Source organism: Rhagoletis pomonella, unplaced genomic scaffold (genome assembly GCF_013731165.1).
Source record: "Rhagoletis pomonella isolate Grant_MI unplaced genomic scaffold, Rhpom_1.0 Rhpom_scaffold_00006, whole genome shotgun sequence".
Classification (NCBI taxonomy): Eukaryota; Metazoa; Arthropoda; class Insecta; order Diptera; family Tephritidae; genus Rhagoletis; species Rhagoletis pomonella.
The window spans coordinates 67,814,382-67,886,470 of record NW_023458560.1 but is presented as its reverse complement, the minus strand read 5'-3'; the positions used below and the strand labels follow the sequence as shown (position 1 = coordinate 67,886,470).

The following is a 72,089-nucleotide window of genomic DNA, read 5'->3' as shown; positions in this document are numbered from 1 at the left end:
TACGAAGCTGCAGATATGCCGCAACATAACACTCCGGACTAAAGCGGGATGTATTCTGATGCTGAACGAATACAATACTTGTCACCGACGTGAGTAGCTGCCCAAATAGGCGCCCTTTACATAGAACCAAAATTTCTTCTTAGTCACTTTGGCAGACATTTCTATGAACGCAAGGATGAAATTCACGACTAAAAAAAAAAATCATTGGACCCTATTATGTATTGATCTACAGGCCGTAGATGCCGTCATTGCAGTTCAACCACCACCCTTTTCAGAGGAAGAGCTCCAACTGCCTTGAAAGTCTGGTTTTGTTGTGACAAAACTTCTACTTATCCTGACTCCATCCTGAGGTATACAAAGAATGTCGCGCATGTAAAAGTTCCACGCACAACAAACCGACCTCTTCGAATGCCTATCGCTCAGCTGAGCTTGACTACTTGAAAAACTAACTATTTATTCTAGGCAGGTGCGATTAGCTGATAGACCACCAACCAAACAACAACCATAACAAGTATTGGGACACATACCCTCTTCAATGAGCTTAATTGAATTACAACAATAACCAAAAACTAATTAACAAAAAAAAAAAACCAAATCGATGCACTTGCCGATATAGCACCAATACTAAACATATTTGGTTACAGCTATAATTACCGTGAATAGAAAATAATTGCAATATATTAGTTACATATTTTATTTGCTATATTTACCAATAAATTTAGTTGTTTTTGTTTTTTTTTTTGGGTTTTGCGCTTGGCATAATTCGACTATTTGCGCGCAGTGCACGAACTGTGAAAAGGCGCAACTTAATTAACTCATTACAATTCGGGCTAATTGACGTTGATTTGTTGTGAAGTGCAACATTTACGAGGACACAAATTTGCAGACAAACACCCACATACATAGATGAAAATAATTGCCTGCATAAATCCATAATACTTATACGTACGTATATATACAGAGATCTCTATCAGTGCAGCTATTAAATGCAACATTTTCGAAATAATTTAATTTGCAATTAAGGTTATTGAATTTTAAACAATATGCCTAATTGTTTAGTTTTGTTATTCACACAGGCGCAGCATACAAATGTGAACAGACATACATACATATGTACATTAGACTGCATCACCAAAAAAATTGCGGTTTTTCCGCCGGTATTACAAAATTTATTATATTTTAAGACGTCTACCAAAATATTTCCGAAAAATATTAAGATTTACATGGGCTGGACCGATTTCAAAAAATACCTCCGAAAATGCAGTTTGTTATGAATAAAAATAGTCTCTTAAAGGATTTTGTGAACGAAATTTTCTCAGATGACAAATCAGTTTAAGCTTAAAAAATCTGCATAAAAATAATAAAATTTTTTTTTTCAACGGAATATTAATCAAAGGTTGGCTTTAGAAAAACTTGAATAACTGTGCCAAAGTTAGCCGATCTAGATTTATGAAGTATCAGCGGAAAACATGTAACCTTTTTTCAAATATTTATCAACACATTTTAAATCAACTTTGAATGACGCTCGTTTATCATACCTTACTCTTTCATAACTTCCACGAGTGAGCTGAGAAAATACCTTTTCATTGATGCCTCATAAGTCTAAATCGTTAAAGTTTTGGCTGAGTTATTTAATTTTTCTTATACCAATATTTGAAAAAAAAATAAAAAAAAAGCATCGAAAGTCTCCTTTGAAACTTTTTTTAAATTCATATTTTTATGCAATCTATTAAACCTAAAATAGTTCTGTTATCTGAGGTGATTTTTTTTCAAAAAATTGTTTGAAAAAAAAATAATTTTTGGATGTATTTTTAAATTGATTCAGCTCACCTAAATCATAAAATTTTTCCTAAATATTTTGATGCATGTCTTAGAATATAATAGATTTTATAATTCCAAGTACCTATTGTTTCTTTTGTATGGGGAGTGATGCAGTCTAATGTATACATATATGTAAATATATTTGTATGTATATTAGGGCGGGCCATTTTTTTTTACTATCGGCATATTGCATAAGAGGATTCTACGTGTATTTTTAAGCAAATTGGACGAAGAAACTATGGGCGTAAAATCAATTTGGAGTTTGCCAAGTTGCGAAAATAGGTTTCAAATGTTGCGCCCTCTGGTCAGGTTTTAAGAAAGATAAGTGCAGAAATGCATTCTTACTACCAAGAAACTCCTTATGGAATGTTTTCGTATACAATTTAAGCACTTCTTTATCACACTACAGCAAAATGCTAAGAAACCAGTTTTCACAATTTTGCAAGTTCCTAATTGATTTTAGACCAATAGTTTCTTCGGACAATTTGCTTGGAAATATGCGTAGAATCTCCTATGCTATACGCGCATAGTAAAAAAAAAATGACCCGCCCTAATTACATGTAGAATCCTTGTCTGTATACGCGCATGGTCGAAAAAATCTCCCATACAAATTGACCCGCCCTAATGTATATACGTAAATATATTTGTATGTACATACATATAAATAAATCTGTCCCCATATAAATATGTACTTCGTTTAGTTAAAACATTCGCAAACAGGCAAAGAGAGCCAATACCAAGCGGAGAACCACACTACATAATTCAAACTAGACCAGAATTAGGCGCAATGAAACTAGTCGAAACGGGAAGATGCTATATATTAAAGTAAAAGCTGTAAGAAAAAGTTCAGCAAACTAGTCGAGAACTAGCCGCATTGGGACTAATTGAAATGGCGCTAATCTGAGCTCTATTCCCGGTATTTGCCTATTTTTGCATAGCAATTTTAGTACTTTTTTGACCTACTGACTTTTTTTGAGCTTAACTATTTCGAAAACGAACATCCTGGATCTGCTTGTCAGACCATGAAGGATCTCAAGCTTACGTTGTCATGATCTATATAATTTTTTTTTTAAGGTTGGTTGGCAACCATTTAAGCGTGGCGCTCAGATTTCAACATTTGAAAATCCTTATCCTCAGGTGGTTTTGCTGTAGAGCTTTATTTTCAATTTATTCTGGAAAACTACTGCCCTGTGAATATGAACCCTGAGCCAGATGACGACACGCCTGACATATTTATATGATGTAGATATAGGTGTGGATTTTTTCACCTTATTCACCGAAGCTTAAAAATAATATTAATGTGAAGATTAAGATTACGATTAAAATTAAGAAAAGTATTAATAGTAAGATTTAGATTAAAAATAAGACTAAGGTTAAAAATAAGATTAAGATTAGGTTTGAGGTTAAGATAGGGATTAAAGGTAAGATTAAGATTAAGAATGGGATTAGGATTAAAATAATTGTTTATTATTATGCAGCGAGTTATATGGATAATAGGAAGAAATTTCATTTCAGTCGCGCGTGGGTTCTACAAACAACTTTTTTTATAGGACGTAGAAAATATGTCAACAAGTTACATTAGGGGTATTCGTATAACGTAATAAACTGCCGATAAACGTGATTAAATTCTAAGTACCATACAAATTTATAATTTTATTACGTTTATCGGCAGTTAGTGATGTTGTGAATACCCCTAGTATTTCATTAAAACTACAACTACATCAAATTTCAGTAAATTTGGAAACCTAAGGTTTCCAGGCGGGTACGAAGTATTTTACAACGCTTTTTTCCTCACATGTCACTACTCGTATGGGCAAATCACAAATATTTTTGCTTCTATTCCTACATATTAAAGCATAAACTAAGTATGTAGGTACTTATGTATTGTCTTTAGATATGCAGCCATTAGAATATTTGTATTCTTCATATTAAGTATTTATTTAGTACATACGTACATACATTCGACATCCACGTACACATTCCTCTCCCACAACTCACTTAACAATTTAAATTTCTACCTTTTTTAACAGTGTTGCATGCTACATATGTATGTATCTACATATCTACATATGTGCATATGTAAGAGCGAGTAATTATGTAGGTATTTTGTATAATTACAAACCCATTTTTGTTGTTATCTTGTCAGTGTTTAGTAATTACATGTGTACATTACAAATGCGTGTACAATTTAATCCCACGCACATAAACATGAAAATACTCACACACACACACACACACTATAGCTAATGGTAATGTGCCACCGTGTACTGGAATCCTATGGGACGCGACAATACGCTTATCTGTGTGTTAGAACCAGCAAATAAAAAGTTGTAGCAATAAAAGGATTTAAATTAACAACATTTGTTTAGCATTCAGCTTAGATGCTTTTACAAATTTGCATGCTTATATTGTATTTACGAGTGTATGTACATACGAATTTGTGGGCTCAAATGAATTAGTTATTGAAGTTGTTTATTTAATTTCACGCTTTCGGTAAGCTTTAACTTTATCTTAGTCTGTTTCAATTTACAATTACATAATGTTATTAAATAGTTGTAATTCTATGAAAAATTAAATATGTACATTTTTGTCTCCAACTAGTTTCAATATAAATTTATTAAAATTAATACATGCTTGTATTTAGATAAAAGAACTCGTAACCCTTTCTTACATACTGTTATCCATTGCTTTTATTTTTAACTAAGTCAAATTTGTTTCTTCTCTTTCTTGTCGGGCACTAATATAGCCGGTAAATTACCCTGCATCCTTTGGAGGCCAAAGCCAAATGTCAGTTGACGGTCGAGTTGCTAGAACCGGTTCATCAATTACTTTCCTCAGCGCCGAAGTTCAAAGGGCCATGGCAAGGCATATAGGGCGAAAAGTAGTAGACTATCTCAGGAAAATCTTCAATCAGTCATCTTTTTTTGGCTTTCGGGACTAGTTCAGTACTTTTCTGGATACAGTTCGAGACCATTTGTGGACTAGTTCGTGATCTTTTCGGGATTACTTCTGGATCATTTTCGGTGTAGTTTGGGACGGGTCTGGTTCGAGGCGCAGATGATTATGCATGGAATTTGATGAGTACCTGGTACTCTCGCCTTTTTTGTTTCGTAACTCTCTAATCATCACGATATCTTTAACTACCTAGGGAGACCCGTGTCATTGGACATAATTACCAGGTGCGTATTGTCGCTAGGTGAACTCCTACTTAAATTTCCTTTCTAAAACTTTCTCAAACAAAAACCCTTCTCCTTGCTAAACCTCGTCAAAATTGCGGGTCTACTGTGTTATTTAAGCTAGACGAAAACGAATAGGCCGGATTAAAAGAAATTCGCTCCATGCTCTCAACGATACTTCCTAAGCTGCCGATATCCATTTCCGAAAGCTCTTCGGGGGTGTGAAAAAAGTTTGAACGGAGGCGTTTGAAATTTAGGCTCGCACAGCGTCCGCTGAGCTCACTGAGTGCCCATCGGTCCAGAAGTGGACCACATGAGGTCAGTGTATCACCCAGGCTTTCCGTAACCGGGAGTACACCACACGATGGTTTCTTTTATTTGCCAGTTCATCGGCCGTGCAGCTTGTCTCGTAGCCTCACTTAAAAGTCCAGTATAAAAGCAAGATCAGGTAACCGTTAAGTTCAAACAGTAATTCCAGAAACTGTCCCTTCGTTATCATAGCTACATCGTTTGCATGGGCAACCAACCGACTGCCACTTCCTTCCAAAATCACCAACAGGTCATTAACGAAAACAACTGAAAGCAACAGCGAGAGAACTCATACATCTCCGGATTGAAGCGCTGCCCCACTCTGCCGCAACAGTTCTGTTTCAAAGCAAGAGGTAAATAGATCTGACAAAGTCAGCTCCGACCCCCAGTTTATTTAGAGTGTTCGCACCTGGCTCTGAAAAAGTTGTGAGATTGTCCCAAAATTATCTTAAACAAGTATTGAAACGGTGCCGAAATGGTCGCTTCCTAGTTTCGAAATGTTCGTGAAATAGTCCAGAACTATTCCCAAAATGGTGCTAAAATAGTCCTCAGCTAGCCCTTAAACGGTTCTGAACAGGTCCCTAAACAATCCCGAAATAGTCGCAAAATCGCCCGCAACTAGTCGACAGGTGTTTTATGAAGTCCATTTTATGTTTACTATTCCTAAAAGAGTTAGTTATTTGCATCCGAATAGCTGGTGTTACAGCAACCCAGTTATTTTTTAGGCCTTTGCCGCGCTGTGGTAATACTTATCAGCTTTCGTAGCTTTTACAGGTGTCCATTAGGACAGTCAACACTATCTGCCGTCACTGGGCCAAAGCCACGGCCAAGAACCGCCACCGGGCCATCAGCAACCAAGGCCGCCGTCACCGCCAGTACTTATTAGGGCCGAGTACTATCTTCGCCATAACTGGACTGCCGATATCACTGCCGACCCTAGGCCGAAGCCAATGCCGCTGCCACCTGCCAGGACCGCTAGCCTTGTCATCGTCATCCAGGGCCGCTGCCACTGCCACCACCTATCAGGGCCGAGCTACCACCTTCGTCATCATCGGGACCGCCGCGTCATTGCCGCCCATAGAGCAAACCGCTACTTGCCGTGTGTCTGTAAAGACCGCTAACATCAGCGCCATCCAGGGCCGCTGCTACCGCCATTGCCATTAGGGCCTGAGTTATGATCTTCGCCATATCCGCGTGCGTTTTATTTGGCGGGGGTTATTGGGACCACCACCCGACTGTGGATCAGCTGAGCTTTTCTCAGCCTTCGATAAAATCCACCTCATAATAGAAAGGCACACACTGCAAACAAAAACAAAAGTAAAGCAGTGTTAAAGTCAATCAAATAAAAAGTTCAGTCGAGGATTTTCTTTTAATAACTTTAATGTTCATTAAATACCGTTAACGTGTGATTAAATGATTCTGCGAAGGAATGTTTACAAGCCCTTACTGAGGAACACCTTTATCATCAAACGATTATAAGTGCGGCTGTCAGCCTAGTAACTGTGAAAGGCATATTTCTAATGTAGATTTGTATGTCTCGTCTAATAAGGGCGGCGCCACATTGACGCACTACTGACACGTTTCTTTACCTTCAAAAAGCTAAAAGTGAAACAATTAATGCAAACTACATAAAGAATGAACTTAAAGAAAATCTACTTGCCATGCAAGTATTTAATTTTGTGCTGTTAAACCATTTTTCTTGCCCTCAAGACAATGTACATAGGTGCGTACCTGTGCTTGTACCTAGTATATATGTATGTATGGTGCATGGTGGTGTTTGTATATACATATTTATTCATGTACGTGCTCTGAGTGCGTTTGCGTATGGAAAGAAATTTAAATTCGCAGTTCAGTGAAGCATATTTTGCCCTACACACAGGAAAACATACATACATACATGCCAGTGAATGTAGTACCTTCAAATACTGCCATTGCACCTTTGCAGTGCTTAAGTTATGTTTGTAAATTAGGGTGATCCAAAAAGGCATGTGAAAAAGTAAAGTCGGAATTTTTATACCCCCTGGGATTCTCCTATACCGAAAAAAAAGTATCCCTATCTTTTTATTTGGAATCAAAAAATATTTAGAGGTCGCTCAAAGCGTGTTTTCCGTGTATTTTATATAAAAAAAAACATTGTTTTGTTGAGATGGTATAGAATTCTTAAAAATCAATATTTTTCGATCTGAAAACTTTGTTTCTCTGCAATAGTAAAACCCAATTGTCTATTTCGCCATTTTTTCATAGTAACTATAATTTATAGCTTCGCCAAAAACCCCCCAAAAACAACGAAAAATATTTTTCGATTCCAAAATAAAAAATAGGTGTATACTTTTTTCGATATAGAACAATCCTAGGGGGTGAGAGCATTAAAATTCCGACTTTACTCATTTTGAATCACCCTATTGTACATACATACACTCAATGCGTATTGCATGTAGGTGAAATGAATGCCGAATGAATGTCGAAAAAAAGGCAACGTTTGTAATTAAATTTCAAAGGAACGCAACAAAGCGGCCTACAAAACCTGAAGCCCAATATGTATGCACACACACACACACACACACGCACATAAAGCCCCACACAAAAGGTTGGATTTTAAAAACGAACGAGAACGCAAAGCCGAGAACAATTATGTATATTGTAAGCTGTGCTGCAAAATGCATACTTACCTACATACATATGTACGTGTGTACGTAGCAATTCACTTAGCGCTGCTTCATTGTGTTCGTATGTATGTGTGAGGTTATGTGTGTTAGGCTTGCGTTGGCCGCTTTTACCGTCAAGGACCTTGAATTAAATTTAAAATTCTCGTACGCATCGATTTCCCTCTCTCTCACACTTTGCTATTTCTTGACACTCCTCCCATTTACGTACGCTGTGCGGCTTAAATTTTTCCACTCTTTCAAAGCTTTGGTTTCTTTTGGCTTTCTGCGCAATTGTTTGGTTTTCTGTTTGCAATTTTCACCTTTTTCCATTTTCGCATTTAAAATTTGCACATTTTCGTTTGCTTTGATTTGTCGGTATGCGTAATCGGTATATGTAGCCCTGTAGGAATTGGACATTGATTTAAATTTTTGTATATTATTTACATTTTTTATTTATTTTTATATAATTCTAGAACTTAGCTTTTACTTTTAATCATCGCTTCAGTATACATATTTGTGGCCATTAGAGGGTCAGACAAACAAGAAATGATCCACCGTCTTACCGACACCAAGACACGAAGTCCAAGTAAGTTTTCTAATTGATGCCAATCACATTCAGGCGATTAAAGCAATGAGACGTACCGAGGCAGAAATTAGTCAAGACGTCTGCTATCTGGTCTGCTCAATGAAATCAATGCCTCGTAGTCGCAGTTGCGGCTAGCTGGGCAAAAGTCATTCGATGCATACTAATTAAACAAAGTGGATACATATCTTCGAAAAAGACCCCAAAACCTGATCCAGTGTCACTTTTTTTTGGTGGTACCAATAAATAATCTATAATATGTAAGCCCGTCCAGTACACGGCCATTCTCCTTTTAAGTAACAGATCCTGGCACATATGTACACTTGTGGTCAGCTGATTAAGTCAAGTGATATTTTGACTAGTTTTGGCTATTTTATCTTTTATTTATTTAATGTTTATATTTTTTTTTTTTATAAAAATCTAGCACTTTACCTAGACAGCGCCACATAAATCCGCATTTCAAACTTTGTAAAAAAATTATAAAAATTCAACAAACGTTAACAATTGTATACAAAAATTTTAAACTTTTTATTCAGGATTTTTAGAAAAATTTTGGGTATGCAGTTTTGTAGCTCATTAAGAGTTAAGCTTTATTTTATTTTTTATAGCACCTAATGGCGGAATTTAGCTTCATTGTAAAATATTAACTTTAACTATAGTTAAATAATAAAACTTATTTATTTAAATGCGAGTTTTTAACAGTAAATCTGTTCTTCCATCAAAAGTAATATGTGAAAATGAGTTTAGTCATGTTGACACCACAGGGCGTATGAGTTACTTCATCCTAATCTGCTCAGTCGAGCCATTTACGTCCCGATTGATTTTAAAAGTATCCAACATTTTTGTGACTGGTTAGCGAAATGTTCAGATCCCTAGTAGCATGATTTAATATTCAAAAATAAGTAAATTGGCAAATTTCTCCTCTCGTTTTTTTGCCATTCTAGGTGTTTAATATTGGAGGTGGTTTATTGGGGCATATTGGCGTTCTCTGTGTCTTGTTTTTTGTGGCCATTCGTATTTTTTATTTTTTTATTCAATAGCTAAGAAGTAAAAAAAAAAAAATTGCGTAACCAATTGAAACGGGCGCACTTTGCCGCGACAAGTTTATGAGATATTTAGATTGCTCGGTTAAACATATTAAACAGCCAAATATTCAGAAAATATCAATTTTTGATAAATTGTTGCATTAACTACTAAAAATAATTATCTTTCAATGCGTTTCCCATGCCGAGCTTATTTCTGTTTGACTTGAATCAGCACTTATTTAGCTATTTAATTTTTTCTTCTTTTAGTTTAATTTAGTTTTTGGTTGTTTAATTAAGTTCTTTTAATGCTTAGATTGTATTGTGTTAAAAAGATAACTAATTTTTTTAAATTTCATTTAACTTTTAGAAATTTATAATCTTTATTTCTATTCTAATTTTCATTCATGTTAGATTATTTTTTCATTTATCTTTTAAAAGAATAAAAATTAACTTCTTTTAAAAATTAACTTCTCCTTTCTTAAATTTATTTATTTTTTCTTTTTAATATAGTAATCTATTATTTTTTTGGTTTGTATTGCTTTCTCTTTAATTTAATAATTAATAAATTTTTAGGTTTCATTGTTTTTTCTTTTTTTAGTTAAATTTTTAGATTATATCGTTTGTTTCAGAAATAAAAGTATCATTTTCATTTAATTTAATTTTTAGGATCTTAAATTATTTTTTCCCTTTCTTAAAATTAATTTAGATCTTGTTTTTTAATTAGATTTTCTTTTGATAATTAGATAGTGTTGTTTTAAAAAAATTACTATTTATTTTTTAATTTCATTTAATTTTTAGAAATTTATTTTTTTTTAGTTTTAATTTTCTTTTATATTTTAGGTATTTTTTTAAAAAAAATATTAAATTTTTTTCTGTTAATTTTTTAGAACTTTCTTTTTCCCCTTCTTGAATAATTTTTTTTTTTCATTTAAAATTATTTTTATTAACCTTTAATTTCTATTGTCTAAAGAGCAAAATACTTTTCCTTATTTTTTGTAATTTTATCTATCATTTTAGAGAGAAACATACATATGTTTCAATCTCACAAAATTTTAAGGAATTTATTTTCTTTTCTTTTAATTTGAAGTAAATTTTTTTTCACTTGAATTTTCTTTCAATTTTTAGATTTAATTCTTAACAAGAAAAATATGTACTTTTTTACTTTCATATTTTGAAACACTGTGTTTTTCTTATTTTTTAATTTCGTCTTTTAATTGCTTTAGAGAGAAATTTTTTTTTTAGTTGCCTTTAATTTTTAGGAACTTATTTTCTTAATTTAAATAAATATTCCTTTTTTTATGAATTTTCTTTTAAATTTAAGATAGTATGGTTTTTTTAATATCATTTAATTTTTAGAAACGCATTTTGTTTTTAATTATTTTAAGGAAACTATTTTCTTTATTTCACTTAATTTTTGAAGTTTATTTCCTTTTTTAATTTACTCTTCTTTTAATTTTCTTAAGGAAACTTGGTTCTTTATTTCACTTCATTTTTAAAGCTTATTTTAAAATGTGTTCAATATTTTTTCCAATTACATTTTTAGTTTATATTTAAATTAAATTTATTTTGAGAAAATTTATTAACTAAGGGCAAAATAGAATAACGCTTCTCGTAGGTAGATTTTTGAATTAGACAGCAAAAGACTTTAAAGATAGTTCCGAAACTCGACAATTTTCTTACAAAAGACAGCGTTGAGTTGAAAGACAGTTGCCAGAATTGACCTGTAAACAAAAAAATTTGAATACATATTTCACTGCAGCAAGATTTTTTTCCTAGTGGGTAGCAAAAGGAAAAGGCTCACATTTCTGAAATACAATCGGCAATGAAGAGATTTGTGTGAATGAGAACGGTGCTAAAGCAAAAGTGAATGGTACTTAAGCGTACCGAAAAAAAAGGCAAATCCCTACTATCAACCTCTGCAGCTTATGCAGATGCATATATACATACATGCATAATACATATGTATTTAAGCACGCACTCACAACTGAATTTCCTTTTTGATTTTTATTTTTTTTGTTTATTTTTTTGTTCATTTCAACTTTTTTTCGCAACGATTTTGACACAAATTTTAATGAGGTTTCTTTTCGCTTTCTATGGCTGCATGCCACAAATTGTTGCACGCCGCATTCTTTTTGCATTTTTTTGCAACAACAAACAATACCTTTTACACCTTTTGCATGGTAAAAGGAATACCGAAAAAAAAAAAATTGAATGGATAATAGCACAGACACGCAAATGTCAAATGACAAAGTGGTTGGCGTATAACAGGCAGAGTAGCAGAAGAAGGCTGAGCAGATGGCGGAGGCATCAACAATAGACGCAACCCATACACACGTACAAACATACGTACCCTCTCTGCTGCGCTTTGACAATACCTTCACTGTGTCTAGGCAACTGAGCGTGCAATTGCTGCTGTTGTTTGTAATTTGTTTCTGCTCCTCGAAATTTGAATTGCTGCAGTTTTAGTTTCGTTTTCCCTTTTCAATTGAATGCAGCAACATTTTTCGCCAAAGAATGGTTTTTCCTCCTCTCTCTCCTACCGCCCTGCCCTGGCTTTCATTCTAACTCTCATCCCCTAGTGCACCCTGTTTGGTGCGCAACATCATCATCACCCTTCGCACCTGTCAAGCTAAAGTGGCATTAATGTCAACAACTGCTGATAGCAACTGCAACGATTTCGACGTTGCCATTGTTGCCATCAGTGCTATCAGCATACCAGCAGCAGCAGCAGCAGCAGCAGAACCAACGCGGCAAACATAATAATTATGACGTCATTATTGGGTACCATTATCGTTGCAATGCTCATCATTATTGCTTTTGTTGCTTTCGTCGTCGCTGCCACTGCTGTTTATTGTTGTTGCTTTCACTTTATGTTTCCCTTCCAATTGTTTTTCTTCGTATTATTGTTATTATTATTATATATCTACCATTGTTCTGTGCTTATTGCCGTTGCACCAGCAGCAGCAGCTTTAATTGTTGGCATTGTGTTCTTTGGCATCGCGCAACTTGCGAATAATGAGCAGCAGCGCCACGATGTGCCCAGTGGGGTAGGTTAAGAACGTTGGTGCCAATGCGAGCGCCTGACTTTTGCTCGTTACGAATTTAAATCGGATTTATTTTTATGCCACTTCTTTTTTGCTGCTTTTGCATTCTTTTTTCTTTGTTTCGATAATTCTTTTTTCGTTGTTTGTTTCTAGGTTATGAGGTAATCGTTCGTCCTCAGCGCTGGCCCCTTCAAATAAGCTGCGCTCCATTTACTCGGCGTTGCGGTTGTTTTCAGTTCTGCACTTTGTTGTCATTATCACATTTAAACTGAAGATTCTGCGAATCAGTTGCAATCTTGAAAACGTTTCGTTGGCAAAATATAAATAAATTATCAGAATACTTTCACAGAAATGCATGAAGAAAAGTTCTTCATAAAAATAGATATCTGGAAAAGTGCAGACGAAACTTTAAAAATGGACTTAAAAAGCTTACAAACTCATTTAGAATTAAAAGTCTTTCTCCCAGGTTCTCATATACATATATATATATATATATATATATATATATATATATATGCGGTGACCATCCGTCCTTTATTTCAAAGGACAGTCCTTTATTTGAACTCCCTGTCCTTTATAATTTTTTTTTTAAATAGAAGACGCCTTTTGTCCTTTATTTCTTAAACTGTCCTTTAAATCGGCTCTGCATTTTTCAAAGGTAAATTTTTAAACGCAGAATATGAAAAATAAAATTATCCCTTATAAAATATAATCAAACCCGTCGCCAGTTTGTTTCGCAATCGGTAATTTTTATACAATCTATAAAGCACAGGGAAAGATGTGCCCAGGATCTTCTTGCACGCTGAGTTTCCAGTTCCACTGAAAGAGAACAATAAACCCCCTGCTGCACAGTGGTTCAAAACTGGCATTCATTCACTTAATCTTTCACTTAATTTGATTAATTTTTTTTTTTTTTTATGAAAGCCTACAGCATTTGCAAGAGACCAGCTGAACCTGATTTCTGAATTTTTTGATTATATTAAGTTTTTTACTGCAAAATGCAGAAAAAGTAGCAATTTTGAAGAAAATGTATTCTCCTGTTACAGTTAATAAATGTTACATAACAAAAACTAGTTGAAAACTAGGTCAACTTGAAGTATTATAAAAAGATGTTCACCAAAAAAAAATATTTTTAGTAAAAATTGGTTGAAAAATGAATGCTCCGGTGGATTATGGACATTGAATTCCAATTTTGAACCACTGTATGCTGGCTTCGTCGTGCAGTATAAATTATGGTAAACGCATTTTGGTAGCAAAGAATGGCGAAGTCCTTGAATAGGATTTGGCTTCCTTTTTCGCTACAGCAGGCGAACTTATACAATTGAATAATATAATTAACTGGTAAATATTTGATTTAAATGGCGTGAGTCGGTAAGCACTTATCTACCAAGAACCCTTTAGAGAAGGGCAGCAAAACGCGGGCAAGAGAAATATTTCTGTGTGGTGCCTGGCAGCCATGCTGTTACATCTGCCAAGGGACATCAGTCTACGGACCCAAATCTGCTGGTGCATGGTTTCAAAAGGATGTCCAGATTTTTCCCAGCATGTGACAATGACACACGTAAGGATGTTACCGCTTCTGAGTGTGCGAATAAACGAAGACAGGTACGAACATGTAGGTCTCGCCAAAACAAACTTCTTGCGCCACGGCTAGGCTGAGTTTTAACCTTAGCAGTGCCATTTCTGGTATACTTTCAACGGTCCCCTTCCTCCCGATGATAATCTCATTTGTGTCGAAGACGCTCGAATTTGTAGTGCTATCGTCCTGACGGTTAGTACCCAACTGATCGCGCGGCATTTTAGCGCGGCGATTTTTCTTATGATTAAGACGACTGGCCATGCTTCACGCGAAAAACCTTGAATATCCTGTGTTTGAAAATTACCAGTATGGCGATATCAGCGCATTTCCAAATAATTTTTTTTTTTTAATTTTAGGTTAGCTGTCGACAGCGACAGAATCATTCTTATATATATTTTTTTCTTTGTAACGAATAAGCTTTTGTTCTCCGCGTTTATTTCCTTTTGCGGGGGTGCCTTGAATAGACTATTTCATCTTTGCACAGAGAAAAGTCACACAAAGCACTCAAATCTCAAATTTCCGAGTCCCAAAATGTCTACATACGGGAAGAGCATTGAACCATCTAGTGATCGATGCCCAGAACGTACTTAAATCATGGAGGGCACACTTTTCCACGATATTGAATGACACTACTGGCAACACTGAAAGTAGTGGATAGGACAAACTCGAGTCGAATACTTTACAAGAGCGTAAAACTGTTGGCGTATGCCGACGGCATCGACATCATCGGTAAAAGCAAGGGCTACCTCTGTTCTACCTTCTCGAAATTAGATAGACGAGTAAAGTTGATGGGTCTGGTGGTGAACGAGGACAAAACAAAATATATCCTATTATCAGACAAACACTCGGAGCATAAGCGTCTTGGCACCCATGTCGCTGTTACCAACAAGCACTACTTTGGACTGAGTGGACAACTGAGAACTAAAGTCGTATCGCTCGGCGAACAAAAATCACACTCTATAAGTCACTCATCTGCCGTACTGGTGGATAGCGCGAAGGTATGGACAATGCAAGCATCTGATGAGGCGGCTCTTAGAGTTTTCGAGAGAAAAATTTGCGAGGCTTTGCTCGTTGGGGATGGCGAATACCGCAGGCAATTTAAAGATGAGCTTTACAAAGATATAGAATTGAACTACGCTCTGCTCTGAAAGTATTAAACGCAGGGTGCGATGCAGCTAAGAAAGGAGGAAAAAGTCTCCCCTATGTTGGAAAGACCAGGTGGAACGACTTAGCTGTTTTGGGTATTTCCGATTGGCATCAGTTGGTACAGTTGGCAAAAGAACTCCAAGACTAGCGTGCTCATTGGACTCTGCCAAAATCGTTTAGGCGGATAAAGCGCCAATCAAGAAGGAGAAGAGTATATTTACGCATCAAAAAAAAGATTCGAAAAAAAATTTCGCTTACTTCTTTTTGGCGGTTAGGGCTAGATATGTTAACCTGCTGCACGTATTCTCTGAAAAAGCCCACTTTAAGATTTACAAAAATTTCTATTTTAAAATAATAAAGATTAAGTTTTCTATGAAAAAACACTTACCCATCTCTCCACACATTCTTCAACCTGCCGCACGAAAAAAGTAAAAAATAGCAACTTTTAATTAACTAACTTTATTTATTGACTTTTAACTTACATAAAGAAAATTCAATTAACGCAAAAATAAACTACTTTCACTAAGTTTTTAGGAATATTTTTAAGAATAAAGAGACCAAAGTGGAAGAAAAAACATTTTTTCACCAAGCTATAGGAGAGTGGTTTGTAAAAACACAATAGTGTTTTAAATATTCGCTAAAAGTAAGTTGGACAAAAATTCTAAAGAAATACAATATCCTTTCAAAGTTCAATAAAGTGTAATCACAAAGGTGAGCAAAGGATGCATTATTGAGGAACATTGGCTTTTTTTGTTGGCTTTTGGCTGGCAATGGGCACTTGGGCAATTGGGCTAGTGTTTGGCAGGAAAGGCTTGCTACACTTGACTACAAAAATTCTTGCATACTTGTGGTCCTTAGCAGCTATTCTCGCTGATTGCTTACATATTTGTATGTAGTAGTGTTTGTGGTATAGTTGCGTGCTCTACATAAATGCTGCCTTTTCAATTCAAATTGGTTAACACATTGTTGCATATCTGCTGGCTTGACCCACTAAGTACTTAAATGAATGTTTGATTGCGTGAATGACCAACGAAAAGGGCGCGTTACTCTTCGATGGTGCAGAGATTAGGTGCACGTAAAATGATGCTGGTTGCCTTGCCACCATTAGCCAGCAGCAGTGAGGATGTTGAACTTCCCGTTATATGCCCATTTAGACGTAACTTGCCACGTGCCGACTTTAGTTGCTGCTGCTGCTGCTGCGCCTGGTGCGGCTGCTGCTGGTGCTTCGATTGTTGTTGTAGGCTGTGATAGTGTTGTATTTGTTGTTGTTGCTTTTGTTGCTGCTTCATGAGCACAGCATGATGCCTTTGATGGTGTTGATGATGTGGATGCACATAAATGCCCGTATCACGCAACTTGCGATACAAGGATATATACTTGCCAGCTGTTGTGGTTCTAGGAACTATATATTTCTCACAGAAGCTCGTTTTGGAACGTGCAGCTGCACTGAGCTTATCATAGGCGAGCGCCTGCAGAAATGCCAATACGAATGTGTAACAATTGTGGCTATCCTCCTGGTAATGGGCGACGGTCCAGCGATCAGGCTGATTGCATATCTGCGGGTGGATAAAAACAGATGTGAGCATTTGCGCAAGAATAGGCAAGTATGTATGTATGTGAAAATACAAATACAAATGCAAGTACAAAGTACTAATAGTAGTAGCACAAATTGCCTTAGATTCATTTTAGTAGGCATGCATTGAAGCATGCTGAAGCCATATACAAGTATGCAATGCTTATGCTGCACTATGCTCGTTTTTGTTGTTGTTGTTGTTCTCAAGCATACCTATATACATATGTAACTTACCTGCTGTAATATCTCGTCCCAATAGTCATACCATGGCTCGGGGACATCGCCGACCAACAGACATTGCCACCATTCGGTCATGCGAGTATTATCGGCACGATGTCGCCGCAAACCATGCCGATCGAATTCCACAACGCAGCCCGTTGAGGTCGTCACGGCAATATGCAAATCGGTTGAGTTGTTGTAATCGCTGTGGGAGATTGTGAGAAATCGAGAAATAAATGAACGGCATTTCAAGTGGTCAAGAAATGTTGGAAGGAAATTTAAATGCCATAATGGAAAGCGAAACAATGCAGGGAGTAAGGTGGAAGGAAAAATTTTAGTATAGGATAAGGAATATGAGGAGATCCGTCTTTTTACGAAGTAAGTCTGAATACTCTGAATCTAAAGTAAGACTGCGATGAAATGATTTCAAAGTCAGCATTGATTCTAGTAAATCTTAGGACGAATATCTTTTAACAGACTTCCAGAATACAGCTCGATTATAGATATAATGTAGAGGGAAGAAGCTTAGATCCCACACGCGACCAAGACGAAGCGAAAGCAGCAATAATGTGACTTAAAAAAAAACAAGGCCCCAGGACCCGACGATATAATACATAGCTGAGCTTTTCAGAGTCGGCGCGGAAGAGCTGGGGATCAGGTTTTAGCTCAAGGACAATTAGATCTTATGAAAGCATATATGCGGATTGGAAACGCAATAGCTTTCTTACCAGCGCATACAAGTATAAATAAGAAAGCGCGTAATCATAATTCCAAAACAGTATTTAGTTGGAAAGGTAAAAAGAACTTATCTATTTAGTATGTCTATGACTCATGCAATAAAGAAGTACACAAAAAGTCTAATCTGATTTTCGATATTAGGGTGTTATAGCAGCATTTCCCCAGATAACTGCAGTTAAAAGTTCAGGTTAGTTCAAGGAATTTTAACATGGGATTACCGGCAAGACTTTCTTCTTTCTTATTTTTGCGGAACTCCGCAAGGAGTGGTCTTATCACCACTACTGTGGACGTTGGTGTTAAATGAACCCTTAAAAAGCCCTGGGCAAAAGCAGCAATGAGAAAATAATTGGAAGAGTACAGAGAATCGTAAGGCTTGGTATGTTAAGCGCCGTGAGAAGGGCTGAACATACTTTTTTACATGAATGCGCCACAAGAAAGGCCTTCGACTACGGAAAACAAAATCATGGAACTGAAGATTGGTAAGTGGGCCAACTGTCGATAAATGCTGATAACCATTAACGACTCAATGCCGGAATCGGCTCGGTTCTGTACCACAAGCCCCTTCAGATAAGTCAATCACCACCGATTCTGATATACCAAGGAGTGTGGTGAGCATATTACTAGATGGTGCAGGGTTTTAGGTTTCTGCGAAGAAGGTCTCTAAATTTTTGAGCTCCTGACCTCTAGGCTTATACTACTTTTTGGGTAAGGAACTAGTCCGCTGACTTCCTGCACCAGTTTATACTGGTTGCTCCTGACTTGAGTCTTCGTTGTAGTAGGAAGGATACGGTAGATATAACGGTCGGTGAATACACAACTTTCTGAAACCTACATTAACGAATATTTAGCTCCCAAAATTGAAGTTTTCATTCTTCGAAGAGTAACATAACTTACGCACTGTCAGATACTCACTTGAGAAAATCGCCTGTGGTTGGACGCAAAACAATCGCACAGGGATACTGCGAGGCACGTATGAACGGATAAGGCAACCGAAAGGGCAGCAAACGTGTAGAGCCAACGATACCACCGCCCAACGGTCGACCAGCACCAGCAGTGCAGTTGTAACCATTGCTGCCCATTTCATTACCACCACCACCACCACCACCAGCATCGTTGTCGTCATCGGCGTCGTCGTCGCCGTCGTCGCCGTCGTCCTCACCTTCGTCTTCATCGTCATCGCCGACATCGCCATTGCCGCCAACATCATCGCCAGTGTCTAATACTTGTTTGCATTTGGGGCAGCGGTGTGGCAAATGAAAGCAGAAAACTTTTACGTTGCAATGATGAAAGCACAAAATGCCCGGATCTGAGGTAATCGTTCTAGTTACTGGTGTTGTTGTTGTTGGCATAGCTGTTGCTGTTGTTATTGATGGCATCGTTGCCGTGGCTGTTGTGTCGCTGTGTGGCGCTATTTTAGCAACTGTTGTTGTTTTTGTCATTGCATCACTTGTTGTTTTTGTTGTTGTCATCAGCATGCTGGTCGATGCCTTTGTTGTACCAATGTTAGCCAGCATTGTCACTTTTGTAGATGTGGCTGCTGTCGCGGTGGTAGCGGCGGTGGCCAACATGTTCCTGGAATTTCGTTTATTATGTTGCCTCCTAGTGTGTTGCTGTGTGTGTGTGGGTACGTGCGTGCGTGCGCTTACTTCTGCGGTTGTACTTCTTCTTCTTCTTCTACTACTACTGCTACTGCATCCACGGATTCGGCACACTCTACTCGTGCGGTTTGTTTGCGGTTTTCTTCCTGCTGATTTTCATTTACTGTCCTGTTGTCCTGCAATGAAATGTAAAGTCCTTGTAAATAAAGTTGACAACAATGTTACAAGTGCGCTGCGGCAAAGTGAGGGGAGTGTGCGCGCAGTGTACTTATAGAATCATCTACTTTTGTGGCATATTAAACACTTGTCGCTCCTAGTCAGCCCGCACTTATTTAGCCATTGAGTCGGGTTTTAACCACCAACCAATCGAAGGCAACAACAAGCGTCAGCGCATCCACTGACAACGACGGTGCGCACAAAAGTAGCTTTGCCTACAAACATTTGGGTGGAATTTTCGAATTTTCGAGCAATGCTTCGTCGCTCTACTACATATTGCGAGCAGCAGTTGCGTGGAGCGGTATAGGCTGCAGACTTGATTGCCAATTTCGTGCTACAACGGCTGATTGGGGACACTTGAATTGAAGTTGGTCTTTGTATACTAAATACATATCTACTCGTATCTTTGTTTCGACTGAACTTCTTCATGTACATATGTAGGTCTATGTTTGCAACTTTTTGAAGTGTATGTTGGTTTGCTCACATTTGGATTTTCACATACCCGTCTTATGTTGCTGGATTCACGTTTCTTGTTTAGCCAATTCGGTTAAGCGGAATTGCCAGCAAGAACAGTGCTGTTAGCCATTGTCAACTTCTAGAATGACAAATCTATGCAAAACTGACAACAAGCTTAGCAATTAAGTAAATTGGAATAGTAAACTCTTTTAGAAGTTTTGATACTTCACTGAGGAAATTAGTGAAAATGTAGTACATTTCAAACTAGCTGTAAATTTAATCCGATATTTTAAAAATGCCTTTATATTTCACCGAAGACTTCGACGACGATATTACGACGTCTGAAGTTATTACTCAAATCTAGCGCCACTTGCTTTACTCGTTTTGAGTGTAAAGATCAAGAATTTAAAAAATTTGAACCAAAAATATAACAACTAAAGTTTGTGAAAAAGTAACACCAGAACGAATTTTTTATCCAAAAAATATTTTAGATCATTTTCAAGACAAGTCTCAATATTAATACATACCACTACCAGTTATTATTTCGGGATGAGCTTAAACAGGATAAACCGGTTTCCGATCGGATAATACTAACGGTGACCCCAAGAGCCTTAAAGTATCGAAAAATCTCTCAAATTATGTTTCTTTTATACCTTTTTAAAAAATTTCGATTTGATGAAGTGCATTGTAACCCATTAAGCTTTGAAATACCTAATAATGTTTCAAGTTGCAAAAAAATCGCGTTAATTTTTAGAAATATTTTGCTGTAGCAATATGTGTTCTGTAAAATTTTTCTAAAAAAGCTACTGTGAGTAGTTTTTCAATAGTACTAGAGTTCTTGAAAAGGAAAAAAGGTTCAAGATATTAAGATAAGGAAAAATTTTTTCAAAATTTTTTTATAACAGATTCACGCAGAATACGACATGCGACAAAAAGGAAAACCATTTTTTTTCTTAAAAAAAAAAAAAGAAGTGTAATATTTGCAAAAGTATTTCACCACTTTATTGAGCTTGAGGCCGTTTCTAACGAAAAATTGTGTGGAAAGTAACAATGAAAAAAAATATAGAAAAATAAAAAATAAATAAAATTGCTCTGAGTAGCTTTCCATTAGCCCTTATGAACAAAAATTTAGCAAATGCTTTTTCTTAAAATAAAAGGTCTGAAATTTTAAGAAACATCGAATCTTTTTTTATTTAAAAAACTCGAAAATGTTTAATGTGTGAAAAAAAATAAAAACTGAAACTGTTCTAAGTAGCTTTAAATAGTTCTAGAGCTCCTGAAAAGGAAATAAAGTTCGACAAAATTACATCGAACAAAACTTTTTTTTTTTTTTAGAAAAGTCGAAAAAGTTTAATTTTGGAAAAAAATATATAAATCAAAAGCTTACTGAGTAGCTTTCCAATAGTTCTAAAATTCCTGAAAAGGAAAAAAGGTCTGCAAAATTACGCCGGGAAAAACACTCCTGAACCGTCAATTTATGGGTGCTTCCAAGAGGATTAATGGAGTGGAAGCTCCGTTATGCTTCCGGGATCTCGAAATCTAAATAAAAAATTTTTGAAAAAATGTTTTTGTTAAAATATCTAAAACTGTTTCCCTTTTCAAGAACTACTGAAAAGCTGCTCAGAACAGCTTTGTTTTTGCCTTTGTGCGTCATTCCGTATGGAAACTTTACATACATGATTTTTTCCTTTCTGCAGTTTTTCATATTAAATTTAATTTAAAAAAAAAACATTCGTATAAACTTGTTTTTTTGCTTGGCGAATTTTAAATCACTTAGATACATATGCCCCTTTTGATAATATTAGTTTAACCTAAGCGCTACTCAGTTGCCGACTTAACAGCTTTATGCTCATATCACAATCGAACACTTTATTATGCTAAAAAAAATACCATAAAAAAGAACTGGAGCACGCACATCCTTCTACTTTCAAAATAAATAAATTCACCTAAACATCAAATACTGATTCAATAAAAAAGGAAAGCTAATGTAAAATAAATAAATTTGCAAACAACAACAATGTGAGACGCAGCATTTAAGGGGGTTGTTTACCAAAAAGATGAAATTGACAAGGGTATTAAACTCTTTCAATGAAGGATAGACATTTATGTATGTAAAAGTACGCCAAGGCATGCTCAAACACGCACACACACGCGCGAAACTGACAGGGTTATAGCTATATTTATATTGCACAGAAGTTACGAATAAAATAATTTGATGCTTTAAGTGATTTGCTACACCCACACATACACACACACAAACACACCTACAACTGATGGCGCATGAATACAAAAATAACCCATTCACTAGCTGCTTGACTGATGGCTGACTCTTCCTTAGCTGACTGCGGGCATTTGGCTAGAAATCGGCAGGTTACGTATACGCCACGTTCGGTCGAAAAGCCGGTTGGAAACGCTAAAGAAAACATAAACAAACCGGAAAAATGTTATCAATAAGCCAGCAGCGACACCGAGAGAGAAAGAGCGCAAGGGTGTGTGTGAGAGAGCAAAAAGGATATGAAAAAGACGATGAGCGAGACGAAGAGCAAGAAAACGAAAGATAGCAGGATAGCAGAACGAGAACAGCAAGGAGAACGCAATTGCACTGCGCCGACTCACCTCTGAAGAGCTGAAGCGCAATGCAACACACGCAAAATAGGTAAACAACTGAAGAAATCCGAAAACTAACGGTGCTTATTTGAAATCGCTTTTGACAGTTCTGCCCGCAAAATAAAGTGCGGCTTGTATGCAATTGTGGGCGGCGAATAAAGGGTAAATAAAACAATTGCATTCGGCTTGCAATGTTCGGCCGCTATCGCTACCGCTCGAAGCGAATTCCAAATCGAGGGTGGTTGTTTGCATGCGTGCGACACCCTTGGCCGAGCAGTTGTCGACGAGCTACCGCTGCAAACGGTCGTGTTGTGGTAGAGCAGCGCTCCAATGCTTTTGAAGCATTTTTTCTGAATAATACTTTGAACTACATATTTGGGTTAGTTGATTTGTAAGCGCGCGCGCGCTCAATAATATTATTAAGAGTACTGTGCCCAATAGGTTGGGCTGTCACTTTTGGCTAGAAAAAAAAAAAAAAAAAAAAAAAGCAGGCCTAGTGACTCGCTGCACCAGCAGACGGCCGGCCAACAGTGTGGTAGAGTAGTGTCGTGTTGCATGAGTGACGTGCAGTCAGTCAGTCGGTGGCCATACTCGTCGCCGTCATCATCATCATCATCAATAACGGTCGTGTCGTCGTTGGTTTTGTTTGTGTGGTGCGCAACGAAATCGAACGCAAAATCAAGCAAAGATATTTGAAACGAAAAAAAAGGATAATAAGGATAGCGAGCGGCAGGCATTTCACTCTTATTAATATTGCATGAATTAATTATTTTAATGCCATTGCGCGCGGTGCAGAGAGTGTTTTTTGTGTTATTTGAAGTGCTGCAATTCGTGCAAACTCAAATGAATTATTTATATATGCAAACAACGAGTGTGAAATTTTAAATAAACACAAAAAGGATACGAAATAAACAAAGTGTCAATTTGGAATGCAGCACGTGATTGCTGCTGCTGCATTGGGAAAAAGTGATTGTTTTCTTTGGTGAAAATTATTTTCGTTTTTTCTGCGCTACTTTGTCGCAAAATAATAACAAATCTCAATCCTGTGAAACTACACTTGTCGTGAACAAAAAAAAAAAAAAAAAATATTTTTGTTGAAAAAATAATCGAATTCGTGGTCGGCTTGAAAGTTAATTTGTTTGTGCCCCTTTTTTCCTTGCGGTTTCCGTAGCGATACACTCGATGCGCGTTGTGTTTGTTGTTAGCATGGCAACGCGTCTTTTCGCCGTCTTAACTGGCTATACGCAGCGTTGGTAGTGAGGCGTATGCGTAAAGGATAACGCAAGGATAATGACCTAAAGCGATTGGTATGTGCAAGTTATTTTATTTCCTAGTTTTACACTTTTTTTCGCAGAATACATATATGTAAGTGGGGAGATGTTTACGTATAAAGTATTTCTACGAGACATTTGTTTTATAGGCGAAAAAAACGTGGTTTACCGAATTTCACAGGGAATTGAGATGATAAAATATTTGTGGCATTTAAAAAATGTCTCGCTTATTATTTTATAGCCTTTTTGCTAGAAATTTAAAAGCAAAATCTACTTCTGGTACAAAAACAGTTTGCTATTTTTTTATTTATAAAATTCATTCAGTTAAATTTAAAAAATTTGCAGGTATTTAACCGCCTTTTTCCAGAAATTTATAACAAAAATCTACTTCTGTCAACAAAAACAAAAGTTTGCTACTTTTTATTTCTTGAATTTATTCAACAATTTTCAATAGCAGGAATTTAATTTACACTAAAATTTTTGGTAACGGGTTAAGAAAGGAAAATATACGTTTAAAAATGGAGAGCATTGAGATCCTTGCTATACGGTTAACAAAAAGTGCTGCTGGAATTCTAGATGTTGTGTTCATTTAAAGCCAGTAAGTTGTATTTCTTGGTTCGGTTGGTTATTCTGATGGAAGAAGAAGATACTATATTTTGTTTACGAATTTTTATTGCCCATTGTCAAAATTGGTTCCTTGGAGCAAAAACTGCTTGAAGATGGATAAACGTCAAAAACGATTTGTATTAAGACCAATGTTTAAAAAGGACGACGAAATTGAGTTCTACAATTTATCAAATTAAATTCCTTTACAGCTGTTTAGTTAATGTATAACATACGCTGAAGGACATAGCAAGGCTTTGTAGTTTTAAAAGGTTTTCGCACAGCTAGAATAACTCAGTTCAATAGAAATTTAACATTTACTCCTGCAAGTTAGCCCTGAACTATCGATCTTTACATAATAATTTCCGCAAAATCTTAATAAAGTATTAAAAGTATTCAATTTCGATGGCTGAGTGAAAGATCGACCTATCTCCGCAGCCAGTTCGAAAACGAAATTTTTCAAGAACGTCCTACTTAAGTATTTGATAGATGAACGCCCTATTTAAGAATTTTATTGAAAAGCACCCTATCTCAGAATTTGGTTGAAGAACGCCCTATTTCAGAATATTTCCTAATTTATTATTGAAAATTTCATATGAGATATTTTTGTTTACTAATACATACTACCAAAAAAAAGCTTTATACCTTAACTTTAAAATACCACTTTAAGGTTTTTGTTGAATAAAATTATAACAATTAAAAATACCTCTTCGGTACACTGAAAACAAAATTTCAAAGTCGAGCCTTTAAAGAACGAGAACTTGACGGCAATTTTTATGTTAGGGGTCTGGCACTGTAGATGCTACGCGGGCAGACATTTTTTCCAATCCAAGGGCCTTGTGAGATATTTTATTTAACTTTGCCTGGTTTGTTTATTTTTATTATATTATATTCAATTTAATTTAATTAATCTTGTTATTTCTTGTGTTGTTCTATTTTATTTCGTTTTATTAAGGTTATTTTATTTTTGAAGTGAAACTTCTTAATCGAGTTCGGAGATGGTTGCGTTAAATATTTAACACCAAGCCATAAAATCTTTATCGTTCGTTCGATTTTTAAAAATGAGGTGTCACATGAAAGGCCTTGTCCTTCGGGTGTACACCATAGCCTTAGTTCCATGAAAGGAGTTGCCACATGTTAGAAAATCGAATTCAAAATTTCTCTGCCGCAGAGGGTTGCGTAAAATATTTAACATCAAGTCATAAAATCTGTCTCGTTCGTAAGATTTTCAAAAACGAGGTGTCACATGAAAGGGCTTGACCTGCAGATGTGCAGTATGGTTTTAGTCTTTTAAAGGGTTGCCATATATACGAAAATCAAATTCAAATTATTTATTAAGTTAAACGAATTATCCCAATATGGGTATCAAAAGAAATGGTTTTGAATAAGTTGCATTTTCTAGCTTAATATAGGAGGGTTGCCACCTGTTTCAAAAGTAAAATTTAGTTAAATTATACAAAAGTCTTACGCTTAAAATTATTATTTATTTTATTTTATTTTATTTTATTTTATTTTATTTTATTTTATTTTATTTTATTTTATTTTTTTAATTTAATTTAATTTATTTTTTTTCTTATAATTTAATTTATTTTATGTTTATTTTTTCGTTTTATTTTATTTTTTGGGCACTTTCGGAACATGTTTCCGACCCCTAAAAATCGATAATTTTATCTGTAAATTTTTAAAATGAACTTTAAAACACCGCATGATCCTGAAAACTTACTAAGAAACTAACTTCAGAATACAGTACATTTTCGAAAATAGTTCTTTACTGTTACGCCAATATTACTTCAGCTAACCCTTTGATAATTGGTGTTTTTCAGCATCAAATAAAATGCAAAAACGCATTTGCAATAACATCAAAATAAGATTCCTTCTGTTGTGGAACAAACTGGATTTCTTCTTGGCATTAAATGGCAAATATTTATTGTAATGACAAACCTAGGCATTAAAAAATATTTTTGTCATTAGGTTAAAAACAGTCATAAAATTAATTTTCGCATGGCATTTTTTAAATGTCTACAATTTTTTATCATTTTAATGTCTAGTGGAAACTCGGCATTAGTGAAAAGATATTCTGCCGAGATACGGAATAAAATCTAGGTTTTTTGTTCTTAAAATTTCCACGCATATTTGAGCCCTTTATTTTGAAGGTGGTATAAGTCATTTCCCAGTTCTTGTGCTTAAATGACCGGTTACTGGTATCTTAAAGCGTCGGTTATTCGTGTCAACTTCATCAACGAATGGTAGAAGGTTTTGCAATTAGTTTACGACGATAGTACGATTTACAGATGCATACAGTTACAAGTAGCCGGTCATTCAAGCACAAGTGATACGAGTTGACTTATACCACTTTCAAAATAAAGGGCTCATTTAGGTATGCTTATTTATTTTTTCCAATTCAATGGCTTAGCTATTCCGTTTTCTTCAAAATACAATTGCAAGAGCCAATTTGAATAAAGAATAATATATTCCCAATATGAAAATTATAATTTATAAATCTGTGTCATTATGCGGTTCGCTCTCGACAATTTATAATTTCTTTCCATTACTACTAATTTTCTCAATTAAGAAGTGCATTTTATTTGTCTAAAAATGAGTTTGTCAAAAAATAAGATGCTTTAACTCGAAAAATTGTACAGAATATATTATCCTTTTTCTCCATTTACATTATTATGTACATATAATTCAAAACATTGACGTAAAATAAAAAATGTGCAAAAATCACTTTTCACAAAAATTATGTACGCCAATCTGTCGATTGCGCCAGCAATAAATTTCACTCAATACATTTTTCAAATTTTCAATGTGCTCCTTTTAATGCCATTCTCCTTGAGTGCCAACAAAAACGACAACTAAACGATAAAGCGATCTCACAGCCAGGCGCGTGAGCTTGCATTGAAATAGCTTAACGTTTGGCTTGAAGAAGTGCAGTGGGCGTGCGTGTAGTAGTAGTAGTATGCATGTGGGAGGCGTGCTTGACAACAGTGTGCGCTAAAAATGAAAACAGGTATATATTTAGTTTTGTAGGATGAGCAAATTGTGCAGGAAAGTGTGCAGTGTGGCCTAAAATTAGATATGCTTGCTATATTTGTACTTAGTTGAAAAAATGTTTAATTATTTACTTTCGTTGGGTCAACGCCTTTTTTAAGTTTTGCATACTTTTAGCTGTTCGTTTTTGATTTAATGGAAAATTTTGGCGTGAAATGTAAAACATGGATTTTTCTTTTCTTCCGCTTGATTTGTTTAAAGGCGTCAATGTAAGGCACGAAAAAAAGCAGATTCTGCCACAAAATAAAATAAAATAAAATCAAGAAATATATAAATAAATTGCAGTGAATATGCTGTGCAACTACCATAAAATCCCATTAAGGCTACAATAAAAGGCCATTACTCCAATTCGCCTTTTCCCTTTTACTACATATCTTTGAAAAAAAAATTTCAACTTTACTTCCGAGTTTTCGTTTATGTATCCGGTGTTTTGCTTTCTCCTATTTTTATGCTTAAATTTGCTTACTTTTTTTGTTTTTGCTTTTCAGTCCATTTGATCCTCCGCACAACATTCCTGTGGTTATTTGCGCATCCAAAGTGTCCAGCAATCATCCTTCGGCTAAGCGGGCGAGAGACCACAGCAGCAATATGCATACAACGTACGTGCAAAACTGCTGTTTTTTGTTGGTGTTTTTTTTTTCTTTTTTTATTTAAATTTTTCGTGTCAACCTCCTCACTTAATAATCTTCCACTCGATGGCTCATATTTTTGAGGCTCTATACACTCACAAACATAAAAGCGAAACTTTTTTCTTCACTTCCACTCACTGATTAAAGTGAGCGGCAAATAAAGTTTTTGTTATTGCTTTTGTTGATATTGTTACTATTTTTTTTAGCAAATATTTTTTCGCCTTGGGTTAGCAACAGCAAGCAACGGAAGCCACCTTCCACCTTCCATTCTCCAACTCAATTTTTAATGGTAACATACGTTGGGTACTTTTGTGTGTAGTTGTTAGCTTCTTTTCTATGTTATACCACTGGAGCAGGCTAGTGAAACTTTGACTTGTTTATGGCGCCTTCCTTGCTGTCTATGAGAGCACAAACACACACACACACGCCCTTCCACTCCTGAATATTCACCTGCACATATGGACATACGCGCCAATGAACCAGTGGAATGTTTGCTCAAGTGCAAGGCAAATGCTGCAAAAAAAAATCTTGTATATAAGTATGTATGTGTGTGACTCCTAACACATGCTTTCTTCACATATGTATGTATGTATGCTGCCACTCATCGCAAGCAGCCTTGTCAACATCCGGTACGCTCCTCTTTTCCGTTCGACTGCTGGTGGCTCTTGCCCGCTTTAAATGCTAATGCCTACCCGCTTTCCTCCACACAGCTGTTTCCTTTTTCTGCATACTCCCCTTACCTTAGACTGTAGCCATATTATGTATGTATGTATGCACGCTCAGCACCTTATGTTGCAAAACTATTTGCCAGCTGCTAGCTAGCTTTTTTCTCGACTCTTTTTACACTTCATGTTGCCATCACCTTCGACCCGGCAAACTTGCTGAGTAACGTTTCTTCAAGCATGCAGTTTTTATTTTTATTTTTTTTAAAGTTTATTTTTTTTTTTCTTATCCAACACCATTTGCACAAACTGCTGCTCTTTAATAAATTTTATGTGCGAAAAACAGAGTAGGAATGCAGTTACCTTGGCTTTTTATTTTTACTCATGGCAGCTTTTCCGGAATTCAAGTTGCTTGTCTGTGTTGAACACAATTTGGTACATTGCTCTTTACTTTTATTTGATTTCTTTTTAATTTTTGGAAAACTTAAAATTGTTAGTAAAAGTTTTTGCTTAGCTAAAGATTAATAGCTCGGTGCTCATTTATACAATTTTTTTATGTTTTTTATAAGATGAAATAATCGAACTTGTCTTTCAGATCCTTAAATGCTATTGTTTTGAATTTAAGTGAAATGTTCCTTCTTAAATCGTAGTCCATTTATATTTAATTATACATCAAATTAGTCAGGGTATTAACTTTTTCTCCAAATGTCCCCGCCCATTTCTAGAAAATTCTTCTAAAATTTAAATTTTTGTCAAAGCACGTTTTTTGACACCTTTATACTTATAAGGGCTACCAACACCGTTTTTCTTAGAAAAATTGGAATGATTGATATAAATAAGCAGCAATACTAGAACTTAAATATTTTATGATTTCGAACAAAAAAAAATTAAATTATGTGGTACAAAATTGCCTAAAAAATAAAATTGATGCAGCATGGCGTATGAGTAATATATTTCCTTATATAGTGGCGGTCAAAAACGGACAAATGGTGTTTAGTTTCTAATATTTACAATGTTTTTCATGCTCTGATTTGCTTTGATATTTTTTATAAAAAAACAACAACACAAAAACTACATAAGCCATACTTTTAAACTTTATACAGAACTTTAAAAAATTCCAAAAATTTTTATCTAAATTTCGAGCTTTTTAACCAGAATAATTTTTTTTTGCTGGCGGCTTTTCCGGTTTTTTCATATAAATAGCGAAATTTAGTAAAACTGGCATTGATTTTTTTTTTTTTACTTTTTTCGCAAACGGTCTTGCGCATATTCTTCCACAAGAAATTCTTGTTTATATGGAAAAAAGTGCAAAACGCCGTCTACAAAAAAAAAAAATATTAAAAATCAATGCGATTTTTTAGCCGCTCAAAACTAACACTTATTTTTAACTGCGTACCAAAAATTTTCTCAGTTCTGCACAAAATTTGAAAGTGTAATTTGTATAGTTCTTGTTAAAGCATGAACCATTTTTTCCCAAAAAAATATCAAAAAAAATTTAGCTTGAAAGACATTATAAATATTAAAAACCATTTTCGACCGCCACTGTACGTGCACGTTAAAAATGTATTGAACAAACGTATTGAAAATAGTAAAATAGGACACTTAAAATTTTTTTCAATATTTATTTTGCCTTTATACACTGGGAGCAAAAAAAATTTTAGAATTAAAAAATCTGATAAATTAGAAAATGCGCATACAAAAGAACACCAACCCAACACGTAACAAATTCTAGTATAAAAATTTTAATATGAAAATATTCAATTCAAATAGGCCTACATTAAAATGAAGCATTTTGCTCCTCAAGGTTGGCGTTTTGCACTTCACGGATGCTTTTTCATAATCAAAATAAACAAAAATAAATACAAATTTAATTTCCATGCTGCCTGCAATAGAATTCGAGCCCGACCCTCTGGAATTTAACAAATTGTGGCAAGCATCTTTGCGAACTCAGCTACAGCCAGACATGTAAATGTGCTTTTATGTTTTACTCCTCTGACAAGACATTATTTTGAAATACATACGTTGGCTAATTATTGCTGTTAAATGGCCGATCATTATGTATGAGTTGGTGGATGTACTGGGTAAAATATTTGCAGCAATATACTGCTATGATGCCAATGCAAGCAAGTAGAGTTCTCCGCCAAAAACCAAGAATGATTAAGTTAATATTTAAGTGGGGAGAAAATAAAATATGCCAATGAAAAGTTACATGTTACTGTGCGATGGCAACTTTTTCGTGCAATTATTTACATTTCCACATGATGTAATAAGTACTCGCACAAGTTATGCGAACAAGCGCAATATGGCGAAAGTTTATGATGCCATTTTACGAGGAATATTTGCCCATTATTATATTCTATTTTTATGCGCTTTTTTTTTTTGCATATGTACATATATGTATGCTCCGCATAACTGTAACGCATGTTTAAAAATTAAATTTTATTGTACCTACGAAAAATGCCGCACAGCAAATTGAAGCTTGAAGCGAGTCAAACTGGTGAACTGCCTGTGTGTGTTTGTATGTAACGCACCCACCCACACCACCCAGCGACAGCGCGCTCGTAAACAATGTAAAATGTAAACATTTGAATATCTTCGTGTTGTTTGGTTGGCTTGTTTACAAACACACTGCAAACACACACATCACATACATACATATATGTACACGCTTGCGTGCGTACGTCCGTGCGTGGGTGTGAACTTGCTAGCGCATTTACGGTCGAACGACTGCTCGTAGGCGGCGTTCAAGAGCCTGCCAGTAACCTATGTACATACATATGTATGTATGTATGTAGCCTATGTGTGCTGGTGAATTTCAAATGTACTATTATTTCACTCACACATATGTACGTAGTTTCACAACTTTATCGTGTCCTTTTCGGCATTGGCTCGTTTGTGTAGGTGTACCAGTAGCATGCCTCTGTAGGCTGTTGATTTTGTATGTCCGCCTGCGCGTGAAGGACACTGCGCCTCTGCTTAAGCTTAGCTATAGTAGCAGCAGCAAGTAAGTAAACAAACCTAACTGAGAATACACATACATGGATATGGATATGATATGGTATCCGAAGCGTGCCGCGCGTGTAAACGCTTAAACAAATGCAACGCATGAAATTTCATCAGTTTTTGCCAAAGTATAAAATGTGGCATGAACAAAGTACAAGCTCAAATATAAACAAACATAAATCTATGGCACATGAGACGTTTCACATGCACATATATACTTACAAACATATGCAAGCATACTGCGGATACTTACGATGGATTTACATACATTTATAAAGGGTGGTCCATATAAGTGGTTTCTTTTTATAAAATAAAAAAACAAAATTCAAATATTTTCGGTAAGTTATTACTTTATTCGAAATAGCTAATATTCCCATTATTAATGGAATGCGATTTCATTAATGTATGTAGGGTGTTCGATTATTTGCCTTTTTCCAAAATCGGTTTTCAAGTTATTCGAGGAATTTCAATTTGGAAAATTCGGTTCCCGACTTTCAAATTAAAAAAAAAAAAACGGATAAAGCGGTTTTAGTTTACATAATTTTCATACAGTGAAAATGCATGTGCTGGTATGAAGTCATTACCAAAAATAAAAATAAAACTATTTACAGTAAAGATGGCTTTTAGTTAGAAAACAGCAAAGCAAAATAAGAACAAGGTTTTTTTGTAGATAAAAAGTAAAAAAAAAAAATCAGTGAAAAATTCACGTTTGCTACTATTTTAACTTCTTTTGATGCTTTGTTACATTTTTTATGATTTTTTTCGCAGCTGAATGCTAAGAAGTGTCTACTGCCACTCAGGAGATGCACGATTCAATTTCTAGTCTCTGTAACATCAAAAAAGATTTTTGAAACAGCCATCGCTCCTTAGCAGACAATGGCAAAACTCCGTGTGTATTCTGCTATAAAAAAGCAAAAAATCGAATATGATCCTGTTATCCTGCTATGATCCTGTTATCCTATTATGATCCTGTTCATCCTCAACTAACCTAGGATATAAATTTAAAACTACTTTGGGGTTTCCCTTAAACTGGAGAATGTCCCGAAAACTTCGAAAAACTAAAAAATTTTATTAGCAGTCTTATTCTGTATTACGAACGATAGGCAACACGAACCATTCGTCTGTACTGGTCTCGGTTGCGTTTCAACCCGCTAGAGTGATGCCGCCGGACTAATTTTTGAAGCTTTCCTCTGCAGACGAATCGTTTGTGTTGCCTATTGTTCGTGATACAGAATAAGGCTCTAGGAGCTCAAGATTTCTGTGAAATGAAAAAAACCGGGTTTTCCGAAAAAAAGATCCGGTCTATTCGATATTTGAAAAATCAAGATCTCAAAAAAAAAAATGTGTGGAAACCGGTTTGGAAAAACCGAGTCAATCACCCTAGCTGTGAGGCATTGCGCGCCATTCTGCGGAAATCAATGATGGTCCAAGTCCATGTCTTAAATTTCCGGCCACAAGAGATAATTTATGAAACCTCTGTGGCCCCACCAACTTTAACCAAATGGCGTTTCCAGCAGCATTTTCATAGGAAAAAGGGCCAATGATGCCACCGCTCCAAAATCCGCCCCAAACTGTCATCCACTGGGAATGCATTGGCTTCTATACGATCACGCGTGACGATCCCCAGATGTGGCAGTTGTGCTTCTTAACATAGCCGGGATGAAACTGCGCTTCGTCAGAAAATATTAGTTTTCGAGCAAAATCGTTGCTGCGTAAGTTTGTATTATTTCTTGCAGCGGGAAAGAGCTGTTTGATGTGGGTTTTGATATAGACTAACAGCTGAAGCAGCAACAACTGGTAAGTCTCATTGAAATGTTAACAGACTCGCAAAACTTTGTATGTACGAGTACGTATCTAAAATATACAAATGTGCATACGTAGTAAGTGTATTTACATCGTCCCGCATTATTTAAACATAAATGAACACAGTTGGCTCTACAAGCGGGAGCTTTAACCCAGCCAACGTAAATTAAACGTAAATTTTGCGAACAGTGCGGCCTCGTTCAATTTCTCTTATCCGGAAACGTACAGAAAACGACTTCAATTTTTATTAAATTTCGTACCCGGAAAATGTACTTTTCTGTGCATACAATTCTGCCGCACACTTTAGTGGAAAAACGGATCGTCAAAGTATCCGAAAATGGGATCGGTAAACTTTTTTTTCCTTTTCCGAATCCATTTTGGAATATTTTGCTGGCTGGGAGTTCAAGCGCCTTGTGAGTGTAAATGCATATAAATGTGTGTGTGCTCGTATGTATTTATTCTATATGTACATATGTTTTTCCATATATGTTCATGACCACTTTGAAGTTGTCACTTATGCCGCATGGCATACTCTTTGCCACAAGTATTTAGTACCCCAGCTTCGCTACTGGCCATTGTGGCTGTGGTAGTGGCAGTGCCCTATATCCCTTCACCAGCGTTGAGTTTTTGCTTTCCAGCAGCTATCTGAAATGTTGATGACTAAAGTTTGCCGACACCGACGACGAGTTTGTTTATTCAGCAACAAAGTATTGCCTTGGCTTGACTTAAACCGTTCGTCTGTCCGTTGGTGTGTGCTTAAAGCGCCACTCGCCTAACAAATTGGCACTTTGACCGAGCGATGCGGGCGTAAATAACCGTACACACATAAATATGCGACAAACGAATGATATTGATTTTTATACCCGAGCGCACTTGTGCACAAGGGTATTATAACTTTGTTCACATAACGGTTGTTTGTAACAGGCAAAACGAATCGAGATAGATATAGACAAATGTATACATAAATGATCAGAATGAAAAGAGAAATCGATTAAGCGGTGACTGTCTGTCCGTCCGTCCGTCCGTCCGTCCGTCCGTCCGTCCGTCCGTCCGTCCGTCTGTGCACACGATAACTCGAGTAAAAATTGAGATATCTTAACGAAACTTGGTACGTGAACTTCTTTTGGGCGTGGGACAGATGGTGTTGAAAATGGGCGAAATCGGATAATAACCACGCCTACCTCCCATATAACGGTAATTTTAAGAAATACGAAAACTGCGATATTTTAGTAACTACTGAAGCTAATTCACTCAAAATTGATACTTACAATAAGTTTCAGACGGAAAACATGAATATTATAAATTTTTGGAAAATGGGCGTAGCCACGCCCACTTATGGTTACATGTGTATATCTTGGTAACCGCTACACCAATTTCTTCCAAACTTGGCACAGTTGTTGGTCCTGCTACAGCATACCAACTGGCCGAAAATTTCTAAAATCGGACAATAACCACGCCCACATCCAATATAACGGTAATTTCGAGAAATACAAAATCTTCGATAAATCAGTAATTATTGAAGCTAATTTATTCAAAATTGATGATTGCAACAATTCTTTACCAAGAAATACGTTTATGACAAAATTTTGGAAAATGGGCGTAGCACCGCCCACTTGTGATCACATATATGTATCTCGCTAACCGTTCTAGCAATTTGTACCAAGCTCGGTATGGTTATTGTGCTTGCCACATAAAAGCAAACCGTTGAAAATTGTTGAAATCGGACTAAAATTGAGGCCGCTTTTCATATAACGGTAAATTTCAGATATGCTTGAAACTGCAATATTTCGAAATTTAAGGACGCTAATTTACTTAAAATGTATACACCCCGGCTTATCATGTAGCGGTAGCTTTCGGAAAGGTGGAAAACATATATTTAATACTTGCGCCGGGTATTTAATGTTCGGGTCCGCCCGAACTTAGACTTTCTTACTTGTTTTACTTAAAATTTCACCACTCACCTGATTATTCTCGGATATACCATGTGTTCAAATTTTCCAATATTTTTAGAGCAGAAAAAATTGTTTTAAAAAAATTTTATTTTTTTTTTAATTTTTTTAAGTATCGATTTATAAAGTGACATTATTTGAAATTTTTAGATATGCTTCCCGGGAGTTTTAAAATTTTCGGAATGTTTACGGGATATTTTCAACACCTTTGGGGACTCTTTCTGGTATACATTCAGATTTTTTCGGGGGTTTGTGAAGTTTCTCGATGGTTTTTAATATTTTTATGAGCTTTTCGGAGCTTCGTGTTTTTGGGGAATTTTTCGAATTTTTCAAAGCTTTTCGATATCTCACGGATTATTTCCGGATTTACAGGAATAATTTGAAACCTTCACGGCTTTTCCGAACCTATCACGATTTTAGAACCTTTGAAAATTATTCGAAATATTCCAGGGGGTTTTCAAGACCTTGCGGGAGTTTCTTCGGATTTTTTAAAATTTGTTGAAAGTTCGCAACACTTTTTTTTTTGGGACTAGGTATTTTTTGAAACTTTTCAAGACTTCTTTGAATCATTTGGAACCTTTTGAGAGTTTTTCAGAACCGTATGATGTTTTGTGGGACTTTTCATTCGTTTTTGGAACTTTCTGAAATAATAAATAAGAACGGTTGGAAATTTTTCGTAGACAATTTTTTTTTTGAGAAATTCGTAATATTAAAGATAATAATTATCTTTCCACTAGTCAAACCTTTTCACCCATATGGCCAAGCCAAAATTTATCCAATAACTTTTACTCTGTTTAAAATTCTTCATTTAAGTAGTTCGCAATTGCTGCACTAGCCATAATTTAGTGCTCGATAAACAAAAAGGCCAATAAAACTTCAGAAAGCTGGATATTTTATGAAGTTACCACCAAGCTACAAATATGTTGTACTTAAGCTGTGTAAAATCTGAAGAGTGGAAATTTTAAAGAAATTTAAAAGATGTGGATCAAATGACATATGTAGCGTTTGGCCGAGCTCAACTAATGAAATAAAATACTCTAGTGAATCGGAATGGCGTTAAAACGTCAAAACTAAATTTAACTTTTTAAACATGTGGCAACCCTATTTTCCCCCTTTTTCTCGAAACCATCTAAAATTGTATGTCTTCAATGGCTGCACTTCAGGAACAGTAAGGAGCTGAGGCTAGAGAGAATCCATACTAAACAAGCTAACAAAATACAAGTTTACGACAAGCCCATCGGTCTATGCACTAAGGATTGAAAAAAATAGTATTACGCTTGAGCTTGGTAAGTCGACTGTGCCCATTTATAAAATAAATTCAAATAACAAAATCGTAGTGATGGAATGAGGCTTAAACGCCATAAACAACAAATTACTTCATTCGCCAATAAAGAATTGCAGACATTATAGCATTTACGTTGCATACTTTTAGGCAAGTTTTTCTTTATAACTAACCCGCTAGGAAAATTCAATGATTTATGAAAGCGTAGATCATTTTATTAGTAAAAAAAATTTTTCGCTTACATTTCCAATGAGTGTTTGGCCGCGCTTTTTCTTTACCACGTCTTGATAAACATAATCGCAAAAATAAAAAGACCTCCAATTTTACACCGCCTTCGAATGACAAAGGATTTTTTATGAGAATATATTTTATGACGGCGGCCGCACCCTCAAATTTCTCTTAAAATAAATAATATAAAAAAAAAACTTTTTAATATACAACGCTTTTATAAATGGAATAAAAAGTAGAAAATAATATTTCTCAGTCCCATAGAATTTGTTTTGATAACTTTTGATTTTGAAATTTTAGCAAAAGTCGTTATAACCAACTTATGAATAGCCACCTGAATTGATATGAAGGGTAATATATGTTCATATGTATGTGGATATATGAATAACGACCGCTTAAAATCGATCTCAAATTTGTACTTTCGCTGAAGAAATTTTAGGTCTATGTTATGTAGTTTGCCTATTGTCAATTAAATATAATGCTTTGTATTGCATGCGCCCCACGCTTTTCATTTTCAATCTCATAAATTGGTTATACTTTTGGACTTTTGCTAAAATTTCAAAATCAAAAGTTATCAAAACAAATTCTATGGGACTGAGAAATATTATTTTCTACTTTTTAGTCCATTTATAAAAGCGTTGTATATTAAAAAGTTTATTTTTTATATTATTTATTTTCTACTTTTTTGTCTTGTCTGTATAAAATTTTGCGATAGATATTAAAATAATTCAACGATATTAATAGAAAGGTGCACACACATGCATTTACATATGTATGTACATACAAACGAGCACCAATTAATTTTATTTAAAGAAATGGCGTGTCGTCTATTTCCGCTGTAGCAAACGTAGTACATAGGGCGACATCTAGATGTCATCTACCTCGCCCTATTCACTACAGATGTCGCCCTATGCACTATGCGTTTTTATAGGAACTTTTCAAAGCAAAGGTTTTATGGTGTCGGACACACAACATTGAAAGTTTCTGGATCCACAACATTGAAAGTTTCTGGACACACAACATTGCAAGTTGATAAAAGCGTTGTAAAATAAAATACAATCGCCATTCGGAGTCGGCGTAAAACTGAAGGTCCCTCCCCTCTGTGTGACAACATCAAAGCGCACGCTACAAATCGAAGGAGAAGCTCGGCCAAACCCGAACATATTGTGTAAGCGCCAGCACGAGTTGCGATTGTAGTCTCCAAACAGTTTCTTGGTTGGGCGCAAAATTATGAATCCCAAAAACTCGCCGCGACCATTGTTAAAAACTTCCACAGACGTATGTATGTACGTACATATGTGTGTGTGACAATAATAAAAGTTACTCAAGTCACAAAACATATGTATCTAAAGTTTAAGTGTAAATCTATGTATATGTATGTATATCGCATACTTTCCAAACTAAACGCCCGCCATGCATGTCCTAAACTTTTAATGGACCGAAAATGGCTGCCACCTTTCCAGTCTTTTCTTTATCTCACTGCCTTCCTATCTGTGTAGCATAATTTTTTATGTTTTTTTTTTTTTTTACTTTACTTCAGCCGTGGACTGCCTTTGCTTGGCTGCCTGCTTTGTGGGTCTTCTTCCGCTTCTATTGGCATTGCGCTCACTCGCGCGCTTATACCCGTACAGCGCTCTGCTGGTGAGCTGTTGTAGATACAACTATTTACATATGTTTGTATGTGTGTATTACGTTTTACGTTCGGTTGGGTTTTTAATTAAATTATGAATTATGCACAGTTAGTTAAGCAGATTTTTGTGAACAACATTTTTTTTTATGTATTCCGTGTATGAATTTTGTTTTTTAGTTTTGTTCTTACATTCTTTACTGTCTGCTCAAACACTGTCATAAAACAAACAAACAAGTGAGCTATGGCGAAAAAAGCAGCAGACATATTTGGAATGTTAAACTTTAGTTCAAAAACTTTGTTTATTAAAGTTTTCATCCGCCAAAATGCATTCAGCGGAAGTTTGTGGTCGGATATTTTTAGTGTAGTGTATTTGGTTATTATATAGATATATTAATAAATATTAAATTAAATTTTGTTTTAATTTTTGACACATTTTTACTTAAAATTAAAGTGGATTTTAAAACTTTAATGGAAAAAAATATTTTGAATTCTAAATGCAAAAGTGGATGACAGAAAGCAACAAAAAAACTTTTTATCTGCAATTAATATGGAAGAGAATTGTGAAAAAAGAAAAAATTAACTAAAAAATACATACTTCAGTAATATCTCAAAAAAACTTTAACATGTAGATGGTAGATTTGCCAGCTATTTTTACATTGAAAAATTTATAAAATATATTTCCAAACATAAACTTTTTAAAAAATATTGCAAAAAATATATACGTAAGACGCATAGGCGAGAGATTCTTAATCCGAGAAAAATTTAATACAAATAAATAAGTCGGATTCGGCGCATAGAAATTTCAAACAACATGTTGTTTATTTATAAATTTTTTTAATTGTGGCAACTATTTTCGTCTGCAAATTATTTCAATAACATTTTTTTGCTCGTTTCGCTTCGTTGTTTGTTTTTATTAAATTAATTAATAATATATAATTAACTATTAATATGAATACAAATGTATAAAGATAGAAAAGAGACACCCCTCGACGCCTTCAAAAAAAAAAAAAATACTTTTATATTTTTTAAACAATAAATGCAAATGTAGATACTTAAAAAGCCTGGCAACTATATATGTATAAGAAAAGCTTACGTTTTTTAAATATAATCGCTTAACCAAGACAAAAAAGTTGACAACCCCTTTAAACTTACAGCACAACCTGTAGGAAAGGAATGATTTTATTTCTTCTATAGTTTCAATGATAATAAAATAATAAATAGGTGGCAACACCGTTTGCATCTTCTTTCTTTAAATTTGTTAGCAAAATATGAAAATGGCCTTAAAATTTTAAAATTATTTGTTCAAATTATATTGTGATAAAAATCTGCCCTATCTAGTTGCTCATTTTAAAATTACTGCCTTTTTGAGATTTTTAAAGCAAAAATTTCATATAAAATGACGCGAAAGAAATGGAAAAAAAGTTTCTTCTATCAAAATTTCTTAAATCAGTTTGCAGCTCTTGAGAAAAAAATGCTAAAATATATTTACTTCTTCAAGAAAATCTCCAGCAAAACCAAAGTACTTTTTCAAGCAACAGAATTAATGCAAAATATTTCTTGTAATATTTTTTTGACAGCTGTTAGCTGTCCTTAAAATGGTACATGGCTTAAGAAGTGAAAAGTTAAGAACAAAAGTAATAAAAGCAAAGAAATAAAAAATGGGAATCACGTTAAAAAATTGTGTCCTAATCCCTTTTGCATTTTTTTCAAATGTGCTCATAGGTAGAGCAAGTTGAATACACAAGTCTCTAGAACGGGTGTTCAGAATAATTTTATCATTATCAAAGAAATTGTCCCTTATTTATTTATCCAAGCAAAATATGAAACTTTCGCTAACATGTATGTATAACGGAATGTTTTCCCTTTATTTTAACATATTAAATATTATTTTCTGAAAACCTATTAAAAAGATATAACCCATTTCATGCGCACCGATTTTGAGTGAACTATGCTTTAGGAAACTAGCACTTCGCCTACAGTCGAAACAACGCCAACAGGTGCTGCGAGATCCTAGGAAATACAAGGAAGAGTGTGAATACATATTATCCTCTACGAAGCGGATACACCCATTCAGCAAATATATAAACCTACCTCACTCGCCCAACCTTCACACTTGAGTTCCTGTATAGTCAAGCTCCGTTCGCTGGCTAATCGAAAAAATATTGCCGATGCCCTTTTTGGCGTGATACAAGGTAAGCTGCTTTGAAGCTTCCGGTAGACGAAACCCCTTTTTTGTCCTTCCTTTGTCTCTGGATTTTCTTGTTAGAGCCGGTCAGACAATAGTCTAATAGTTTGACCCAGGCACCGAGACTACTTAAGCTGCAACTTCTTGCTGCTTAGACGCAACAGGCGTAGAGCTTTTTGGGTACCTAAGCAAAAACACTAACTTCGAAATAATTTCCTGCTCATATAGCCTTATGGCCAGAGGTGTCGGTGATCACCGTGCTATCGACTCAGGGCCTTAAGACGAGTCAGGTTTTAATCTAGTCGTCGATTATCTTTCCATCACTCTCATCTAAAATATTGTATTTAAAATTTAAATTATTTTTGTTTCCATGAGAAAAAAGGAAAAAGGAACTGTCCATTTCAGTAACTGCAATCCCATGGTAAGCCCAATTGAAGCTGTGGCCAGAGTTCACACCACCTATCATCATGGTTATGCCCTAATTGGCAAAAGATGTTCTATCTTGGAATGGAAATTAGACTATAACAAAGACCAATGACAGATATCAGAGTCAGAAACCAATGACATAGATCGGAAACAGAGATCACAGACCAGAGACAGAGATAATAGACAGAGACCAAGAACCAGTAACAAAAATCAGATACAGAAACTATACACAGAATCCAGAGACAAAGTCCATAGACAAAAAAAAGCACTCAGTGGAGTGGCTGAGCCGAGAGCAAAGTGTTTCTTCTCACAGCCTCGCCTGCAAATTAATGTCAGTCCTCTTGCGAGTAAGCCTCATACAATGTTTCATCTTCATATTTCTTAATTTCAACTATTCATGTATACCACCAACAAATGACATTACTAACCCAAATATCAAGCAAACTCATTACTACTCTTAAGGCTATCAGCAACCAGCAAACAACAACACGAAAAATTATTAAATTATTACCCGTCCTCTCGAAGCAACCAGCGACAGCATACAAACATAAAAATATAAATACATCCATAAGTATGGTACTTAAGTTCACTAATACATATGTGCCTATAAATATTTTATGAGGAACGGCCAACAGTAGCAGTAAGAAGCACTCATCACCAGGCGGCAACCACTCCTGCAGCCACAACGCCTGCCACACATGCCACTCGCACTGCTGCCATGCTGCCATTCGTCTAGTCTTATTTGAACTATGTTTTTTTGCTTTTATTTTTATTTTTTCACTATGACCCACACTTTCACAATTTATTTATTTATTTAGGTTTTTTTTCTCGCTTGGCTGCCCCATTCGTCGTGAATATTTCATCGATGGCGAAAAATGAGGGCAAAATAAAATTGTCTACCATGAAAGCTTATTGGACGGAAGAGTATCGAATTTCCATTACAGCTGCATTGTGTTCAATGTGTGTTTGTACGTACGTATGTATGTGTGGCACTTGCCTTGCCTGTGTAAAGTTGTATTTATATGTATAACAGGCGTTAAGCATGAAATAGTGTGCTAAGAAATTGGCGGAGAGAGGAAAATGTAATGGCCACTAAAATTGCATTCTTAAGCAAAAAAGGAAAAGCAGCCGAGTATTTCTTCAAAATATCAGCAACAACAGAGGCACATACATAATAGTAAAATTTGCTACTCTATGTGCTTACTTTTATGTTTAGTGCATATGAAATTGAATGCGATAGTTGGTAGTTGGTAGCCGGCCATTCAATAAATGAAATATTTATGTATTATAAAAAAATTTATGCTGCTCAGGGTCACAAATATTCAATTTACATAGCACTATTTCGATTACTACCCCAGTATGGGTAATGGGGATATTATTTAGTGAGATTATTTACATACTCACATATATGAAATGGTGCGGAAGGCAGTGAATAGTTATCAGGGCTAGTTAAGTTATTTTTGCTGGAATATATAACTACATGTAGATGTGCAGAAAGATCTAATCGAAAGAAAGAAAATAATCGAAATTGAATTAAAAATATTGTTATTTAAAACTACATCTTTTTCGGTACAATTACACAGGGAACCAACCACTTACGGCACTCCAAAAAATATGCACAAATACTTAGATGCTCAGGTGTATTACTTAGTAGGAACCAAATAGAAAAGGGTTTCGCTCCTTTTCGTGGCTAGCTTTTTGCAATAGAAAAGCTTAAGATACAAGCTTTAGTAATACTAAATGAGCAGACTAGAGACCATATAACAGGTACAGATAGTCCATGCTGTGACCAGAGACCACAGAAAGAGGATAAACGCTAAAAGTCATAAGGGTCGCGGAGAATCGAGCTGGTCGAAAACCCTTGTCGGTAAATGAGAAAATCACGTATAGAATGTGTGCGTTACCGTTTAGTAAAACTATTTATATATTCGGAACTGTCGTCGTCGGAACTGTTGCCTGCAACCTCTCCAACTCCGGTTAAAAATGCCACAAATGTGTATGCTATCCAACGCAAAGAGATCTGAGCGTTGTGAAAACTTTGTCCTGGGAAAACTGGCGTTTATCTGTACCTGGCCAACGCGGTTATTGTTTTATTAAAAAAAGAAATAAAAATTAATGGCATCTCGAAGCAAGTAAATTGCTTTGATGTTGTTCTATATGGTAAGCATACTTGGTGGGTACCTAAATGTAGAGGAGCACACTGGTAAGGCAACAACTGTCCTTTACACCTGAAAATCAGCTTTAGCGAAAGATTGTTCATTGGACGTACATAGCGAATTTTGGTTCCCAAATTTATTCTTAAATTCCAATATTTATTTTTAAACATCATATCGCGCCCTAACCGCCAAATTAACGTAAGCGACATTTTTTTCAAAATTTTCTTTTTGATGCAGAAATGTATCTCGATGGTCTAGTAATATTTCTGCATCAAAATCAAAATTTTGAAAAATATGTCGCTTACGTTATTTTGGTGGTTAGGGCTCGATATACAGATATCCGAAGTAAAGAAAAACATAAATAGGACCATCTTAGCATTCAATTTTCTTTATCGGTTCACTATACCAAACTATGCTCCAGCGATAAACTCCTGCTCTTAAACTTGAAAATTTGGGTCTTTAACGAGTTCACAATTTTTGCTAACTTAGCTTCTTAGCCATATAAATTCTAATAACTCAATTTATAGTTTTGGTATAAAACAAAATTTTCTTACATATGTTCATTTCATAACAGAGCACAGGTTGCCGCAATGGTTGCCTCGTGTGTATTCAACAAGAAAAACAGGTTGCGTCAACCCTTACTTCAAAACGTTGCTTCAACCGTTGCGCCGCGTGTAGTCTGCATAACAATAACGTAATAAACGGAAAATTTACAGCAACTTAAGTTTCTATTTCGATTTGGCACAAAATTCTGATTTTGAGAGGTAAAACTCATACGCCATTGCAACCGAGTAATTTAAGCAGACAGTCAGTAGTCAAGTACCCTTCTTTTAACGCTGACAAGTCATAGGGGCTACTACGGACCACTTTTTGATGGGGTAGGATGCCAACAAAATGGGTCTGCAGTGGAATTCCTTCTGTCGTAATTGCCACGATGTAGAGGGAACGTAGAGTGTAGAGAATTTTTTAAGTCACATTGGCGAGGGCTTGTCGACGTTTGTTCTATCACTACTTTCTTGAGTGTCTGGCTGAACTAAGCGCGGCAAGTATTTATAAAATCCCGACGCTCCTTGTAACAACGAAATGGTTTGAAGTGTGCCTGTTTCAATGCTGGACGAGGGCAGCCACGTAAATAAAGCAGCAACCGTATGCTCATTATCTTCATTCGCTATATTTTCTAACATAATATCGACTTGAAATATTTAACCAATTTTTAGAAGGATGAAGATAAATATATTCCGATGTAGACTTTATACACTCGTAGCCACGCAGAACACTGCCAGCACTTTTTTTTTTGATTTCGAAGAACTTTGTAAATTAATAGCAAAATTTAAAATTTTTCTTAAATATAGTTCCATCGGCAACAAAAAATTTTTAATTAAAAGTTTCAAACTCTACAAAATTTAGATCAAATTTTCATCAAACTTTTTAACTTTTTATTCTAAATTTTTATTTCGGATATGCATTTCAATAGCCCATTTAATTTAGTAAAATAAAGTACAAGTCTAAAGTTTTCAAGCTCAATGTTCCGGTTGTTTTTGACAATTATTTTCCCGTACGATGTTGCGCATTTTTCCCATTTATAAAGTATTCGTTACATGGAAAAAATTACACAAGACCTTCAAAAAAATTTTCAAAACTCACCGAGAATTTCGGGCTCCTTCAAACTTTCACATTGTTATTCTAAAATTAAATGGGCTATTAAACTGCAAGTTCGAAATTTTCCTAAAAGGTTTTATTAAAAAGTTTAAAATTTGATGATTATTTTATAATTTTTTTTAAATTTTGTACAAAGCTTGAAACTTTTATTTGTATAGTTTTTGGTGCGGTTTGAACTATTAAAAAAAGAGATAAAAATTAAAAAAGTGGTGGTAAGGTTTGCGTGGCCACGAGTGTATGCTGAACCGTGATCAGCTTTTGAGTCATGTATCCATCAGTAAAAGTTTACAAAGTGTAAGTAAGCTCAGGCCATGTGTTAGGATTCAGCTTTAGAGAATTTAAAACTTAAGTAAGTTTTCCTTTAAACGCTTCAAATATTTTAAGGCTCTGCCCGATAATAAAAGCACTGATAGTTGGTGCATCTCACTGACAGCTGCGGCAAATTCTCCTCGGTGCTTTCTGCTGTTTTGAATATCTCCGTTCCTGATTAGTTAAGAGTTCCCTCTAGTTTATAGCCATTCCAAGGAAATGCAGATTAAATTTTCATTGGAGGGCAATCCTATCGCCAATTTATTAACTCATTAATACACATATACATATACATATAGAAGTCCAGGCAAGATAGAGCTACTGACCGTAATTTCATAGGCTAGTTCCCTGAACTGAGTTGTAGGCGTAACCCCACTCTTTGCATGGATGATTCCATTATGCAGAGAAATGATTTTCAAAAAGAACTGAATGAGTATTACGTTTTTGCTCTATAAAAGAGCTGCCAGGACACTCAATTGACATATAAAATATTTTTTTTTTTTTTTTAATATTTAAGATGGCCTGGGATGGCAACAAAAGAGAAATACCTTACATACATATACATCATTTCTTGAAATGACAATCAAATGTATGCAACAGAAAAATAAATTATTACGCAACTACAAAGAATTTTCACATACAAAATATACACATATGTACATACAAATGTATATGCCGTATACACTTATTAGTGCATATTTAAATGTAGTGCAAAAATTTCAATATGAAGGAGACAGAAAATGTTTTGCAAATAAAGAGCAAAACATAAATGACAAAAGAATACTTATAAGGATTGGATGGAATATGTGAAGAATGCGTACGGTAATCATACTGCAGGAACACATTAATATACCTAACTACGCTTGTGGATGTTCATACATACATTCATGATAATACTTATATATGTATGTATGTACCTATGCATATGCACCATAAATATTTATTTGCATGCAAATGTGCACACAATATGAATTATGCAAATAAGTCATGCGGCATCAGCAGCAAAAGGAACTATTCAATAAATGGTAAAAGAGCCATAGCAACAGAAATACTATTTTTCTTCTCATAAGCATACAAATGTATATACATACCAACATATACGTATATGCATAAATATACCTAGTTATTTCCTATTTGTTATAAATAAATATGCATCCACAAACCCAAATAACTATGGGTGCATCTATGTACATATTTGCATACGAAGGCAACGAAAAGCCAATCAAATATTTATTGATAGAAAATGGTATGGTTAGAATGTCATATGTACGTATGTAGGGCCCTGTGCGAGTACAATTGTGCTCATGCAAACCTTACCAACATTTTTTTTTTTTAATTAGGTAGAATTTCGTTATAATTTTATAAATAAAAGTTTCAAATTTTGTACAAAATTGAGAAAAATTCATCAAATTTGCATCAAAATTTGAAACTTTTTAATAAAAATGTTTATGCAAATTTTGGGTATGCAGTTTAATAGCCGCATTGACTGGACTCGAGGATCAAATATGGAATGCGAAATTACCCTAATATGGATACCGCGACACGAACTAGCAAGGTGCGGCTCCACAATGAATGTTTTCAATGCGGTGGACATCATTGGGAAGCTAGTCAGAGGTGGCACCACACAGGTTCGTATGGGAACTTGTTAAAAAAATCGCTCTTTAACAGTTATATTTTTACTTTTATTTAATTACTCCTTAAATAACGGTTATTTCTGATTCTTATTTTAAAAATACAAAATAACAATTATTTTTGATATATATCTAAATAATCTGCAAATAACAAAATGATAACTGCGAAAAATGTTAATGACTTTTAAACGTAAGACTTAAAAGTAAATGTCACTGACTGTTATCTAAGACATATAATACAAAAATTAAAAATGATTGTTATTTAGGATTCATAAAATAAAAATCAAAAATATATTTTTTTTTAATTTTGCATAAAATTTCGGTGAAAACAGAAATCGATTGGTATTTATCACTTAGTTCTTGAACATTTCCTTCATAGTGAATTTTTTAATGACAGTTTTCATCAATAACTGTTACATATGTTCGGACCCTAACTGAAACAAACCATCCAACCTTTCCGGGATTTCTGCGGATTTCTTACAAACATTGAAGCTTTTCGCTACTTTTAAGGAATAATTCAGGATTTATTCGAGACTTTTATTTTTCGGGCTCTTTCGGAATTCATTCGGCATCTTTCAGAATTTTCCGAGATTCTCTATTTTTAGAATTTAGGGACTTATCGGTATTAAATTGAGGTTTTAGGAACTTCCAGGAGCTATATTTTCATAGAGTATTTACTGACGCAGAATATTGTTAGGTTTAATTTGTACTTTCGGAATTTTGTCGCGTCTTTTCCGGATTTATTCATGACTTCTTTTTGGGTTCTTTCAGGACTTTAAGGGATTTGCGAGACATTTTGTCATTATTTGGGGATATGTGAGATGAATATTACACTTTTTGAAGCTTTAGAAATTTTTTATAGAAAGGTTTTATGGATTCGGGTCTTGCAAAAAAATTTATGAATTTTTGGTAATTCTCGCGGCTACTTTTTTATATAGCTTTTAGCGTGTCCAAAAAATATTTAGTACTTCGCCAAGCGGCCTTCGGAATTATTTCGGAACTTTTCCAAAATTTTGATTTTCGTGACTTTAAGGGATTACCTTTTTTCATTATTTACAAAAGCCATAAATACACGCTAAGTACTTTTATACACAGTATTCCGTAAGATTTATTTTTTACTTTCGGGATTTCTTAGATTTTTTAAAATGTTTTTGTCGGCACTTCCTGGATTCATTTATGACTTTTATGGGTACTTGGTGTTTTATTTTTTTTTGTCAGCATTATTTCGAGAATTTTTGGTTTTTCCGGTATTACTTCGAGACTTTTCGATACTAAATTTGTGATTTTCGAGGTTTTTCGATATTATTTCGAGATTTTTGGCACTATTCGGGGTAAATTTTCCCTATTATTTAGTTAGCCATGACTTTTCGATACAAAATTTTGATTTTAGTGACTTTACGGGATTACTATTATCATAAATATTGATTTCCTTTGAACTTTTATTTTTTAATTAAAAACCAACTTGCCCATCACTGGTAACCAATATTCATAATGCAGTATAGAATATTTTTATTTAAGCACATTTTCGTGCGCAAAATAAAGAAGTACGCACACACACGTTAAAAAAAAAATTAAAAGTGCACAGTGCAATTCATAATTTGTATGCTGGCGTACACGGCGTATGAGTGCTCGCTGCACGCTTTGCTGGCGACTGTCATTGGAAAATGCAATGCAAATATTATTCAAAATACCTTTGCATTGCCTTCGTTCAGCATACATTTTTTCTCCTTAATTTCAATATTGACAAAGCGACAAAAAAATATATACATACATAAGTATAAAGCTGAAAATTAAGCCGACAAACGAAAGTGTATAAAGAAAGAATTGCATAAAAGGGCGCTCACACTCCCACCAACGAAGTGGGGATAATCAAAGAAAGATAAACCAACATGCCAAAGCGTATTTGCTCCTCTCTCACTCCTGCGCTTTCCCGTGTGTCCGCCTCGCCTTTGACAGACGGCAGAAAAGTCATAAAAAAACACCGGCAGCCTTGACAGCCGTTGCAATATTCTTAATGGTATTTGCACAAATTTAATGCAAGCAGTCAAGGAAAGCGTAAAGAAAATTAAAAAACGAAAGAAAAATCAGGAAACATTCGTAGAACAAATATATATATATATATATATACACTTATGTATGTACATTTCCATAGCAGTTTAATCCTAGCAAAGTCAAATGCAAATAAGTAAACGAGTCAGCTTGTAATGAAAGAGGCGCGCGCGAAAATTGCAAAATCTGCTATGCAACAGGCCATAAAATTAAATGCGGCCAAGTAATAATGGCTTACATTTTTTCGTTTTTATTTTTATTTTTTTTTTTTGTTACTGGCTGCGGCTTCTGCCTACGTTGCTGTTTTGGTTTTGGCAAAGGCCGCGTTTGGCTTTGCGGTCCGCGGAAAGGAAATCTCAATTATTTACATTATCTGTTCTGCGGAAAAGATTTCGCACATTTATTGCTTCAGATTGCATTGCTAGAAAGCATTTCGCATTGCTTTAGTGGCATATTTGAATTAAGATGCATACATAGACACTAGGGTGGTCCCAGCGTCAATTTCTACATTAAAAAAAAAAATCATTTTTTGTAGTGTTATAATTCTAAAGGTAAACAATATAAAATTTTGATGTTGACATTTTAAGGACGACCCTTATACGCACATACTTAAGTGTTATCTGTTAGAGTTCCGAAAGTTTTTTTTTGGTTTTCTAAAAGCAAAAGGAAGTCATTTTGCGGTTGTGGTTGATTCTTGGATAGGTCGGCCTGATACTGGCTCAACAAGTGCTGGCCGAAAACTAGAGCATAACCATTTAGATCAGTGACGGTCGAAAAAGGTCGGGTTCTGACAGGTTTTTATGAAATTGGTATTTGAGGAGTCAAAGTTTTTTTTGAGGATGATGCGGTGGAATCACTAGCGGCATTTCGTAGACTATGTAGTGGTCAGTGTTTAAAAATTTACATTCTCCTAAAAGTCCAAGTGCACCACCTACTTACGACAATCACCGTAAGCTAACGTAAGCTACGTTAAGTTAACTGTCCATTTCAACAAAGCGAAAGGAGTGAGGCTGAAGATATTAAAACCTTAATCTCGCGAAAGCTGGGTAGCTGATCTAGAGATGATTCCACAGCAACTTCTGTGGGCGCTTAAGGGACCATTACCGCATGAACTGCGATTGAAGTATCCCCACCAATAACAGAAGACTGGTTCAGTTTAAGTAGTTTTCTTGCCCACCACTGGCTAACCCGTAACCATAAGAACCTATCTTCTTTGTATTTCCATCTTTCCGGAGCAAACAACATGTAGCCAGTGGAGATCAACTCTTTGCATGAAGATTGCCTTTTCTTGTTAGCTCGTCGGTCGTGCAATTATCTGCGATGCTGCTGAAGTGTGGAATCCAAAAAAGCTTTATAGCGAAACATCGATGCGACCGAGAGAGAAGTCAGGTATTCCCTTACCTTTTCCGAGCGAATCAACAAAGTGATAAGGGCCAGCCCTACTTCAGAATATATGCAAACCTCTTCTTCGAAAACACTCAACCGCCTATTCGCAACATATCCCTCCATCCACCTTCGATTATTCCGTTAATAAGTCCAAAGGGCCATTGTTCTAGATACGATTCCTATACTCCACCAAGGGCACCTTTCTTCCATTGTCATCGTCAAAGAGGAGCCTGCAGAATTAGAAAACAACTTAGTTACTTTGTGAGCACCCCGAACTAGGGAGGAATTGACTGAGGTGCACGGATCCTTTGAAGACTTGCCTATCAGCGATGGCTCAAACCAACTTCTGATAAGCAGGGAGGTGTTTCGCTTCAGCTTAAAGGCAGTACTTCTATTGTCCTCCTACTAAGCAGCGGATGCCTCGTCTAAAGCGATAATGACTGTTTCATAAAAATGAAGAAATCAGTTTATAGAAGCAACTGAATGAAGAATTTCGTATAACATGCTCCGCAGTTTCAGCTAAATACACACAAGCAAAATTATCTTCTTCAGGACTGCACTAATTTATAACAAACTATGCAGCAATTTGTTTCAAAAGTTGTACGGAAAATATCGGCACATACATATCTACATGCATACATTGAACTAAAACCACACGAGCATATTAGGAGCCAGCTGCAATCTTTACACATTGATTCTACAAGTAAATTTTGTTACTACTTCGAGTTATACCACACACAACCAAATACCAGCCGAGTGAAAAGTTTTCGCTTCTGCACTGATTTAATGGTTTCTCAGGCAGCAAACATTAACTCGAAAGATAACTCAGCATACAATTCACACTAGCGAGAACATGCACGTATGTATGTAAGTGTGTGAGTGAGCTAAGCAGCAGCAGCAGCTAGAAGCAACATTAAATCTGCTCTATTTTCACTTTTTCGCACCACAGCGTAACGTATGTAAGTGCAACTCAATATGATTGTGCGAGTGTCAGAGTGTATGTGAATGGATTTTGCAACAGACCCATGCCAAGGCGGAGTGGTGATACAGTGTGTTACGGGGCTAGTATGTACTACATAAGGGTGGTGCAAAATTAGTAAAGTCGGAATTGTTCTAAATCGGAAAAAATATACCCCTATTTTTTAAAAAAATATGTAGAAGTCGCTCAAAGTGCTCAAAGTTTTCCATACATTTTATATGAGAAAAAACAGTTTTTTATGGAAATGGTATAAAATTCTTGAAAATCAATATTTTTCTATCGGAAAACTCTGGTTCTCTTCAGGAGACTTCCAATAACAAGTCACAATTGTTGATTTAACCATTTTTTAATACTAAAGATTTTTTTATTTATCTCCCCATTCCATTCTCTGGCATTTTCTAGGGGTTTTTGGCGGACCTACGAAATATAGTTACTATGAAAAAATGGTTAAAAATAATAATTGGGTATTTAGAATCTTCTGAGGTTAAACACAGTATTCCGGTCGAAAAATATTGATTTTGAAGAATCCTATACCATTTCTACGAAAAGTTGTATTTTTTCATATAAATACATGGAAAACTTACTTTGAGCTACCTCTAAATATCTTTTGATTTAAAAATAAAAAATTGGGGTTTATATACTTTTTTGGGTATAGAACAACCGGGGGCGGTTTTACTATATCGCATGCATTTTTGGACCGCCCTAATGTACATACATATCCTGGGTAATTGTGTGGCTTTTGCTATTTTCTGGCTTTGTGCAGCTGCACATGCAAATATATATACCTAAACAGTAGCTGCATTAATAGGGAAATTTGTATTGCTTTTAAAAGTGTTTGTATGCGCGCGTGTGCGTGTGTGCGTGTGTACGCTCGTTTGCTTGTTTGTTTGTTTGTTTGTCGGCATGCTTGAGTGCGCTGTGTATTCAGCTTTGCCTTGTTGACTTTTGCTGCTATCGGCAATTGTAATTTCATTTGCTGTCGACTTGGCATTTATTTTGTTTGCGCCTACGTATCTATGTATGTACATACATATGTACGTGTGCTTGCGCCTTTCAGTATGCAATGTTTGTTTAATAATAACTTCGTTTCGCTTCTTGGCTCTTTTCTACACTCTTTCGAGCGATATGAGTTTTGCATAACTACATAATGGCCAAAACTCGCACACACACACTCATACAAAAGTGCGATAACACCAGCGGCCAACACTGCAACTTTAGGGGTACATACATACATATGTGTGTGTGTGTGTCTATCTATGCTTGTTCATGTATTTATTACCTCTTTCGAAAGTCAAACATGCTGCTCTACATATAGTTAAGTACATAAAGACTATGTTGGCTTTTGCGTCTGCTGCCACCGTCGCTGCCTTCCTTCGCTTCGTCGTTGCTAAATGTAAAGGTGCAGTTAGCAGTTTGTCTAATCAATGTTGCTATGTCGAAGTTTTTCTTCTTCTATCCCCTTCCACTTACTCGCTCCACATACATATATGCTCCATACACACACACACTCCTATGCTTTTAGTTGTTGTTGTTGTTCGTCCTGATTCCTGTCATTGCGCAGTGGTTGTTGCTCTGATGCCTCATCGTTATTATGGTTAGGCGTGATTTTCTGCTATAATTCACAGACAAAAGTTTGTAAGCGTGAGCGTAGTTGTAAATAGGTATGCTTTCATACTTTAAATTTGCAGCAGCGCTATGTAAACGTTGCTATTTATATCCATAAGAATAACAAGAAAAGCAACAGCAATAACTACAAAAACTTATTGCCTAACAATCTAGTCAACATAGGAAGTGCAGCAGTTTTTAGTTGCCACCGCAGCACGCGTCCAAAGTTCACTTCATAAAGATATAGTTATTTACGAGGGCAGTTTGATAGATCAGTGACTTTTGGAATTTTTACTTTGTATTCAACCATGCTGCGGTCAACTTTCGTCTGTTCGTAGATTACTATCAAACTGTGTACCAGCTGCGGCATTTAGTTTGTGGCTGAGGTAGAAAAAAACGAGTTATGGCAAAAAAACATAGATATCTTCAGCTACGAGATGCTACCCCATCCTGCACATCTGTTTTTAAAAATATATAATTTTTATCTTAATCTGCATTTTAATCTTAATCTTAATTTTAATCTTAATCTAAATCTTTACATGTATCATAATACCACCATCTTTATCTATATCTTTGTCTTTGTAATTACCTTTATCTCCAGTTTTATCTTTGCCTTTGTCTTTGTTTTTTCCTTTTTTATCTTAATTTTTATCTCTATCGTATTTTTAACTTGATCTTTCACTTTAGCTTTATATATATATTTTTCCTTATATTATATCTTTATCCCTATCTTTACCTACATTTTTACTTGCACTTTTATCATTTCTCTATATCTATTTTTATCTTATTTTTATCTGTATCGTTATCTTCGCCATTATATTTATCTCATTCTTTATCTGTATCTTTGTCTCTTCCTTATCTGTATCTTCATCTCTACCTATATCTCTATTACTATTTTTATCTATATAATTAACTTTATCTACATCGTCGTCTCTTCCCCTTTTCTTCCCGCCTTCCTGCTTTCGACCCCACACTCCTTAGTGGTATTAAACATTCAAGGCATCGGCTACCCTTTTCTTCACGCATTCGCCATATTCCGTCTACACCGTGGCATAAAACATTTAACGAAAACATCTGTAGAGTTGCATAAGAAAATTCCCTACAAAAAAAAAAAAAATAAAAAATCAACGATTTATCTAGATGCCCTTGTATTTGTACGTAGAATTGATTAGTAATTGTATGTACCCTTGCATATTCACACATTTGCATGTACATACATATGTACATTATGGTGGTACAAAAAAGTTTAAAAAGTTTAAAATGTTGGTATCAAAATGAAAAAAAGAATACCCGTTTTTTTTTGTTTTTTAAGAAAAAAATGTATTTAGAGCAGCCTCAAAGCCCATGAAGTTTTAAATTTTTTTATAATTCTCAAATTTCATTTAATAATAGATTTGCGCTTACACAATACGTAAGTGTTTGGCCCAGCTGCTCCTCCGATTAATGGCGTGCGCCTTGATGATGTGTTGGGGGACCCATAAAAAATTTTTAATACTAAAAATGTTTACATAAACAATTTGGTATTGTTTCGGGAAGTCTTAAAAAGAAAGAAACAGAGTTTTCCGGTCGAAAAGTATTGATTTTCAAGAATTATATACAATTTCTACATAAAAGTATGTTTTCTCCATAAATATATATAATTTTACTAACAAAAAATATGTGTATTCTTTTTTTCTATTGAAAAAATGCCTAGGGTATGAGAGCTTAACATTTGAAACTTCACCACCCCCCGCATTTATTTTTGGGTCACCCTAATGTACATGCATACATATGTATGTACATGGACTTGCAGTCTGTACCATCTTGTGCGCCCACAACTGCTTACCAGCACATTTTGTCTTAATTTAATAAAGTCCATTGATTTTTAGTGCTCAGTTGTTGTAAATTTTTCTTTGGTTTTAACCTAACCTAAATCTTTTTCACTTTCTGCAACCTTTTCTCGTTTTTTTTTCCTATTAAGCTACTCTTATTTTTCTTTCTATTTTCTTTAACACTTTTACTTATTAGCTAAAAGAAAACGACCGCTCTCGTTGCTCCAAAAAAAAAAAATAAAAAATAAAAGAAAACATTTATTATAAGTTCCTGAGCTAACACAGCTTACTACTCAGTGTTGTGAGTATGGCAGCGGAAAAAAAGTTGTAAGTGAGAAGTGGTAGAATCGATTAGCACCGCTTGATTAATTAACTTGTGCTTCAGTGGTAGCTTAGCTTATTAGTGGCGCAAATTAGTTGATACAAAAACAGTGGCATTAACTACAGACCAGTGGGGAAGCACATCAGATGAACTATTGATTTCTTAAATTCGAGTTTTACTGAAAGTAGCTGCACGGAAAATTAAATAATTGTGAAAAAAGTATGCAAAGCAAAAGCAAATGTTCTCATTTTCATTTTTGGTGTTTTCGACTGGGGAGGAGTGTGATGTATTGTGGAACGATTTTCTGTCATCCCTTGTCCTGGTTGTGCCATCTTCAGTATAATTTTCCGTTCTCACGAAGATGACACAACGCCCCGAAACCGGTTTGTCTCCAAACAAAATTTTACAAGGGATGACGAAAAATAGTTCCACAATACAAAATCAGATGTCTTTATATGAGAAAGAAAAAACAAAAGTGTGTACCCGAAAAGATTTCTGTGGTAATTTTCGGAGAGAAAACTTTTAAGCAAGTCAAGATGTCGCAAGTTTCGCTAATATGATGAGAAAATGATTAGTGGACAGTAAGTTAGTTCTGAAAGCACTGATAGAACACCATTTTCCCTGCGAAGAAGTTAAGGCCCTTTTTATGCAACCAAACTGGATTAGGACTTTAAAATGTCTATGTAAATTTATATCCCAGGTAAGGAGTAGCCTTAAGCTTTGGCAGAAAAGGCAGGCATTGTTGTGATATCCATTCTTATGGAGATATTTCATTCAAATTTCCAATATTACAACGCTGCCAGGAGTTGGAGAGTTGAGAGGATTGCATTTGGACTTTTTATCTTCTACCAAAGTTGAAGGAAGGGTCGAAACATAGACTTTACGGAAAACAGATAGATCTAAGAATTTTTAGAAAAAAAATTAACTTTTAAAAGTTCCCCTCAGCAAACTACCAGAAAATGGAAACGCGTCGCTTCATTTATAGACAACAAAATTTTAAATATGACGAAAAAGGACAAAAAAATAAAAAATTTTCTCAATGTGGGAAAAATTGTCAACTTTTAGTGGCTCTACCTCCTAAACCACTAACCCCTGTTTAATAAAGTTTTTATTTTCGTAACCTCTGCAAAATTCGCGTATAATCGCTTAATACTACACTTTTATGAAATTTTTGATTTGATTAAAGCAATTTTTGATCGAATAAATGCATGTATTTTTAAAACCCTTTGATGGGAGTGCATAAACTTTTCATTTGATACCCATATTGTGTGCATTTTTATATTGGGCTATTGGTACAAAATAAAAAAATTGGGAATTTTTTTAGTCAAAAGATTGGTAAACTACAACAATCTTCTATTGAAAAATTTCAACAAACTATTTTTCGTGATTGGGATAAAGTTATATATATCATATAGAATATCTAGGTATTCATGCACCAAATTTCGTCAAATAACCAATCGTGTGACACTGCCTTTAAACTTGTATTTGTACGGATGTTGTTAAAGAATGATTTATAAATAACCAAAATTAAATAACAACAAAAACAATATTTTAGAACTTGTCAAAATTTGCTGCAGATATAATTTTTTCGACTACTGTAGCGCAATGCCACTAATATTTGACTTAGAAACGAAATACGGGCAGGAATTTCAACCAAGTTGTGTGAAATATTTTATTTTTATCAGTATTTTTCTTTTAATCAATCTCTGTTGAAATAAAAGTGAAAATGAAAAAAATATTTTGTCAGCACCCCGCGGAAAACATCCTGGCTACGGCCCTGCATACATATAACGTAGATTTATTGATGCTTTCAAATATCTTTCTTACAGTCATCTCCTACACTTTTCTGCCTTACGAAAAATTATGAATCTCATTACATAAAATTTTATGCCAAAAATAATATTTAGCTCGAGCATTTAAGCAAACAAACACACACCACACAGGCGCACACAAATTATTTGCTTGGAGTTACGCTTCAAAAAGCAAATCAAATAAATCACAAACACTTTGCTAAAAGTTTTCCAAACACCTACAACTTCTTCCACAACTTAATTGCCCGACACTTGCGACTACTTTTGCGCCAACTTGCAGCTGCTGCATTGCACTCCAACTCCTACATCACTTCTCACACACTTTCGCCCATTCAAATTCGATGAAGAACGGCAATTTGCCACTGGAATAACAGCAGATAGTGGCGCCTGCAGGAAAGCGTTTGAGTGTGTCTCTGTGTGTGTGGGTGTGTGTGCGACTTTGCGCTTCGAAAATAATTTTCTTTGTTGTCACTGAAATGAGTACGCTTCAGTTGAACCAAAAAGCGCAAAAGTGTTGCATATCTTAAAATGTAAGTTGGGGTGGGCTTATGGGCTGGGCTGGTGGCTGGGCTCACTCTGGTTAGTTGCTTGTATTTATGAGCGCAAAGGTATGCGAATACATATTTCCAAAAGCACAAATGCGAAATTCATTTAAATGCACATACATGAGTGCAAATGCAGATACGAGTAGTAGAGCATGAATGTGTGCATTTCGAAGTAATACCCCACAAGCGGTTGCTACCGAATTTATATGCAAATTTGTCAGTGCGAATCCATGCGGATCGTTGCTGACTTCCGCTACGGCTGTCTGCCGGTTGGCTGCTAGCTACGCTCGACTGGTAATGTCTATCAGCTGAAAGTATAACAGCATGTTCATGCATATGTATGTATGTCATAATTCAAATGCTACGCTGCACCACTTGAAAATGCAATTGTAAATGCACAAACACACGCACACTCGCATGGCATAGCAGTTGCAACGCATTTTAGCGGCTACGCGAACGAAATGAACTGAATTCATCAACGTGAATCAGTCAGTCAGTCAGTCGCTCCGCCATGTTTGTCATTTACATACCTCGCATGCTGGCTGTCATCTTTGGTATCTGCCGTATGACAGCCAGGCGGCCATAACTGTCGCTGTTGACTGTGACTGACGCCCTACGCGCCACTATGCCACACATTTGCACATTTGTTGCAGCAATTTCTATCGGCGGAGTGTAGTTAGTGGCCGATAGCTGTACTGTGGCACTGGCAGTGCAAGTAATTTGGTTTTGTGCGTTTTTTTTTTTGTCTCTTCTGTTTTTGCTTTTTGTTCGACTACTCTGAACCCACTGAATGCCACTTTGGGCGAAGCTGACGTGTCTGGCTTGTTCGACATTGACTGCTCTCAGCGGCACACGTTAAATTTATTGCCATAAACCGGCGCATTTGCTTGAGCTATGTGCAAGCGAACAGCTGCTTGTACGCACACTTACGAGTACGCAGCACCAATTGAAATGCACTCACACACTGGAAGGCAACCAACCACTCCGCCACTTGTATTTCGTCTGTTTACACCAACCGTGAGTGTTTCGAGTCTTGGTTTATCAAATAAATTATTGTGAATGCTGTTGGTATTGTTGTTGTTTGCACAGACATGCCAACTGAAGGATGCCATGCCATTTTCTACTTTATCTTTTTTATTAAAAATTTTGGCTTAGAAGAGGGTCATTTATGAGCTGGAATGATTAAGTTACACTTTGCGGCACTCTTACTGTCTCCGCCGCTCTGGAAGGTAGTCCCGAACGGAGTTTCGCTCAAACTCTAGGAAGCGAAGAGTAGTCATTTAAATAAATTGTGTCCTGGTGGTGGTCTCTCTATCTCATAAAGCAGCGAAGTCATAGATGAAACTCTGTTCTGATTACGTACGTGGGTTCCAAATAAATTGTATGAGTATCAGTCCGAGAAAACTAAGCACATTTTAAGTTTCCGTCCCTCCAAACAACATTGTCCTATGAGGTGGATAAACACTCTGCATGACCAATAGTTACCTCTAGCACAGTTGCTTAGGTTTCGAGAACTACTCAATCCAATCTGAGACAATTTCTCACCAAAATTGAACGTCTAGCCTGTGAATGTTTTATGGAAGCAAGTGTCCAAATACATACAGCATTGAAGGTAACTTTCCAGCCTGAGACACTACATCTCGCCAAAGAAAAGGCACTCAAATGCACTCTCTTAAACAGCGCCTAACAAAACATATGGAAAAAAAGGTCATGGTATCTAAGTTTATGTAAAAACTAGGAACCAGCATTGGATTTGTGAGAAGAACGGGAATGTGAAAGCGGGCACTCTGTAGTGGATATACAGATATTAACAAACGTAGACATTGCCGAAATAAAAAAAAAAAAAACATTTATTCCAGTAGGTTCAACACAATCAGCGAAGATCCTAGAAATGACTCATCATAGGCATCATAACAGGGCTCTGCCGACTCAGCTAAAGAGACGCCACTGAAACTATCGCTTGAGTGTTGGGATGACGCAAGAATTCGAGAGAGAAGCCTAGGTGCACTATGGGCAAGGATAAACACTTTCTGCGGTATGAACTAAGAGACAAAGTATTGTGAAGGGCAGAATAGATAAATTATATCGCAGGGTATGCTCCTTTTTCAATATCTATGCATCTTGTCAAGCGTAATATTTAGACTAGTTATTACAAAAACGCCAAACTGAGCTGAAAGATGAAATTGGAGAGACGCTGGATTTTAGTAGAAAGTTGCGGACTAAATTAAAATTTTTTGTTATGGATATTTCCGAATATTACAGGATCAATTTAAAGCAACCACAATCTGTACTGTATAGATCATTCAAATAAGCTCCAGTAGAAGCAGATAAGTTTCAAATATCTTAGAATATACGGTTTTCGCTTTCTGCGAGACCTCGGAAATTCCCTTAATTATCAAACACGTTTTCATTCTATGAAATTCGTTAACTATGTAATTTTCAAAACTTTTGTTTTGCCGTCTTCTTAAAGACTACAGATTACCAATTTGTTTACGATTGGAATTCATGTTGTCGTTTAGTCGTAATCATTAACCTTTTCCTACTGGGTATTTCCACACTGTTCTATTTTCTGCAGCATACATAAATTGCTACCGTTATTTATTAATATGTTTTAGTGAGCTTTTCATTCTTTTCATCGATTTATTTCACCATCGCATATTTCTTTTGATCAATTTGGCACAATCGCGCTCTTTACACGATTTTATTTATTAAATTTCAAATTAATGCTTTATTGCTGTTTTTTATCATAATTTAATGACCACAAATGTTGGATGTAATTTGCACATATTCGCGCAATGAATTATATACTGAATTTGCATTGAAATTTTCACATAAATTAAGCAACGCATCCATACATACATACCTACGCAAATGTATTTCACTTTCACCAGCTACTTTGTTGTGTTTGGTCAAGCAATGTTAATGTGGCTGAAAGAGAACAAAGTAAAAATAAAATTAATTAAATTATATTATGTAATTATGAAATAAAATTTAATTTGCATTCTAGGTCAAGTTTTTTGTAAGTATTTTAAAATATTAATATTTTAAGGAATTTTAAGCTTTAAGGAGATTATGTGTTAGTTAATTTTCTGAGAAAGCATGCTGTTTAAATAGTTATCAAATCAACTCTGATTAAACTTTACTATGGCGAGTTATAAAGTATTCGGCTTTTGCCTCGCAAAATTCCGAAAGGAATCGATTATTTTGTGATTTACCTTTTAGGTGATTTAAGTTAATTGATAAGATAAATTGAATATTGCAGTATGGGTATCAAACTGAAGAGGTTTAGGAAAGTTTGCTACCGAAAATATTTTTGAGGAGGGTTGCCACCTGTTTGAGAAATTGTGTTCAATTAAATTTATAAAATAAATGAGGTATTACAATACGGGTATCAAAAATCACAAAAATACGTTTAAGGCGCAGTGAAGTACGCCGGGTATTTACCAGTTTTTAATAAATTCAATTAAAAAATATGCAAGTGAACGTTACCTTTTTCTCCAACCGCGTGAAAATCACATCATTTCATTGTATGCAAAGGGAGCAAAAAAGCGGAACGATAGCGTAGATACATCCATGCAATCAAGTATCTGCGCTGACACTGCGTTGACACTTTTGATTCCGCGACTTCCAGCGTGCAAACAAGCGTAACAAGAGTTACCACTATAAAATTGCAATTGAATGAAATTTAGGTGGCTGTTGCATGTCAAATGCATTCACGGTCATGCCCACGCCCAACCGAGTTGGGATAGGAGGAGTAATCGCTTTTATACGCGACAGAAAATACATTTCTATTGAAAACTATTGATTGCCAGCAACCACTTGTAATTGATGCGACCAAATTGTTGTGAAGGCAACCAAAGCCAGTTTGCGGCTGCAGAGGTGGTGGGTAGTAACAGAGTGTAGCTTACTACCACACACACACACACACACAACCGCAAAACCGCTATTGGAACGGCTACAAAAGCCAATTTGAATATGGCACAAGCCTGTTGAAGAGGTGTGGCTGTGGTGGCTGCCGGCTGCGGATCGAACGCAGAGAGGATACAAAAGGCGCGAGACCGGCGATAGAGAGACCGATGCAGTGGTGAAGTGACAACTAATGCGGCGGGCAACCAACAATAACAGTGCAACCGTTACGGACAGCCTATGTAGCCAATATTGACAATGCAGCCGTTGGTGGGATTCTGGGATTTTGTGGCATATATGTACATATGCGAAACCAACAACAACAACAAGTAATGGCAACAGCAACAAAACCACTGAAAACACTATTCGCGATTCGATTTGGTTTGTTGGGCTACTGGGTGTCCTGTGTTTCTGTCCATGTTTTGCTTTTGTTTGTGTGTTGAATTGTGCGTTGTTTACCTCTTAATTAACTCGGCGCTGAGCGAATGGCTGTTGACATGTGGCATGTTACAGCTGTGCGTACTTATAAGCCATTGAGTGCGTAAATACAAACAAACCAACAGAGGTTTAACGGCCTAAAAGGATTTTTGAACAGCAGCAGCAGCGGCGCATCATCGGTCGTATTAGCCTTAGCAACAACAACAACAGCAACTATAAATACACCACATTTGGTCGACGCGCGCGCGCTTGTGGCAAACACAATTTGTATTTGTTCGGGTATTATTGAACCTAATTGTAATTTACTCTGTCATCAGTCATTTGATGCTGCGGTGTAAATAGCTAGCGACCTAAAAGCTAGCCCACAAGCAACAAACAACCAACTGGGAGGACAAAAAAATAAGTGTGGCTACACATGCGCACGTGTGCCTGCCACACACGCCCACTTGCAGGAGCGTATGAGAGATAGCTTGCGAAAAAAAAAATCCACTTTTTATGTTGTTGTAAATATGCTGCGGTTTGCCGCAACAACGTGACGTGGGCTAGCTGGAAATTAAGTGAATTCCGTGCGGTTTTGACATTTTTTCCCGGTAAAACGGCATTAAATTGTAATTGGAGTTGAACAGTTTTTTAGCTTGAAATCCACTCCAATTGGCAGGCTGCAGCTGTGCTGAAGTGCTCTCATATCATTTATATACTTGGAAAAAGGTATAATAGTTTTCTGCGAATTAACGGCAATGCGAAAGCTTTTCTGCCGAAATACACCAATTACTCAATAAACTGCAATGAAATTTATTCAAAAAAAAAAAATGCGAAGGATTTTTTGCATTTGCCTGAAAACAAGCCACACTTCATTGAATAGACTGAAAAATTCAGCACATTTTTCAGTAGCTTAATTGCTTCGCTTTTTTCAAGCTGCAAATACTTTTTCATTCATCTACTATTTATAAGCGCTGTTGGAACGCAATTATTAATTAATTGATGGCAGCTTCTGACTTTTTGAAGTAGAGGGGTTTTTGGATTACATCTGAATTTTATAACCCGGCGTGGCCAGTACTAAATCGATAAATATTATTTTAAGCAATCATTGAAAAAATTAAATATCCGCCTATCCGCCATCTTCCGATTCTTTTTTTTTTGCTTTGGTGTTCATTTTGGTTCCAAAAAAATCTTAAAAAAGTGCTTTTTTCATAAAATGTTTAAGGACGACTTTCTTATTTAACGTGTTTAGATCTGCACCGTTCGTTCGATTTTCAAAACTGAGGTTTCAAATTAAAAGGCCTATAGATGTGCAAAAGTTTTATTTCTGCGAAAAGAGTTGCCACTTTTTACAAAATTAAAATCAAAATATTTAATAAGTTATTATTATTACAATATGGGTATCAAACGAAATGTTTTTGAAAAGGCTTTATTTCTTAACTACATGTAGGAGAGTTGCCACCTTTTAAAAAATCTAATTAAATTTATATTTAGGCAAAATCGAGCTACGTATGTATGACAATTTGGGTGTCAGACGATATAGATTTAAAAAGGTTCATGTTTGAAAATATGTTGAAGAGGGTTGACACATGTTTAAAAAGTTAATTTCAAACTATTTCATAAGTTAGATTAAATTAAACGATGTACATCATTAGAAATTAATTATATTTAGGAGCGTTGCGACATGTTTAAAAAATCAAGTTCAATTTTAATTGCAGCAATTAAGTAATTGACATATGAATCATCTATCATACGAAAGGTGTTTAAGAAGGTTTTATTTTAAAAATATTTTTAAGAGGGTTGCCACATGTGTGAAAAGTCGAATTTAACTAAACTATGCACATTATGAAATATTAAATTATGTGTGTCAAACGAAAGAGTGGTAAGAAGTCTTTACTTTCTATTTTAAGAATATTTCTGAGGTATTTGAAGAGGGTTGCCACCGGTTTAAAAAGTTAAATTCAAATTATTTAAAAAGTCAAATTAATCGCTAAAAGATTCTCCTCAATCAAAATGGGTTTGGAAAGGTTTTTTTAAACTATGTATATTTAGAAGGGTTGCCACCAGTTGGAAAATTCAAATTCGACTTGAATTAAGACAAATTAGGTAAATAAAATAGGTAATAAAATATGGGTGTTAGATGAAAGATGTTTGAGAAGGTTTTATCTGGAAAATTTTTCGAAGAGGGTTGCCATCTATTTTAAAAGTCGAATTTAATTTAATTATATACAAGTTATTTTGGAATACTCAAACATGGATATCAAATCATGCCGATCCATTCTCAAAAGAATCTCCAAATAATGTAGCTAGACCCATAAGGGGATATGGAATATCGATTAACCAATTTGTTACAATGCGTAAAAGATACTTAAGTATGTACGTGTGTATGGAACATGATCAGATATGTTGTTTGAAGTAAACATTTTTTGTTGGGATGCTTGGAAACTACTGGTGACCTCTGTTGACAACTTGTATACTTGTACCATATTTTGATATTTTTTTTGGGCACTAGCAAAACCAAATCGATTCATATACAGTTGCAAACAAAATAATAACACCAAAATTCAGAATGGTGTTGCTTGCTTATGTTAATTTATTCATTTTTAATAATTCATTTAAATTTTATTTCGATTTCTAACAGAAACCTCATAAATAAATGTTTCAAAGCTTGCACAAAAAAGGTTCAGAAAAATTTCATACAATTTGATAAAAGTATCAAACTTTTTATCTAGAATTCTTTGAAAATTTTCGAGTATGCAGTTTTCCATATAGAACATCATCAAAATTTATTTTTTTTTTTTATGGAAGAAAATGCTCCACATCCCTGGGCAAAAAAAATATAAAAAATCAAGTTATTTGTTTTCTTAATTTTTTTTTTTTGTTATTTTTTTGCTTTTGAATATAAAAAATCAACGTTAATATTTAGGCATTTGAAACTTGCACTTTGATACACAAAAATGAATGGGTTATAAAACTGCATACTCGAAAGTTTTCTTCATATTCTAGATAGAAAGTTGGAAATTTTTATGAAATTGGTAAATATCTTAATGATTCGCCTGCGTCTCTGCCTTGATTTTCGCCCATTACTGCATGCATGCCTGGCTTTCGTGCAGTTTTCAAATATTTACACATATTTCCGCGAATGCTTGCGCAAATATTAGAAAATAAATTATTCCAACATTAAACATCAACACAGAAGGAGCTAATGCATTCTCAGTGGCTAGCTAATATTGTTCTTGTCAGCAGCTTACATACATATGTATGCTGTTTACAAGATAAGCACGTACATTTATCAAGTCAAACGCACACACACACACACACACACGCTAATGTACTAATGGTTATTTATGCCACTATTAGCCATTTTCAAGTGGTCGAGCGCTTTTGAAGAATGCTGTGGAAAACAAAACTAATAAGCGCTGCATTTCTCCGGATAACGATGATATATCTACATATGTATGTATGTACATTAGACCGTACCAGAAAAAAAAAGTTCGCCGTGCAACCCTGAGTTTAAAGTAATTTGGCAAGTCAATTTCGAAAAAAAAAAATATTTCTAAGTGAAGATAGAGCAACTCCTTTTTAAATTTTTCGTCATACCTTCGACATTTACAATCGAATCTCAAATTAAAGTGTACCGATATTTTATATGAACGAGAAAATTTGTTTGTTCCATAGTTCATTGATCTCAAAAACCCCGTTGTAATACTTAGCAACCAGATCTGTTCTTATCACGCCAATGCTCCACCCTAATGTCAGTAAATTAAAGCTCTTTATAAATTATTAAACTATTGCTAAGGCAGTATTTTGTGGAAATATTGTCTTTTCTTTGGATCCGAGATTCATTGACCTCAGGTACCCCGTACTTACTCGCCAGATATCAAATTCTACCACCCTAACGTACCATCATCATCAAGCCCGCCAAAAATCAATAAACTTTTGCTAAGGGCGTATTTTGATTCGAAGGCTATTTTGATTTTTTTTGTGCGTCGCGATTTGTTATTTCTGTCTGTCATTTGTCATCTTCGACATTGACAATCGGATCTTAAAGTATGGTATGTCGATGTTTTTGTATCGAGGAGAAACTCATTTTGTTCTAAAGTTCATTGACCTCAATTACCCCGTTCTAGTACTTATCGCCAGATTTCTTTTTATCATTTCCAACGTACCACCCTAATGTGAGTAAATTAAAACTCTCCAAAAATAATAATACTTTTGTTTATTCCAGTACCTATTTAATTTTTTATTTTTTTTTGCCGACTGTAGATGTCGCCGAAAAATGTAAAAACGTGACCCCCTAGGTTCGGCGAAAAAACAATTTTTGGAATTGCCTTGCAAAAATACTTCACACTCAGGGGTGTACGACAAATTTTTTTTTCGTTTGCTCGTAAGGGGGTACATACTAATGTATGCACATGAGTATGTGTGTATGTGACAAAAGCCAACCCACATCAGAAAATCAGTTCATCCGTATGTCAGTGTTATGAATCGAGTACGTCACTTAAAGTGGCACTCGTGCGAGTAAACCGAAAAAATTAGCGCAAAATGCGAAAACTAAAACAAGCAAGAGACAAGCAAAAACGTATTGCTCACTAAGCTATCTGCAGAAACATAAGTTCCACTGGCGCTATTGCTTTTTTTATTATTCAACTCAAAATATGGCGAGCCAACGTCATTAGTAGTGTGGCAAACAAAATCAACGCTTGACATATCTGGCTGCTGCTTTGGCTACTCTGATCTGCACTGCATGCCATCCGCATCACTTGCCGCAATCCACTCTCCGCCGACTACTTGAGCTCGTCACACATGTAATGCGCCTTTTTCCGCTTAGCTTAGCTCGAGCTTACTAACAGCTATACATCTCATAGCTTTCGCATCCTTCGCATGGCTGGCTGACCTTCTCCGGGGTCGCGCACAAGTGACGCGTATAATTTTCGTCGCTGCGCTCAACTTCGCAGCGCACACAATCGGCCAGTTCATCAGCCAGCGGCTGTTCAACTGTAGTAGCTTCGCAATTCACTTTGCACTCGACCGCACCGCATTTCCGCTATTCCTTCGCTTCCTTGACACAGCCAGCAGGGTAGGTTGGTGCTTCATGCGTCTCTGTGTGTGTGTGTGTGTGTGTGTGTGTGTGTGTTCTGAAGGCAATGTTCGCTTGAGTGGCTGCAACAGCTGTTCGGCTTTTCAACTATTTCTATGGCTGTTTTTATTGTTGTTGCTATGCTATTTTCTAAGATGCTACTTGCAAGTTAATGCGGAGCTGCTATGCGTTTAGCCACACACACACCCACTGGCCTCTGTGTGCTTACATAAGTGTATGCGAATGTGTGTGTGTTTGTGTGTATTTATTTAGAGAGGATTAAAGTTGTATGCTTCAGATAAACAGTTATGTACTCAGATTCATACGAAATAAGGACCCGCTATACACACACAAACTATGTATGTACATTAGACCGTACCACATCAGTACGCACTAAGCAAAAAATTTTCAATTTTTTTTTTTTTCCAATATTTGAGAAATCTTTGATTCTCGAGTGGATATACAACATATTTCACCAAGGTTTGACTAACAGTTGAATAGAGTTTGCGTACAAATTTATATCGTAGCTTCAAGTTGAGAACTCAGACTATTTTGCATACAAAAATTTGCCCTTTTTTGTTAGAGAATGGGTGGCTTCTCCAATTGAGGTACACCTAAAAATCAACATTGTACGTAGGAATATGTATTGGATCTCCACTTGATCTCCAACCCAAATGTTTTTTGGGACCTTACAAGCAAAAGAAAAAAACATAAAGCCCTGAGCTTCTGCGGTACTTTGAAAGGCGATTTCGAAAAAAATATAAATTTTTTTCTAACCCTAGGGGCCCCTTTTAATTTTTCGGTGTCACATACTTTCGACATTAAAAAAAAATGTTTTCAAATAGATCCACTGGAATAACTAAAATACTTCCTTAGCAAAAGTTTCAAGATTTTTGGCGAGCTTTGATTAACTGACGTTAGGGTGATGCGTTAGGGTGGTAGAAACCGAGCTAAAGAAAAAAGCGAAAAATTGCAGTGACCGATTTATTTTATAGCATACCTCATATAAACCTAACCTGAAAAATTTATTAAAAATACCATAAAAAGTGCACCGATGAATATACGACTCCGAAATTTTGTTCATGTGTTTGAAATAATATTGTATGTGAACTCCAAGTAAATGGACGTAATCGGTTTATCGGTTACCAATGAATATACGACTCCGAATTTTCGTTCGTATATTTCTAATAATGATATGCATAAACCCTCGGTTATCGGTTTATTCCAAAGCATACCTGCCATATAAACCTAACATCAAAAAGCCTCAAAAAGGCCATAAAAAGCGGACTGATGGTAATATCATTCCGAAATTTTGCCCATATTTAAGAAATAATATTATAACCAAAGATAAAAAAAAAATGGGCGTAATCGGTTTATTTTAACACATACCTTCCATAACCTCAAAATCGACTTAGAAATACAATAATTACCATCATTATTACATGAGATTACGTTAAAAGTCACAATAAATATTTTTTTTATCGAAAGAAAAGCTTCCGATCTTTGCTATTTTTATAAAAACTATCAAAATCGGCATTTCTAAAGTAAAACTTCTGTTTGCTTATAATTAGTAAAATATTTGGCGGTTTGGTTAGTTTTTTATCTACTTGAACAAATAAATGGCATGTTTTTAAATCATATAACAACAAAAGCAATCAACACAAAAGTTATTAAAAAACACATTGCTCAGTTGAAAATGTCTAAATAAATTTTAGTTGAATAAAATTCTTCAGACTTCATTGGGCCTTAAAAGTGTTTTGTGCTGTTTGCTACCCGTATTTGTAATATTTCATTTCATTTAATACAATGTTTCAAACAGGTGGAAACACTCCTCAAAAATATTTTCGGCAGCAAACTTTCCTTAACCTCTTCAGTTTGACACATTGACACATTGCAATATTCAATTAATCTTATCAATTAAATTGAATTAAAATTTTCAAACATTTGGTAACCTTCAACAAAAAAAGTTCTTGTCAATTTCGTAAAAAGTTATAATGAATTTCGCTTTGTCAAATATTGCATTGTAAGGCTAAATCATCCAAATATAAGAATTGAATGTTCAAAAAGTTAATTTTTTTCGCCGAAATCTCCTTGGGGGACATACTTGAGGTCTTTGGAACAAAAAAAAATTTATCCTCGACACTTGAACTTCAATAAATACATATGTACATACATCAAAAATACTTAAAGAAAAGTTAAAAAAAGGCGAACCAATTGGAGGCAAACAAAAATTCAAATTTTTTGACAATAATTCTTTAGACTGAAGGATATAAGGCGAACTTTTTTTCTGGTGCGGTCTAATGTATATAGTTAGTATGTATGCTTGTATAGATTCTGTATTAGTTACAAGCAATCGGTATATATATGTAGTTGCCTATTTGTAGTCACTTAAACACACACATTAGCTCTCTAAACATTCAACAGACGCCATTGCATGTAAACATATGAACACACTTACATTTATATATCGATCTACAAGTGTCTGTGTGTCCGTTTGGTCCAACCTTCATAGGGTATTCACTGAGCTGTTGGTTTCTATCCTAAATTCCTCTGCGCTTATCTGCAGCTTATACATACATACATACAAATATATATAGCACGCTGTTTGTTGTCTTCTAATTTCAAATGTATTTCGCGTTCGCTGTTAGCCTTCTGAATGCTACTCCTTGGCCTTTGGTCTTAATATTCTTGCTAACATCACCCCCCCCAAGCCCCTCTTCTCCGCTATCTATTAGCTGTACCATCGCTCTTATACTATCCGTTCTTCGCCTCGACTTTTGCCTCCTGCTTATTGCCTGCGCAAAATGTTCATTACTTATTTGCTTGTTTTTATTGGCCACACAATTGTTTTCCTCACCATTTGTTCGTATTAGCCAATCATTTTGTTTATTTTCACATCTTTGTGCTGCTTTGTTAATATTTTGCACATTTAAGTTGCAATTGTTTGCTCGTTTCGCTGGACGACTATACGCACACGGACGCGTAAGGATTTGTTGGTGGAGTGAGCAGGCGAAGCAATTCAATCTGTGCACAGAGATTGAATTTGTTAATATAGAATTCTATTATGCACGCTTTATTCGAATTCCTTTGGGAGACTTAAATGAACTCTTTGAAGTGAAAATTGCACGTAAAATTTTTTGGACATAATTTTTTTGTTATTTAAAAATTTAATACATATATGTAAAATTGTGTAGACTTAAAAACTTAAGACAAAGATTAATTTAGTAATAAGGAACTCGACTACCAGGCCCATTTTAGGTATCATTAGAGAAGCCGAGAGTGTCTTAGGCATAGCGAGTTAGGGACTCTCTTTAGAGATACAAAAGACCTCTAAGATCGTGGTTTCTTTTGTTTTTGTCATAAGCGCGAATTTATCTTATCTTATACCCATCTGTAAAGAATTCTGAAATTATCCTTTTTAAATGCGGTACTAAGCTTTCACTTGAGCTGATCGAAGAATATGACAGCCCACGTTACTTTCACCCAGCCTTCTCCAAGACCCGCCCTCTTAGTTTACGGGGCAGATTTAGGTACTGCTTGGATACCGAAAATTTAGTTAGGGCTTGAAGCTAATTTACCTTTCACCAAAAGTCGTACACCATCTGCATAGTCAATTGTAACGACCATATATGTATTTATTTAGGGCCTGTGTCAATCAGTAGAAAAGTTCTATGGTGAAAAAACTTTTTACTATGGTGAGCAAATTTCACATTTCTGTAACTTTTTACAGCTAGAAATTTTTGACAGTTGCTTTGTTGCAAAAGAAGACAAATCTAATGCTTTCGCCAAATTTTTCACTAGCCCTGCCGGATAAATAATTTCTATTCACCTCATAGCTGTCAAAAATTTACTATCTAGAACTTTTCTCTCAATATGTGAATATTAAACATGTGCCTCATTATCTATTAAAAGCGATAACTAGGTTTTCAACAGATTATCAGTTAATCATAATAAATACTGGCTGGAAAAATTGGTAAAGTTCAAACTTAATTAAGTTCTTTATGCAATTTTCATATTAAAAATGGATAACTGGGGCGTTTATTTGTTCACATTAAAACGTATTAAAGTAACTGTAAATGACAATGCTTTGGGTTAGCACGCGATGTAATTTTTAATAACAAAAAATAACCAAGGTTTTGACAAAGCCAATAGCTGCTAGAATGTAGTCTGCACTGTGTGTACTATGTACATTAGACCGTAACAGAAATAAAGTCTGAAGTATTTTTGCAAGGCAATTTCGAATTTTTTTTCCGAACAGTCGGATCTTAAAGTATGATATATTGATGCGCATGTCTTGAGGATACATTTCTTTGCTTCAATATTCATTGATTTCAGGTACTCCGTTCTAATATTTACCAACAAGCTCTAATTTCTTATCCACTTAACGTACCACCCTAATGTCAGTAAATAAATCAAAGCTCTCTAAAAATCAATCAATGTAAAAAAGTATTTACTGTCGAAAAATGTAAAAAGGCAACCCCTAGGTTTGGCCAAACATTTTTTTTTTCGAAATGGCATTTCAAAAATACTTCCCACTCGAGAGTGTACGGCGAACTTTTTTCTTTTGCTTCTGCGGTGGTACGGCCTAATGTGCATATGTATGTACATATGTATATAGTTATAACGTGTATCTATGCACGTATGTATGTTCGTATGCAACCTACATTTCCCTCTAGACAGCCATTAGACTGACATTGCGCCCAAAAGTAGGCCAAACTATGTAGAAAGCATTCAAAAGTTTTCTGACAGCGCATGCCAGGCAATGACATTTAAATTAATTGATTCAAATGAACTGGGGGAAGTGTTGTCATTTTTTCCATCTACACATTTTTTTCATGTTTCAATTGTTGTTTTGTACATTTCTTATAATTCATTTATTTTACTTAATTGCAGTATATTTCTGGGCGGACAATTTTAGTATTTTTAACACCGTTCGACAATATTAATCTTTTATTGCACCCATCAA

At 35.4% G+C, this 72,089-nt stretch overlaps 1 protein-coding gene across 1 annotated transcript; it reads right to left on the bottom strand.

Moving 5' to 3' along the window:
* Window positions 1-15,872: 15,872 nt before the first annotated feature.
* Window positions 15,873-60,641, bottom strand: LOC118741174. Its single transcript, XM_036473049.1, has 4 exons — window positions 60,584-60,641; window positions 18,771-19,632; window positions 17,136-17,325; window positions 15,873-16,884 (listed from the first exon to the last, which is right to left on the bottom strand). The coding sequence occupies exons 2-4, from the start codon at window positions 19,424-19,426 to the stop codon at window positions 16,372-16,374; spliced, it is 1,359 nt and encodes a 452-aa protein (XP_036328942.1). The 5' UTR covers window positions 19,427-19,632; window positions 60,584-60,641; the 3' UTR covers window positions 15,873-16,371.
* Between the last annotated feature and the right edge of the window lie 11,448 nt (window positions 60,642-72,089).

Excerpts from the sequence above, each read along its gene's own strand:
- LOC118741174 (XM_036473049.1), bottom strand. The coding sequence starts at position 19,426 with ATGTTGGCCACCGCCGCTACCACCGCGACAGCAGCCACATCTACAAAA. Across the intron at positions 17,326-18,770 it reads ACCACAGGCGATTTTCTCAA|CGATTACAACAACTCAACCG; the intron begins GTGAGTATCTGA and ends AATCTCCCACAG. Across the intron at positions 16,885-17,135 it reads GGGACGAGATATTACAGCAG|ATATGCAATCAGCCTGATCG; the intron begins GTAAGTTACATA and ends ATCCACCCGCAG.